The following is a 66,581-nucleotide window of genomic DNA, read 5'->3' as shown; positions in this document are numbered from 1 at the left end:
CTGCGTTAATTGTTACATGCTATTTGAATTATGTGCCTTAACTATTATTTGACATTTAGCAAATTAAATATTAAACTGCCTATTTGCTCCCTGATTTCCATAATAATTTGCTATTTGTCATTGTTTGCTTCATTATTAAACCATAATTATTGTATGCTTCTTGTCTTATAATGTTATATTAATTGTTACATTTATTGGAAAAATTTCTTCTATAAGAATTGGTAAATAAATATGTTGGAGGAGCGGGTTTCACGCCGCAACAGGATTGATTATAATGAATATATTGGAGGATCGGGCTGCACGCCGCAACAGACTTATTAAAAGTCTATATTGGAGGATCGGGTTGCTCGCCGCAACAGACTTATTAAAATTCAATATTGGAGGATCGGGTTGCACGCCGTAATAGACTTATTAAAACTCAATATTGGAGGATCGGGTTGCACGCCGCAACAGACTTATTAAAACTCAATATTGGAGGATCGGGTTGCACGCCGCAACAGACTTATTAAAAGTCCATATTGGAGGATTGGGTTGCACGCTGCAATAGACTTGATTAAAATGAATATATTGTGAGAGCGGGTTGTATCCTGCAACAGAATTGAATGTGAATATATTGTGAGAGCGGGTTGCACGCTGCAACAGAATTGATGAAAATGATAATTGGTTATGACTGCTGAGTTGGCTTCAATTATTATAAATGAGTTACCTGATTTATTTCTATTATTGTTGTTGTTAATAATATTGTGTATAGGTAATATAAGTGACCTGCCTTAGCCTCGTCACTACTTCGTCGAGGTTAGGCCCAGTACTTACCAGTACATGGGGTCGGTTGTACTGATACTACACTCTGCACTTCTTGTGCAGATTTTGGAGTTGATCCCAGCGGCGTACTATAGACTTGCTTGGATATCAGCTACCATAGGAGACTTGAGGTATAACTGCATGGCGTCCGCAGTTCTGAAGTAACCGTCTATTTACTTCAGCTGTGTGTTTATTTCCATACAGTTTTATTTTATTTTAGACCTTTATTTGTATAATTCTAGAAGCTCCTGCACTTATGACACCAATTCTGGATGGTATTTAGACACCATTGTTGTTTTATGGATTATTTCACTTTATTTCAAACTTTGTTTCCGCAATTATTTCTTTGATTATTAATATTTTAAATATTTTTTAAAAATTGGTTAATATTATTCTAACGTTGGCTTGCCTAGCAAGTGAAATGTTAGGCGCCATCACGGTCCGAAGGTGGGAATTTCGGGTCGTGACAGTTGGTATCAGAGCACTAGGTTACATAGGTCTCACGACTCACGAGCAAACTTAGTAGAGTCTGAAGAATCGGTACGGAGACGTCTGTACTTATCTCTTAGAGGCTATGAAGTTTAGTAACAATATCACTTCTTTCTTATTCTGTCGTGCGATTTTATTCTATCATCGATGATTTAACCATTCTACTCTTATTCTCTTGCAGATGGTGAGAACACGTAATACCTCTACAGATGGACAGGGACCAGAACCCCCGGTAGTAACTATGGCCAGGGGTAGAGGTCGAGGCCGAGGTTGTGCTAGAGGTCGAGGCAGAAGCAGAGGTAGAGCTCAGTCCAGAGCTCGAGCAGCTGCACCAATTGAAGAACCTCATGTGGACCTTCAGGAGGAGGTTCCAGTTCAGAATGTACCAGTAGGACTAGTTCAGGTCCCGGAAGGATTCATAGCCACTCCAGTACTTCAGGACGCTCTAGTCCGTTTGGTAAGTCTTATGGAGGGCGTGGCCAAGAATGGTACATTTCCAGTGGCACCAGCCATCTCACAGGATGGGGGAGGAGCACAAACTCCCACTACTCCCACTCCGGAGTAGATGGCTCCTCAGAATCAGGCTCCAGCAGCCCCGCCAGTTGGGGTAGTTCAACCAGTTGTTGCGGCACAGATTGGTGATAGGCCCGCCATGTCTTTTGAGGCCTTATTAAGGCTGGATAAGTTTACTAAGCTCTTTCCAGTTCACTTTAGTGGTACACCTTCTGAGGACCCACAAGATTATCTTGGACGCTGCCATGAGGTGTTGCGTAACATAGGTATAGTTGAGACCAATGGGGTTGATTTTGCTGTATTTCAGATGACGGGTTCCGCGAAGAGGTGGTGGAGAGATTATACATTGACCTGACCAGTCGGATCGCCTGCACTTACATGGGAGCAGTTCTCTCAGCTATTTCTAGAAAAGTTCCTCCCTATCACACTGAGAGAGGAATTCCGCAAGCAATTTGAGCGTCTACAGCAGGGCAGTATGACTGTTACTCAGTATGAGTCCCGTTTTGTGGATTTGGCCCGTCATGCTCTCCTTTTACTACCTACGGAGGGAGAGAGAGTGAAGAGGTTTATTGAGGGACTCACTCACCCTATCAGACTTCAGATGGCCAAGGAGACCAGAAGTGAGATTTCTTTTTGGTTGGTTGCTAATGTCGCAAGGAGGATCGAGATGGTTCTTGCATAGGAAAGAGGTTAGAGGTCCAATAAGAGGCCTCATCAGTTCGGTGGTTTCAGTGGTGCCTCGTCTGGAGGCAGGGGTAATTTTGGTAGGGGTCATCCTCCCAGACCATTTCATTCAGCACTTCATGTATCTTCCGGTGATTTAGAGAGTCACGGCCCTATTATGCCTTACTCTGGGCAGCCAGTAATTAGTGCACATTCAGCTCTTATCAATGCACCACTACTCCAGAGTTATTACAGTGGTTATCCGGCCCATCTGGGTCAGCTTCAGCAGCCACAGCATCAGGATGGGTGTTATGAGTGTGGTAACATTGGTCACATCAGGAGGTATTGCCCTAGATTGGCGAGTAATAGATCTCGACAAGATTCTCGTGCCATTATACCGGCACCGGTTGCTTCACCTCCTGCTCAGCCGGCTAGAGGTAGGGGTCAGGCAGCTAGAGGTGGAGGTCAGGCTATTAGAGGTGGAGGTCAGGCCATTATAGGTGGAGGTCAGACCGTTAGAGGTGGAGGCCAGCCAGTCAGAGGCCGTCCCAGGGACGCAGTTTAGAGTGGTGGGGCCCAGCCCCAATTTTATGCTTTTCCAGCTAGGCTTGAGGCCGAGTCATCTGATGTTGTGATCACAGGTATTATTCCAGTTTGCCATAGAGATGCTTCAGTTCTATTTGATCCAGGATCTACTTATTCCTATGTGTCCTCCTATCTCGCTTCATATTTGGTTATGCCTTGTGATTCTCTGAGTGCTTCTGTGTATGTATCTACACCGGTGGGAGACTCTATTGTAGTAGATCATGTCTATCATTCATGTGTGGTTACTATTGGTAACCTTGAGACTAGTGTTTATCTTCTACTTCTTGATATGGTAGATATTGATATCATCTTGGATATGAATTGGTTGTCCCCTTACCTTGCTATATTGGATTGTCATGCCAAGACAGTGACCCTAGCTATGCCGGGGTTACCTCGGTTAGAGTGGAAAGCAACTCCTGGTCATTCTCCCATCAGGATTATTTCTTATATAAAATCTCGGCGTATGGTAGAGAAAGGGTGTCTAGACTATTTGGCTTATATTCATAATCCAAGTGCGGATGTCCCTTCTATGGACTCAATACCAGTTGTTCGTGAATTTTCAGAAGTATTTCCTGCAGATCTGCCGGGGATGCCACCCGACAGAGATATTGACTTCTGTATTGATTTGGCTCCGGGCACCCAGCCCATTTCTATTCCACCATACCGTATGGCCCCGCCAGAGTTGAAAGAATTGAAAGAGCAGTTACAAGACTTGCTTGATCAGGGATTTATTAGACCAAGTGTCTCGCCCAGGGGTGCACCAGTATTATTTGTGAAGAAGAAAGATAGCTCTATGCGGATGTGTATAGACTATCGACAGTTGAACAAGGCCACTATCAAAAACAAATATCCACTGCCTAGAATTGATGACTTATTTGATCAGCTTCAGGGTGCCAAGGTATTTTCAAAGATCGATTTGAGGTCTGGTTACCATCAGTTGAAGATTAGGGCCTCTGATGTCCCTAAAACAGCTTTTTGAACTTGGTATGGGCATTACGAATTCCTAGTGATGTCATTTGGGTTGACAAATGCCCCAGCAGCATTTATAGATTTGATGAATCGGGTGTTCAAGCCTTATTTAGATTCTTTTATGGTTGTATTCATTGATGATATCTTGATTTACTCCAGCAGTCGAGAGGAACATGAGCAGTATCTTTGAAGTGTGCTTCACACCTTGAAGAATAATCAGTTATATGCTAAGTTTTCAAAATGTGAGTTTTGGTTAGACTCAGTTGCCTTTTTGGGGCATGTTGTATCAGTAGAAGGCATAAAGGTGGATTCTAAGAAGATTGAGGATGTTCAAAATCGGCCTAGACCTACTTCGGTTACAGAGATCCAGAGTTTCCTGGGTTTGGCAGGTTATTATCGTCGGTTCGTGGAAGGATTTTCATCTATAGCAAGCCCATTGACCAGATTGACCCAGAAAGGTGTCCTATTCAGATAGTCAGACGAGTGTGAGTTGAGCTTTCAGAAGCTCAAGACCGCTTTGACTACGGCGCCAGTATTGGTATTACCCACAGGTTCAGGATCGTATACGGTATATTGTGACGCATCTCACATTGGGCTTGGTACAGTATTAATGCAAGATGGCAAGGTAATTGCATACGCGTCGTGGCAGTTGAAAGTTCACGAGCAGAATTATCCTGTTCATGACTTAGAATTGGCAGTCATTGTTCATGCGCTGAAGATTTGGAGGCATTACCTCTACGGTGTCTCGTATGAGGTATTTACTGATCATCGTAGCCTTCAGTATCTGTTCAAACAAAAGGATCTTAATTTGAGGCAGAGAAGATGGTTGGAGTTATTGAAAGACTATGATATCACCATTTTGTATCACCCCGGAAAGGCCAATGTGGTGGCCGATGCTTTGAGTAGAAAGGTTGTGAGTATGAGTAGTCTTGCGTATATTCCAGTTGGTGAGAGGCCATTAGCTGCAAATGTTCAGACTTTGGCTAATCAGTTCGTAAGGTTAGATGTTTCAGAACCCAGTCAGGTTCTAGCTTGCACAGTCGCTCGGTCTTCTTTATATGAGGGCATCAGAGAGAGGCAGTATGATGATCCTCACTTACTTGTCCTTAAGGACACGGTGCGGCACGGTGATGCCAAACAGGTTACTGCAGGGGAAGATGGTCTTCTGCGAATACATGGTCGTATTTGTGTGCCTAATGTGGATGGGCTTCGTGAATTAATTCTGGAAGAGGCACACAGTTCTAGGTATTCTATTCATCCAGGTACCGCTAAAATGTATCAAGATTTATGGCAACATTATTGGTGGAGGAGAATGAAAAACGATATAGTTACATATGTAGCTCGGTGTCTGAATTGTCAGCAAGTTAAGTACGAGCATCAAAGACCTAGTGGTTTGCATCAGAAGTTAGAAATTCCTGAATGGAAGTGGGAGCGTATCACTATAAATTTTGTTGTTGGGCTCCCACGGACTACGAGAAAATTTGACGCAGTTTGGGTCATTGTGAACAAGTTGACCAAGTCAGCCCATTTCATTCCAGTGGCAGTTACCTATTCTTCAGAGAGGTTAGCTGAAATTTACATTCGTGAGATTGTCCGCCTTCACGGTGTGCCCGTGTCTATTATTTCAGATCGAGGTAGGCAGTTTACCTCACATTTCTAGAGGGTTGTACAGCGTGAGTTAGGCACGCGGGTAGAGTTGAGTACATCATTTCATCCACAGACAGACGGACAGTCAGAGCGCACTATTCAGATATTGGAAGATATGTTCCGCGCTTGTGTTATAGACTTTGGAGGTTCTTGGGATCATTTCTTACCACTTGCGGAGTTTGCTTATAATAATAGCTACCAATCGAGCATTCAAATGGCTATATATGAGGCATTATACGGAAGGTGATGTCGATCACCAGCTTGTTGGTGTGAACCGGGAGAGGCTCGGTTGTTGGGTACCGATTTGGTCCAGGATGCCTTGGATAAGGTGAAGATTATTCAGGATCGACTTCGCACAGCTTAGTCTAGGCAAAAGAGTTATGCCGACCGTAAAGTTTGTGATATTGCATTCATGGTTGGAGAACGAATATTGCTCCGGGTTTCACCTATGAAAGGTGTAATGAGGTTCGAAAAGAAGGGCAAGTTGAGCCCCAGGTATATCGGACCCTTTGAAATTCCTGAAAGGGTGGGTGAAGTGGCCTACAGGCTTGTATTACTACCTAGAAAAACCAGTCGTTCACGTGCTCTGCTAAACAAAACTTAACCTTAAATTGATAAAAGGATCTATTTATACTAGGCTAAAAATTTCGGATAAAAATGCCCCTGTGGAGGTTTCGTGGACGTGTAATTCTGACCGCGTCCACGCTTGGGCTTTCGTGGCCACGTAATAGTGAGCGCGGTCCGTGTTTCTTCATATCTGGTCCTGGGTAGATCTTCGTTTCGTAGACCGCATAATGTTCACCGCGTCCGCATGAGATTCCTTCGTGGCCGCGTAATTTGGAGGCGGACCGCCTTCTTCATTTATGCCCATCTTGCAAAGTCTTTGAACCTCGACAAACGTTGTCCGCTAAATTCCAATCGCGGTCGCGCCAGTCACTTCGCGGCCGCGTCTTTCTGCCACTCTCAGCGCTCAATTTTAGTGCTCAAAACAGCCTCTCTGAATCTCTATTTTGCGGTCCGCGGAATAATGGCCGCCTCATCGATGATAATTTCGCGGCCGCCCTTTTCTATCGCGGTCCGCGTTCCACAGTATTGGTCCAGACTTGGTTTTATTTCAAGTCTGACTCCTTTATAAGTTGGTTATGGCTTCTTTGGCTCATTTCGAACAAAATCATGCAAGCAAGCACATTAAGTTAGTTTTCGGGAATACCTTCACGCATTTTTGGCCCAAAACCTAAGTAAAAGAGAGCAAATAATAGGCTAAAATCCCTACTTATCAGTATTACTCGGAAGAGAGTGCATATTTAGGTAGTTGTTGAACAATATCACTCATAACGTATATGAGGGGTCAATACGAAGGGTTTAAAGGTGGGATTAGGAATAACGAAACTTTGGTGCGATCCGAGTGAGCCGTAACTTAGTGCCAGCTAGCGTAATTCAGAAAAATATGCCTAGTAAATTGTGGTAGTTACTCAGGAGAGAATTATGACACTCATAGAGCTCATGATCGGTAGAGAAAACTTATATAAATTTATAGGAAACGTAACGGAAAGGATTCCGACAATAGGAAAAATCAGAACCTTAGACTATTCCAATTCTTGTCTACAACTTGTTCGTAGTTAGTTATTTATTACTGCATTTTCATTGCGTGATATTTAGTTAGTAAACATCCAATTTGTTATTTAAATATTTCTGAATATTGATTGCGTGAATTTGTGCGAGTCTAGTAGCTGTGCTTAATAGGTTAATTTCCTGTAGGATTCAACTCCGGACTTGTTAACCGAAATATATTTGCCACGACCGCTTACTCCTTTTTATAAGTCATAGTTGGGCGTGATCAAATGTTATAATTAATGTTAGCGGTAGTTACTTTTCACAAAAGCAGATCACGACCATAGAGGTGGTCATGATATAGTTTAAGCCATTAGAGATAAAATATTTTAATTTATTTAATTTTGTTTTCAATACTCTCTCCTCACATCCGGGTTTGGTTCTTTTTTATCGACTATGCTCATGGAAATTCTCTTTGATATTTATTGGATTGCAACGAGACTTGAACCTCGGCTTCTACCTGTTTTAATACCATGTTAGGTTGTACGTGTGAAACTCGTTTAAAAACTTAAACCGTTAGAGGAAATGTACTTTTACTTTCGTAATTAATTAATTATGTTTGCAATACTTCAGCTGCTGTTAGAACCTTTGTGCACTCCTAATTTCTCATGTAGATTATAGTGAAGCCTTATTATCCGTTCTCCAAAGGGTAAAGACCTGAGCTGAAAGATATCATTAGAAGAAACCTAAGTATCGGATTCTAATTGAAGTCTTATGATTACCAGTGATCTCAAATTTATGCAGGAAGTTCCTTTTCAAAATGTTCTTCTAGAACAAGCCGACTAATTTCATCGGTAAATACTTGCCCGCACCGAATATTTATACTCGACTAAATTAGAAAGAAAAAAATTGTGATCAAGAGACAGTGGAACATTTGTCCTCTAAAAATAATTTTTTTACACTTACCTTTTTTCTTATTGTAAGGTTGATACGAAAATCTTCTCAGTTTTTCCTATTAAAATATAAGGGGATATCGGTGTACAAGATATTCCGTATTCACGCAAGTTTCGGAGAAAGGTCGCACCTCAAGGGGTGTGATCAGCGGCGGGGCCATCTTGCAGCTAGAGGTGCCAATTGACACTCCTTTGCCGGAAAATATACTGTATAGCTAAGTAATTTTTTTTATTTATATAAATATACTATATATTGAATTCACTTAGTTTTTTCTGTGGCTTCAATTTTTTTATACTTTGACAAACCTTAATGAAACTTGTGGCTCCGCACCTAGGTGTGACGTACGCAGTTTATTCTAAAGTTTCTCCTATTGAATACCATATATAATTAATCCAAAAGGTGGCGGCAAAGATAATGAGGATGACGCAATAGCTAAGATATGCAAATAGTGAGAGACTTTCCAGAAAGAAAGAAGAAAAAAAAGGTTTGACAAAATAACTAGGAGGATGATTTCAGGAGCACCTGTAATTTGAAAATCAATATATTCTTTTTGACTTGGTTCTAATTGCATCAGTTAGATCAAGTTGATATAACGTCACACTATTTTAACTTAATTGTTAGTCATTGTCAAGAAAATTAAAAAAGACTAACTCACTCTAGTCAATGCGTAACTTCATTAAAAAAATGTATAACTTCATTGAATGAATGAATTAATTAGTGTGTATTATACCTTTCTAGAATCTGCTGATGCTAGTTTGTAGCCCTCCAAACTTTTTTAAAGAAAGGCAACTATTTTTAGAAACTGATTCAGGATTCGAATTTGGTTGATTTAATCTAGAGGTAAGCATTATCGTAAAGCGCTTGTAGGTGATTTTTTAAGTCCGCCGCCAAATCCAAGGCTCAACCCTGGACAAGCGGTGTGAATTTGCCAAGCTGGAGTACGGTAGGGGCAGAAGAAATTTTTGGTGGAGTGGTGAAATGCGCGGAAATCGAAAAGACACAGACAGGCGAAAGCGCTCTACTTGCTGGGCCGACACTGGCACTAACAGATGAAAGCTGGGGGAGTGAATACGATTAAATATCCCACTAGTCCTAGCCGTAAATGAGGATACTAAGCGTTGTATGCATCGACCCGTGCAATGCTATATATACGTATATACGTGTGTGTATATATATATATATATATATATATATATATATATATATATATATGTATGTATAAATGTACTAGTTTATCGGCACATGCGTTGCACGTGTATACCGAGCCATATTGTAAATAATTTCATAAAATACTATCAATATTATCAAAATAAAGATTTTAATAAATAATGATACACGAAAGAATAAAGTGCTAGTTTCTAAAAATGATTAATGTTGATTGTTGTACGATGACTTGTTTGTCATAGTCAAGATGCATGATTGGATATTATCTAAATCTATGAAGATGAACAATTACATTTTAATTAGATACATATGTTTTCTTACTTATTTTGATTTTATAGGTTTACATGTAATGATCTCAATTAATGCTTTCTTATAGATATATTCTTGATGTATTCAACGTTTCTTTGGTCTCTGCTGGATATGTGTTATTGTTATTCCCGTCAATATTTCTGTATTTGTAAATATTAATTCTGCAAAATATAAGTTAACGTAATGAAACAATAATAATAAATTCGAGCCCACTGAATTCACAGTGTTTCCTTAAGGAATTTAATCCCCTCCTAGTACCCAAGGTAATGGATTATTTCCTCCCAGGATAGAACGAATAACACACTGGTGTAGCGGTACTTCAAACCCCAGTGTTTCGGCGAACACAAAGTTCGGTAGCAAATCACACTTACAGTTGCTTTGTTTGAAGTTAAAAAACAATGCAGAACGAAGGAGTATATACTCAGAAAAACGTATGGAAGTTCTGAGAGGAAGGAGTGCAATGTATAGCCAATTTGTTGAGCGAATTGTATGTTGAGTTGAGTTTTTTTGGTATCTTTCTTCAACATTTGCTGCTCATATATATAGCAGCCAAGAAGGAGTGCAAGACCAAACGTCCACCCTTCATGGTGGAGCAAGCATTACATGTTTGTGGAGCAAGCACTTCATGTTTGTGGAGCAAGCACTTCATGGTGGGAAGACCATTATCCGGCTGCCAAATTATCAATACACGGATTGAAAAATATCCGTTTACAAATACGGATAATCTTACGTTAATATTTACTATTAACAAATAAATTTGGTCCAAAAAATTAATCAATCAATCGATCATTTGACCAAATCCAAATCCAAATCCAAATCCAAATCCGAAGCCGAAGCCGAAGCCGAAGCCGTAGCCGTAGCCGTAGCCGAAGCCGAGCCGAGCGAGCGACGACGACGACGGCGCGAGGCTTGCTTTCTTCTTAACTCTTTAAGAGCTACAAGAAGAGCAATTATATATATACCCACCAAAAATGTCTTCCACTTCCAATATGGGACAATGTCTCATTGTTAAGAGGGGAAAACTTAAAATTTTACTCAAAATTTCATTTTCCCTCCATTTCCCATTCACCCTCATTTTAAGAATATTACATCTTAAAATAAAACCTCAACAATCCCCCACATGAATGGGGAATGGCTATATCACGGAAGTATGCATGAAAAAACTGTGTGATTTACAAGCAAGGATTAATTGCATCTGGATAAGTAGGTTTTCCTTTGAACTTTCCGTAGTAAACTTATGTCGGATATACTCGGTCAATCGGTAGATTTGATATCTTTGAACCGTCAATCTTTGGTGTATACCTAGACAACCATAAGTCACACAATCAACCCTTAACCGTCTTTGGTTCTCATTGTTGTGTTCGTTTCAGCCATGAACACCGCCTGGTTTCATAAGTGCGTAGAGAACTGGCCTTACAAAGTTCTCCTTGAAGCGGCTCACACTTCACACTTAAATAGGTGATTCCTAAACGTGTCATCCTGTAGATACACTATTTGATATACCCCGTATCAAATTTAGAAATCATTAAAAAGCCTTAATGCTTTATCCTTGGTACTGAACATTGTCTCATCACGAGAATGGACTAAAATTTTATTTGACAATGTTGAACCGTCATTAATGACTTTGTTTGATCTCTTTGAACCTAGATCTTGGGATCTCCAGTCTTCTAGGTAGAGTTACCGCCACAATGACTTGTTCTCGGCCATAGCCCCATTCCCCTTGATGATTTCTCAACTACCTCTCTAGTTAGGCCTTTTGTAAGTGGATCCGACACATTATCACTTGACTTTACATAGTCAATTGTGATAATTCTTCTAGAGAGTAATTGCCTAACGGTTTTATGTCTTCGTCGTATATGACGAGATTTACCGTTATACATGACGCTCCCAGCCCTTCCAATTGCCGCTTGACTATCACAATGTATGCATATTGGTGCCAACGGTTTGGGCCAAAATGGAATGTCTTCCAAGAAATTCCGGAGCCATTCAGCTTCTTCACCGGCTTTATCTAAGGCTATGAATTCAGCCTCCATTGTAGAGCGGGCAATACATGTTTGTTTGGACGACTTCCAAGATACCGCTCCTCCACCAATAGTGAATACATATCCACTCGTGGACTTAGAATCAGTTGAACCGGTGATCCAATTTGCATCACAGTATCCCTCAATCACCGCAGGGAAATTACTGTAGTGCAATTCAAAGTTCTGGGTATGTTCTAAATATCCCAAAACTCGTTTCATTGCCATCCAATGAGATTGGCCTGGATTGCTCGTATATCGACTCAGTTTACTTATAGCACAAGCTATGTCTGGTCGTGTACAATTCATGATATACATTAAGCATCCCAATACACGAGCATAATCCAATTGTGATATGCTTTGGCCTTTGTTCTTTGCTAATGCAAGATTCACGTCAATTGGAGTCTTTGCAACTTTAAAGCCCAAGTGCTTGAATTTTTCAAGTACTGTCTTAATATAATGAGATTGTGACAATGCCAGACCTTGAGGAGTCTTATTGATCTTAATTCCCAGAATTAAATCAGCAACTCCCAAGTCTTTCATATCAAACTTGCTATTGAGCATACGCTTAGTAGCATTTATGTTGGCAATGTCATTACTCATTATCAACATATCATCCACATATAGGCAAACAATGACTATGTGATTTGGAACATTTTTAATGTACACGCATTTATCACATTCATTTATCTTAAAACCATTTGACAACATTGTTTGGTCAAATTTCGTATGCCATTGTTTGGGTGCTTGTTTTAGTCCGTAAAGAGACTTAACAAGTCTACATACCTTCTTTTCTTTACCTGGAACCACAAACCCTTCAGGTTGTTCCATGTAAATTTCTTCCTCCAACTCTCCATTTAAGAAGGCCGTCTTAACATCCATTTGATGAATTTCAAGACCATACACTGCAGCTAATGCTACTAACATCCGTATGGACGTAATTCTTGTAACTGGAGAGTATGTATCAAAGTAGTCTAGACCTTCTCGTTGTCTATACCCTTTGACTACGAGCCTTGCCTTGAATTTATCAATAGTGCCATCATCTTTGATTTTTCTCTTAAAAATCCATTTAGAACCCAAAGGTTTATTTCCAGGAGGAAGATCAACCAATTCTCATGTATGGTTGTTCAATATGGATTCTATTTCACTATTGACTGCCTCTTTCCAAAACAATGATTCCGAAGAAGTCATAGCTTCTTTAAATGTTTGAGGCTCATTCTCCAATAAGAAAGTCACAAAATCTGGTCCAAATGAAGTAGACGTTCTTTGACGTTTACTACGTCTTGGATTCTCCTGATTACATGTACTTTCTTTTGTTTCTTCCCGAGGTCGTTTAGATCCTTCACCAAACGACTCACATTCCTTTTTATACGGATATATATTTTTAAAAAACTCAGCATTATCTGATTCTATAACCGTATTATTATGAATGTCGGAATTTTCTGATTTATGAACCAGAAATCGATATGCTTTACTATTTGTCGCATATCCTATGAAAACACAATCAACGGTTTTCGGTCCTATCTTTACCCTTTTGGGTTTAGGAACTTGCACTTTTGCCAAACACCCCCACACTTTAAAATAATTCAAGTTGGGCTTCCTTCCTTTCCATTGTTCATAAGGAATGGATTGTGTTTTGCTATGGGGCACTCGATTTAATATTCGATTAGCCGTAAGAATGGCTTCCCCCCACAAGTTCTGTGGCAAACCAGAACTTATCAACAACGCATTCATCATCTCCTTTAATGTGCGATTCTTTCTTTCCGCAATCCCATTAGATTGGGGCGTGTAAGGGGCTGTTGTTTGATGAATAATTCCATATTCTAAACATATTTCTTCAAAAGGAGATTCATATTCACCACCCCTATCACTTCTTATCATTTTTACTTTCTTGTTAAGTTGCGTTTCAACTTCATTTTTGTATTGCCTGAATGCGTCTATTGCTTCATCTTTACTATTCAGTAAGTAAACATAGCAATATCGAGTACCATCGTCAATAAAAGTTATGAAATACTTCTTTCCACCGCGAGATGGTATTGACTTCATGTCACAAATATCTGTGTGAATTAAGTCTAAAGGATTTGAATTCCTTTCAACTGACTTATAAGGATGTTTAACATACTTAGATTCCACACATATTTGACATTTTGATTTTTCGCATTCAAACTTGGGCAGTACTTCCAAGTTAATCATTTTCCGCAAGGTTTTATAATTGACATGACCCAAACGTACATGCCATAAATCATTTGACTCAAGTAAGTAAGAAGAAGCTGAAATATTATTATTATTTTCAACAACCATTACATTTAGGTTGAAAAGGCCCTCGGTGAGGTAACCTTTTCCCACAAATATTTCATTCTTACTAATTACAACCTTGTTGGATACAAAAACGCACTTAAAACCGTGCTTAACAAGAAGTCCAGTAGAGACTAAATTCTTTCTCATTTCGGGAACATGAAGGACATTGTTCAAAGTCATGACCTTGCCAGAAGTCATTTTTAGAAATACCTTCCCATATCCTTCAACTTTTGCTGTTGAAGCATTTCCCATATAAACTGTCTCTCCGGGTTCAGCAAGAGCATAGGTAGCAAAAGCCTCTCTAACTGCACAAACATGGCGAGTGGCTCCTGAATCAAACCACCACAGTTTAGGATTTCCCACCAAGTTACATTCAGAGAGCATGGCACACAAGTTATCAACATCATCATGGTTTACTACCATGTTTGCTTGACCCCTTTTCTTGTCTTTCTTCGGAGCACGACACTCCGTAGATTTGTGTCCGGTTTTCCCACAGTTGTAGTAGTTTCCACTGAACCGCTTCTTGCTTGGGTTGTATTTCGGACCAGAAGCCTTCTTCCTCTTTTTGTTAGCTTCAACAATATTTGCTCCCATTATTGTTGAATTTCCACGGCCTCTCCTTTCAGCAGCTTTATTGTCCTCTTCGATTCTCAACCGAACAATGAGATCTTCAAGGGACATTTCCTTTCGTTTGTGTTTCAAATAATTTTTGAAGTCCTTCCACAACGGAGGCAACTTCTCAATCATTGCTGCTACTTGGAATGCTTCGTTGATTACAAGACCTTCAGCAAGTAGATCATGAATAATCACTTGCAATTCCTGGACTTGAGTAATAACAGACTTGCTATCTATCATTTTGTAGTCCAGAAATTTTGCGGCAACGAATTTCTTCATCCCGGCATCTTCAGTCTTATATTTCTTTTCAAGCGCATTCCACAATTCTTTGGATGTCTCCATGCTACTGTATACATTATACAGATTATCATCCAGTCCGCTAAGAATATAATTCTTGCATAAAAAATCAGAATGCTTCCACGCTTCAATCACGAGAAAGCGTTCATTATCTGGAGTTTTATCCGGCAGATCAGGAACATCTTCCTTGATGAACTTCTGTAGACATAACGTAGTTAAGTAGAAGAACATCTTCTGCTGCCAGCGTTTGAAATCAATCCCGGAAAATTTTCCGGGTTTTTCTGCCGGTGCCAACGCCGGTGTTCGGCTTGTCGTTGCGTTGGCAGTCGCCATCGGAACAGCTTGGTTTTCGTTTTCAGTCATCATCTTTTACAGAAAAGAATGACACAAACAAACGTTTAATACACGTTTTCAAACTGGAGTAAAAATCACGTAGATTTTAATATCCAACAAAACGCCACGAAGGCTTAACTCTCCAAAACGGGAGTACACAAACCACAAAGGTTTTAGTTTGCAGAATAATAAGAATAACACAAGTACAGAAATAAATATTAAATTTCTTAAGATTGTTATTCCCGTCAATATTCCTGTATTTGTAAATATTAATTCTGCAAAATATAAGTTAACGTAATGAAACAATAATAATAAATTCGAGCCCACTGAATTCACAGTGTTTCCTTAAGGAATTTAATCCCCTCCTAGTACCCAAGGTAATGGATTATTTCCTCCCAGGATAGAACGAATAACACACTGGTGTAGCGGTACTTCAAACCCCAGTGTTTCGGCGAACACAAAGTTCGGTAGCAAATCACACTTACAGTTGCTTTGTTTGAAGTTAAAAAACAATGCAGAACGAAGGAGTATATACTCAGAAAAACGTATGGAAGTTCTGAGAGGAAGGAGTGCAATGTATAGCCAATTTGTTGAGCGAATTGTATGTTGAGTTGAGTATCTTTCTTCAACATTTGCTGCTCATATATATAGCAGCCAAGAAGGAGTGCAAGACCAAACGTCCACCCTTCATGGTGGAGCAAGCATTACATGTTTGTGGAGCAAGCACTTCATGGTGGGAAGACCATTATCCGGCTGCCAAATTATCAATACACGGATTGAAAAATATCCGTTTATAAATACGGATAATCTTACGTTAATATTTACTATTAACAAATAAATTTGGTCCAAAAAATTAATCAATCAATCATTTGACCGAATCCGAATCCGAAGCCGAAGCCGAAGCCGAAGCCGTAGCCGTAGCCGTAGCCGAAGCCGAGCCGAGCGAGCGACGACGACGACGGCGCGAGGCTTGCTTTCTTCTTAACTCTTTAAGAGCTACAAGAAGAGCAATTATATATATACCCACCAAAAATGTCTTCCACTTCCAATATGGGACAATGTCTCATTGTTAAGAGGGGGAAACTTAAAATTTTACTCAAAATTTCATTTTCCCTCCATTTCCCATTCACCCTCATTTTAAGAATATTACATCTTAAAATAAAACCTCAACAGTTATGTCTCTCTTGTGTGTGTTCTTCTAAATAATATATGCGCTCAAATTAGCTTAGGATCCTTGTTCTATCACATTATGGTATAAAGATTCTAACCCAAACAATTTCCTAGCAGCAGTGTCTCTTTCTACTGATCACTTTATCCCTGCTGCTATTCTTTGTGTGACCAATGTAGATCACAAGTTCGAGCCCTGAAATCAGGCGAGATACTTGCATCAGGGGTAGGCTGCTTACATTACACACTTTGGGGTGCGGTGCGCCCCTTCTCTGGACCCTGCGTGAACTATGGTTTGTGCATTGGGCTGCCTTTTTTACTCTCTTATTGTGCTGCTTTTGCTGCTTCTTTGGTATCTATTGCACACTCTCTGCGTTTTGTTTTCACTACTGGCAACTTTATTCATTTGTTGCTGTTTTCTGCTGCCCCAGTGATAGACAAAAGTAGAAATACTAGTAAAGAGTTTTAAGTCTGACGCAGTGACGACTATGTAATATTTACATGATTAAGAACTCGTTTGACTTAGCCTATTGTAAATAGCTATAAGTTTGAAGTACTGAAAAACACTTTTAAATACTGAAACTGATTTTATAAATGAACAGAGGGTGTTTGGCTAAATTTATTGTGATGACCCAAAAGGTCATCTTTAAATTCAATAATTATTTCTGTGATCTAAGACCTCAAAAAGCAGTATTTATCATTTCCCGACTTGCGTGCGCAGTTCGTATAATTTTTCGGAAAGTTTTATATGAAAAATTGATTAAAATGTCAAATAGAGCCTTAAGACTCATCTGAGTTGACTTTGGTCAACATTTTGAGCAAACGGACTCGGATCAGTATTTTGACAGTTCCGGTAGGTCCATATCGTGATTTGGAACTTGAGCGTATGCCCGAAATTTAATTTGGAGGTCCCTAACTTGAATTATCGTCAGTTGACAAAAACTAGAAGCCTAAAGACTTAAAGATTTCAAAGTTTGACGATAAATTGACTTTTATTGATATCGGGGTCGGATTCGAGTTCTGAAAATTTTCATAGGTCGGTTCTGTTATTTATGACTTGTCTGTCGAATTTGGTGAGAAACGGAGTTGATTTGACTTGATTCGGACGTTCGGTTGTGAAAATATAAGTTTTAAAGTTTTCTTTAAAATTTTATTTGATTTGGTGTCCGGTTCGTAATTCTAGGTGTTAAATTGGTGTTTTGATCGCGCGAGCGAGTTCGTATGAGGTTTTTGGACTTGTGTGCATGTTTGGTTTGGAGCCCCGAGGGCTCGGGTGAGTTTCAGATGAGCCTCGGACCACTTTTGTTCAAGAACAGATGGCTGGAAATCTGGTATTTCCCATTTCTGGTTTCCTTGATCGCGATCGCGTGGCTTCATCCGCGATCGCGAAGGCTTGTTGATCACCGATGAAAATTTGTACTATGTGATCGCATAGTATTGTACGCGATCGCACAGTTGGAAAAGACAAGGCACCGCGAACGCATGGGCAAAGCCGCGTTCGCGAAGAAGGAATAAGGCAGAAGCTGAAGCACCAAATTTGTTCTACGCGGTCGCACAAGTCAGTACGTGATCGCGTAAGGCTGAGAAAAATGTTCTCTGCGATCGCATGACCATTTATGCGATCGCGTAGAGTTAAAAATATGGGCAGCCAAAATATGCTTTGCGATCACAAATAATTATCTGCGATCGCGAAGAGTAAAATAGACCAGGCAGAAATTGTTCTACGCGATCGCGAACGAATTCCCGCGATCGCGATGAGTAAAAATCTGGGCAAACAGAACTTAAGTTCTGGAAATGGGATTTCGACCCATTTTCCACCATCTTCGATTTTGAGCTCGGGTAAGACGATTTTTGGGTGATTTTTACGGAAAAACATTGGGGTAAGTGTTCCTTATCCTATATTGATTATATTTCATGATTCCATGCTCATTTACATCATGAATACGTGAATTTATGGAAGAAAAATCAGACTTTTACAAAATCTTCCAAAAATATAAAATGAAGATTTGAAAGTCAATCTGATGTCGGAATTCGATAATTTTTATATGGTTGAACTCGTTTCGGATTGGGTGTTCGGATTTCGCGAGTTTTTTGGGATTCGAGACGTGGGTCCCACTGTTGATTTTTAAAATGAATTTCGGATTTTTATCCGGAAAATTTATAAATTCATATGGAATTAATTCCTACGATTTGTATTGAGTATATTGAATTATTTATGACTAGATTTGAGGATTTCGGACACGAATTCGCGAGGCAAAGGTTTATTGGATTCTTGAAATTTGGTTGCAAAGCGAGGTAAGTGTCGTGGTTAACTTTGACTTTAGGGAATATAACACTTGAATTATTTGCTATGTGAATTTCATGTGTAACGATGTATAGGCAAGGTGACGGGTGCCTATACTTTGTCAAATTAATTATTTACTTAATTATTTAAATATCTTAAATTATTTTAAGACACGAATTAATCGTTATAATAATTATTTCACTCATATTCCTTGTCAAATATAAATTTTTGAATTCCTGCAATAATTGTTACATGCTTATTTGACTTATGTGTCTTAATTGCTATTCGATATTTAGCACATTAAATATTAAACTGCCTATTTTCTCCCTGATTTCCACAATTAATTACTAATTGTCATTGTTTGTTTCATAAATAAATTATAATCATTGTATGCCTTGATGCTTAATAGTTTCTTATTGAACGTAGTATTTATTGGAGTATTTCTATATATATTTAATATATATATATATATATATATATATATATATATATATAGGGGATCGGGTTGCACACCGCAACAGATTTATTTAAAGTTTATATGGGGGAACGGGTTGCACGCCTCAACAGACTTATTTAAAATCTATATTAGGGGATCAGATTGCACGCCTCAACAGACTTATTTAAAGTTTATATTGGGGGAACGGGTTGCACGCCGCAATGGAAACAAGTTGAGGGATTGTGACTACTGAATTGATTTCAATTATTAATATTATTTACTGGTTTTACTACTATTCTTGTTATTATTATTATTGTTATTACTATTATTGCGTACAGGTTAATGTAAGCGACCCGCCTTAGCCTCGTCACTACTTCATTGAGGTTAGGCTCGGCACTTACCAGTACATGGGGTCGGTTGTACTGATACTACACTCTGCACTTCTTGTGCAGATTGCGGAGTTGGTCCCAGCGGCGTACCATACACTTGCTCGGATTCAGATACCAGTGGAGACTTGAGGTATAGTTGCACGACGTTCATAGCTCTGAGGTCCCCTTCTATATTATCTCAGCTGTGTATTATATTTCAAATAGCTTGAATCTTATTCAGACCTTTATTTGTATTATTCTAGAAGCTCGTGCACTTGTGACTCTAGTTCTGGGATGGTATTTAGATATCACGATTATTATGGAATACTCACTTTATTTCAAACTTTATTTTCGCATTTCTTTTCTTGTTATTAATTAATTCAAAATTTTGTTTAAAATGGCTAATTATATTCTAACGTTGGCTTGCCTAGCAAGTAAAATGTTAGGCATCATCACGGTCCCGAAGGTGGAAAATTCGGGTCGTGACACTTATAAGCTGGTCAAACTAGATTATAAGCACATTTTGGTTTATCTACACATCTGGTAATCACTCAAAGTGCTTATAAACACTTAAAATCAACCATAAGCCATAAGTTGTTCACCCTCAACTTATGGCTTTTTAGTTTGACCAAGAGTTTTACTACTATTTTATCATTAATAATATTTTTAATTCACAAAATACCTTTTCCATAACAAAGTTCCTAATTTTTTCTTCATTCCATATGAATTGTACCTCCTTTTTTCTATGAAAAAACTTTTTAATTTATACTATATTATGTAAAACTTTAAGGATATTTTAGTCAGTTTAAAACGAAGGATAGCTTATCAATACTTTTTACTATATACGTCAACTGCTTATTATCAATTTCAATACTTTTATCTAAATACATACGTCATATAAAAGGTAATTACACGCATTGCTAAATAATAAGTGGTGTATTTGTCCTCTAAAAATACTATATTTGCACACTTAAGCAGAAGCTGCGAGATATTCCAGGAATAGAAAAAATAACGAAGAGAGGGATTTCAGGAGCACCTTTAATTTAAAAACCAATATATTCTTTTTGACTTGGTTCTAATTGCATCAGTTAGATCAAGTTGATATAACGTCACACTATTTTAACTTAATTGTTAGTCATTGTCAAGAAAATTAAAAAAGACTAATTCACTCTAGTCAATGCGTAACTTCATTAAAAAAATGTATAACTTCATTGAATGAATGAATTAATTAGTGTGTATTATACCTTTCTAGAATCTGCTGATGCGTTTGTAGCCCTCCAAACTTTAATGAAAGGCAAGGGAGAGAGGGAGAGAGGAAAAGAGAGAAAGAACTATTGGGCCGACACTTGACACCAAGAGATGAAATTTAGGGCAGCGATTGAGATTGGATGCTCCAGTAGTCCTAGCCGTAAACGATGGATACTAGATGTTGTACGTAACGACCTATTTTATGTCATAGCTAACTCGTTAATCATTCCGCGTGAGAAGTATATATATATATATATATATATATATATATATATATATATATATATACATTTCTGATAATTATTCGAAAGTAAATGACCAATTAATAATCTTTGTGCAGAAGCAAACACATGAATTTTTCTAATATGCTATTCTCCTCTTCCCTCAAAAACCAAACACAATGTAAAAAGTCTAGTAGGGTGAAGAAGGAAGAAAACAAAGACTAATATACACAATAAACACAAAGAAGCACAAATTTTCTTATATTATTTTTTACATACACACTAGCACACATGCATTTTCATCTAATATTTCCTTCTTTTTTGTTTATTTTTCTATGATTACCACCATCTAACTAGAAAAATTAGCTTATTGGCTTTTCAACATATTTCCATTAATACTTGCATCATTTGACATCTTCTTCATATTTTCTTCTTGGCTTGTCCTCCCACCATTAGGCATTTTCTTCATAGACAAAGCTGCATTTAGAAAATCTTCCATTGCTTTAATAGAAGACCCTTTAAAATCCTCATTATTTATAATAGCATCTCCTATCATTTCTTTAACTTCACAAGCTTTCTTTCTAATTTCTTTCCCTTTATCATTTTCCCCCATAACCAACTCAATCTTTTCCAATATATTCTCATGCTTAACTTGAGAATTATTCCCTCTAGCCACCTCAACACAAACACCAACATCTTGTTCCAACAACTTTGAGTTGTAGAATTGCTCTGCTGCTATAGGCCAACCAAGTAATGGCACTCCATTTCCAAGTGATTCTAACACTGAATTCCATCCACAATGTGTTAAGAACGCTCCAACCGATTTGTGAGCCAAGATTTCAACCTGTCGAGACATAACATAACATAATTAGGTAAATAAAAGTATGCTAGTGGACCATGTTGAGATATGACATAATTAAGTAATTAGAATCGTAACAACAACAACAACAACAACATATTCAGTATATTCTCACATGTGTGGTTTGGAGAGGGTAGTGTATATGAAGACCTTACCCCTGCCTAGTGAAGGTAGAGAAGTTATTTCCAATATACCCACGGTTCAGAAAGGTAGGGAGGAGGAGAAGAAGCGGAAGGGGGGAAAAGAAGAAATAGAAAGAAAGAGGGGAGAAGGGGGGAAGAATAAGTAGTACCAAAATACCAACAACACGAGAATACGATAACTAAAACAAATTAAACAACACGAAAATCATAAAATCTTAACAATTTAGACTTTTAGATAAGATGGTTACGCAGTTCCGACCTGAGGAGCCCATTTTGGCACTATGAGTCCCCTATTTTGATCGTCGAAAACGCGTTGAACAAACCTCTCAGGCAACCATTCCTCAGCTCTAAACTCCATATTTATGTCAAAACCCAAAGGGGGTCTAACAACCCATATAAAGTTTACTTCACTAGCATTATCCAATGCTTTTGCCAATTCCATCATTTGTGATGCTGAAATTGTACTTTGAGAGCCAAAAGAAATGTAAAGTACTGACTTTGGTTCTTTTTCATCAAGAAATTTGATGCATTTCTCTGTTTCTTCCCTTGTTTCCTTGCCAGCTCTTGATTTACCACTTACTGGCCAAGGTATCGGTCCAATTGCCCAAACTGGTAGTTTTAATTTTCGACGAAAATATGCCAATCCAAGCTTGTCTAATTCTTCAACTGTATTGAAAATAATCCCATCAGAGTTCATCCAATTGTGAAGATTTTTCCAGTTGAAATTTGTGTAAGGATCATTAGAATCAGCTGCTAATAAACTTGGACTCAATTGACTAACTTCAAGATTTCCAGCTTCTTGAAAATCAGGCATAGTAAAAACAATGTTTCTTGTTTTTTTATGTGGTAAATTTAGCCACATAGAGTAAAAACATGCCAAGCCAAAACCACTAGCCCCACTAAAAATAACATGAAATATCCCAAAATCATGAGCTATATTTGCTGACCAACCAAAAAAAAAATCTGATATAATACATAGTGGTTTTTCAATAAGATTAGAAACAAGATTTCTAAATGAAGGTTCAAGACAAGAGGAGATTGTTGAAAAATGTAAAGTAAGTTTATAAGGAAGTGAATCAGTATTTTCAATATTTGGAGGAAGACCATGTTGAGAACTATTGAATGGAATTTCAAGAAGAGAAATTGAGGAATATAAAGGAAGAGATGATTTGAGTTTCTTGATATTGAGTGGTGTGTTTACAAAAATTATGTTGTAATTTTTTTGTTCTAATTTGAAAGCTAAGGTTAAGAATGGTATAATATGGCCTTGTGCCATGAATGGGAAGAAGAGAATTGTTCCTTTATTCTTCTCCATTGTTTGGTTCTCTGTATTTTTTTGAGAAAGAATGCAAAGGAAGAAAGTTGATATAAATAGAGGATATAAATTGTTCTTTATTCTTCTCCATTATATGGTTCTCTCTATTTTAAAGTGAAGTGATGCAATTATTATTCTCTTTCCTTTACAAGATCTAATTGTAGCTAATAAATCATTATAGTCGAAAATAATTTTAATTTCATATATTGATGATACACAAAAAGATTATGCAATTAAATCACTTATAAGGTAATTATAAGTGAATTGCTACGATATTCATTAATTAATAATCTGATAAAATAGTAACTAATATGTTATAATAAATTAAACTATATTGGGAGTGTAAAAAATCTTTATAATATTGGTATAAAGTCAAATATAAAGCGTAGTTACGAAAATGGTGTTAACTTTTGGCTTTTGGGATGCTTTTGAGAACATTTCCACGTTGTATATTCTTTCCATATATTTTATTCCAAGAGAAAATAATTTATTACTCCTATATACGGCAATTGTGGCGATGCTTAGCAAAGACATACCGTAATCTACAAGTTTAACTCTCTTTTTTAGCAGTTGGAGTAAAATTGCAATAAAGGAAAACATATACTATTATTCAACATTTTAGTGTTGTAGATTTGATTTGATTTGGGGTTAATCAATTTTCTTTTTTGTTTTTCACCGGATGTGTTGTATCCTTGGGCCACGCGGCAAAGCGAAATAGGAAAGGGGCCGAGCGATTTGTTAAAGAGAAAGCGCTTTCTACCAAAAAACATTTCATTCCTAGAACTCAAACTTGAGTCCTCTGGTTAAGGTGGGAGGATTTTAACATTCCACCATATTTTTTGGCGGTGATTTACAGCTTATTTGGATTGTTGTTACATGTCATTTTATAATGTTACGTATTGTATTGTACTGCATTGTATCTTATTATTTGATGAATACAATATTTTGATAAATTGTATCGTTTACCGTCGTTTCATGATGTCATGCACTAACAATATGAAAAACAAACTTGCAACATTACAAAGAAAAAATAGGATACCGAGTAAAGTTATTATATAAAATATGATTATTTAATAATAAGGAAGGACAAGATGAGAGAAAAAAAGCAAGAAAACGACGCTACCACATCAAATTCGTCGTCTTTCCATAAAGTGACATTTTTCATCGTTGCGTAACAATGGATTTAACGATACGAAACAATAAAATTTAAGTAACAATCAAACAAATATTGCATTTAAAGTAACAATACGATAAAATACAATAGGTAATATCGGGTAATTTTTCTATTTTTCTTGAACACCCTAAATAGTATTCTATCATATTATTATGCATGACCATTGACCAAAACAGTTTTCAGCATTGTGAATCAATAATCATCTTTCAGTTGTTTCACCTTCAATAATACCTTAGAATACTAAATCTAGCTCAAAGGCAAATAAGCAGTTACTAACTAGGAGTATCAGTTATAGGAGTAGTAGTTACTACCATCAACAGTAAACTACTATATCTAGGGTTCAATTGGTTTGTGGCTACAAATCATCTTTATTTTCATACCTAAGAGATTTGAAAACGAAATACAACATATTTTTGAACCATTTTTCGCATTATTAAATAATGTTTTTATCTGAGATAAATCTTAAAAAATATATGTAACGGTTTAGACTGTATCATGCATAATAAGATTGTGATGGTAAACAGACATATAACAGTATCACGAGTAACGCAAAAAAGATTGAATTTTGTTTGTTTTGGCTTTTCAACTTTTTCATTCTACAAGATTATTAAGAGAACTGCAAGATGCTTACATGCTGTAAATAATTTCTCTTATAATAGAAGCAACAGTTGAGCCGCAGGGGCGGATTCAGTGGTTCCCGTTAACCTAGTAACTTTTATTTAGATCTAGTATTTGTATTGAAAAATTCATTAAATATATAAGAATATTTAACTTGGAACTCAATCCCTTAATCCAATTATTATTGTATATTAACTTGAGATTTCTGTAGGAACTCATAAACTTAGAGCCCGGTTGGACATAAGAATTTTTTCACTTTTTTTGAAAAAAATTCATATTTTTTTCGAAATCAATATTTGGCCATAAATTTTTCAATTTTCACTTAAAGATGAATTTTGAAATTTTTCGAAAATTTGAAAAACTCCAAAAATACTGTTTTTCAAAATTCACTCAGATCACTCACAAAAACTTCAAAAACAACTTAAAATTATATTTATGTCCAAATACAACTCTAATTTTTAAATAACATTTTGACTCGGAAATTTTTTCACTTTTTTTTTTATATTTTTCAAGGATCCGCCTCTGTTTCGATTCTTCACTAGCCTATTTCATCAACATACTTGCCTGGCATTTTTGGTTGTGCGGCTCAGTTTTGTGCATTGGTTGACAGTACTTGTGGCTTAAATGCTTTCTTGTGGGCCCCATCCGTTTGTTATTGAAGTTCTGACACACATGTGTTTCTGTCTTGTGGCTTAAATGCCTTTTCGTGGGCCCCACACCATAAGGAGTGTACTTAAGTGGATGTGACATGTAGTTATACATTCAAAGCTTTTGATGACAAATGAATACTCACTATTTTATGACACTAGCTATTTTTTTTATGAGCTTTTTAAATCAATATCTTATTGCATTAAAATATGAGAAAATATTATTGTGAAGGTGTAATGTTCAAGTGAATTGAATTACTTGTTACTGTATTGCTATTGCTATTGCTATTGCTATTGCTATTGTTATTGTTATTTTGCAGTAGGTAAGTCAATTAGTTTGCAAAATAATAAAAGAAAAAAGTGTATTGCTTCTGATAATAACAAATGTAGTGGAGTCAAATACTTAATAGACAATTTCTAATATCTAATGTTTCAACTACTTAATATCTGATACAATTTTAAAATAAGTGAATGGTTCTAAGCAAATATTTTAGATTTTTTTATTTTATTTTGTATAATCTCGAGGAAAATAGAGATAAACAAATAAATTATAATATTTAATTAATAAATAATATATGAAAATGATGAAAATATAAAATAAAGGATAAAGACATTATATTCAGCATAAAAAACAATACAAAATTGACTTCACTTTCATTTTTCAAGGGATTGAAATGAAAGAGTTGCAAATAGACATATGAAAGAGTTATATAAAATGCAATAAGTTGGATTCTTTATCTTAAGATCTTGCAATATATTTGATCCATATACCAAATGACTGATCTTAATATTATATAAATAAATTTTTCTCAATGAGAAAAATTGTACATGAATCATTGCATTTTTTATGATACATGGATAGACAACGGTATCACATTAAAACTTATTCAAATTCGGACAGCCCCGTTAAAGAAAAAACGCTTTTTATCATTTGCGAATTTTTCTATTTTTCTTGTACACCCTAAATATTATTCTATCATAGTATTATGCACGACGAAAACAGTTAATAATCGATCTTTCTGTTGTTTCACCTTCAATAATGCCTTAAAATAAATCTAGCTCAAAGGCAAATAGGCAATTACTAACTTACTAATCAGTTATAGTAGTAGTAGTAGTTAGTACCATCAGCAATCAACTGCTATATCTAGGGGTCAATTAGTTTGTGACAACAAATAGTTTTGAATTTTTTCAAGAGATCTTTATTTTCACGCGTAAAAAGATTGTATTTGAAAACGAAATACAACAAATTTTGAACCATTTTCCGTTATATTTAAATAATGTATTTATTTGAGATAAACCTTCAAAAATAAAACAACCTAGATTGTATCGTGCATAATTAATTAGATTGTGACGGTAAACAAACATAACAATATCACGATTCACGAGTAACGCAAAAATAGTTGAATTTTGTTTGTTTTGGCTTTTAAACCTTTTCAGTCGACGATATTATTGATTCTCTAATAATTGTTAAAAGAGGCATCCATTCAGAGAAATGCAAGATGTTTACGTGCCGTAAATAATTTTATATATAAAGGGTAGTTCCATAGGCGGATCCAGGATTTAAATCTTATGGATTCAACTTTTAAAATTTTTAGCATTGAACCTATTATATTTTAAAAGTTATGGGTTCATATCTACTATTTTATAATTTTAATGAATTTTTACACATAAAATTTTACTCTGCGTCAAAAGTTATGGGTTCAGTTGAACCGGTTTATATCCGCCACTGAGTAGTTCTGAAAAAGGTGATAACTTTTTGGATACTACTTAATTTTATGAACATTTTCATGTTGTGTATTCTTTTTAAAGGAACTTTATATTAAAGATACAACAATTTATTCTATATTACAGCAATTATGGCTACTGTTGTGTACTAGACTATTATTTTTGGCAGATCTAGTAAAATTTCAATAATAAAGCAAAAGAGAATTCAAAATTCTGAGGTCCTAGCTAGAGATTAAATTTTGTTACTAGCACTAAGCCTCTACCATCTATAGGCTTTCTTTATTACATTTGATTTGATTTTCCACCTAGCGTTGGTGTTCGTATTGAGACTCGATTAATTTCGAATTCGCAAAAATAAAATACCATATTCGGGGTTTGTAAAGTGCTCCCAATAACAGTAATTTTATCATTAATTTCATAGTCAACTCTCTAACTCAAAATCTCTGATTAACAGTAATTTCATATTCAACGCTCGAACTTGAAATTTCTGATTAATGCTATTGTGTGTGAGATTACCTTTTTTGGCGGATCGAATAAATTTCAATAAAAGAAAAGAAATTCAAAATTCTGAGGTCCCTAGCCAGAGATTATTTTTTTTTTTTTACTAGCACTAAGTCTCTGCCATCTTAGGCTTTCTGTTTTATTTGATTTTCCATCCCGTATTCATGTCAGTACTCATACTGGACCGATTAAATCGAATTCTCGCCAAAAAAAATATATCATATTGATGGGTAATTAAAGTGCTTCCAATATGGTAACTCAATATTTAGCACTCTAACACGAGATTTATGGTTAAGAATGAAGGTATATTTATCGGTCTATCACGATTTTCAACAGTATTTGTAGGTTTTCTGACGCAAGGTGCCAGCTATTGATTCTTGCAGTAAAAATTTAAGGTACTCTGAAGTGCAAAACATAATTAATTAATTTATTAAAATATTTGTGTAGAAAAGGTAAAATTATTTTCTATGGCATGATCTTATATAGTGATTTCACTTGAGAAAGTGACTTGGAGATAGTCATAATCCAGAAAAGATACTAGAGGCAACAAAATAATGTAAACAAGACCCAATTTTCAATTAGAAAAATTGATGGTCTGTGGTTGCATTAAATCATCTCTTGACTTTAAATTTCAACTTTCTGAAGCATCAAATAAATATCATTGTTCATTTATATTCAAAAATAAATAAATAAATAAATAAATAAGTGGGTAATTATCCCAAAGTCTACTTGTAACGGAACATGCCAATTGCTTCAATTCTAGTCTTGAGCCACGTTGCAATGAAGTTCATAGCTTGTCTTAAAATAAAACAAACATTTTTTTAAGAAAAGTAAATAAATTAATAAAGAATAACTTCATACCTTATCTTCATCCATTGTGAACAGATCAAGAAGATTTTCAAGCTGCTATTATTTTATTTTCGCTTATAAATTAAGTTAATTGGTCCATAGTCAGCTATAAAATATTACTAATAATAAGTCACCCTTTGCTTCTTGCCTAAGCTTTCGCTCAGCGGCGGAGTTACCCTTTCAATTACTGGATTGACCGAATCTAATAACTTTATTCTAAATTTTATATTTGTTTTAAAGATTTCATTAAATATATATAAATTATTACTTTAGAATCCAATAATAACTTTTTTTTAAAAAAAATAAAATTTCAAACTCATAAGCTTCAAAAATTAACTCTGCATAAGCTTTCACTAGCTTCTCCATTTATTTATAAAGATGACATGAATAATCAGTTTCTTCAACATTTTGTGATGCTACCCAAATCTATCTTAATGCCTTTAATCAACGTAATTTAAGCTATTATATTCTAGAGACTTCTTGTGATTTGCATACTTTGCTTCTATTATTATTTTTCATTTAAAAATATCTCGTTGCCTTGGATTCTGCTTTAGTCATTTCGATTTTTTCCTGTGAACTTTGCAATAACATTGAGAAAATACATAATAATCATTTTTATTAAGTATAAAACAAAGAAAAATATTTCGCCTGTTTGCTTGTGTGAAAAGGAATGATTATTTTCTCTATTTTAAAACTGAATTAAATTGAATATTTATATTATGGGTTTCTTGTTTTCATTTATTATTTAGTTATCCCGACGACTTAGCTAGCGTTTGAACATAAATTTAGGTGAAACTTAAATAAAAAGGAGTTTTTTGAAGTTCCGTTGAAAAATAGTTTTTTGAAGTTGAAGTTGTGTTTGGACATGCATTTTACTTTACTTGGAAAAAAGTAGAGTTTTGTGAGTGGAAGAAAAAATTTCATCGAAAAATTGACCTAAATCAGTTTTTGGAACTTAAAATATTTTTCAAAAACTAATGAAATTCCATGAACAAATAATATTTTCAATTCTTTTTTTTTTTTTTTTTATGAAAAAGAGTAATAAAATTTTATGTTCAAATGGAAAAAGGGAAAAATTTCGCTTCCGCAAATTACATTTTCTCGAAAGCATTGAATAACGGAATGGACACCGCCCCCATTGATATTAGATTTTTAAGTAATTACCATTAGATATTTCTTGATTTTATGGTTTATTCCTTTAAAAAGCTTGCAACTAATACCCTTAAAAATTGATAACAATTGAATTTATACGCGATTTTAAGGATACGTGGGTTAGTCCAATATAAATGATTTATGACGTTAGATATGCAATTAAAAGATAGAGTGAATAACCAAACCAATGATGATACTGAATCCGGGCTCAGTTATAGGCTTAACAAGAACCTTGCCTTCGGTTCCGAACCAATGCTTATGAAGAACTTATGTCACACCTCTTTTTGCCCCAAAAGATATATGTGTTATGGATTATTGTGGGTAAAAGAGTTTTTCCAATTAAAGTGACAAATTTGAATATGGATTATTTTATTTACAGAGTCGCCACTTGGAATTGATTTTTTGGATGTTTCAGTTCACCATTTATTTGAATCCCTAGTCAAAGGAGGGTTTGACTCTATTATTATTGGTGTCACACCTCCTTTTTTCCCGAAGGGGCGATAGGGATAAGGGAGTTTTTCCAATTAAAGCGACAATATTCGAAATGGGATTATTTATTTGATCAGAGTCGCCACTTGGGATAATTTATGGTGTCCCAAGTCACCGGTTTATTTTAAATCCCAAATCGAGGAATTTTGACTATGTTTAAAGTCTGCGAAAAACCAGAAGACCGGGTAAGAAATTCTTTTAACCCGAGAGAAGGTATTAGGCACTCTCGGATTCCGTAGTTTTAGCACGGTCGCTTTAATCATACATGGCTTAATTAAATTATTTAATTACGTATTTTAGAACCTATGTGCATTTTACCTTTTACCACTTTTAAATTACTTGATTATAGCATTATGGAATTATCTTGAAAACGAACCACATGTGTGTGAATCTGTTTGTTTGATGCGCCAAAAATCATGTCACGCGTACGTCTACACAATTAATGACAATTTATTAAGATTGTTGCCCAAAGTCGCGCGAACACGTACTTTGATTTATTTTTGGAAAAATCATAATCATGTCACGCGAACGTGTACACAATTACGACTATCGATTAAATGCGCGCCTAAGGCATTACTACGATTATTCGAATTATTTTTCTAAACTACTTTGAGATTATTATGGAAGTCATGATTATGGATATGGATTTTGTGAAAAAATGAATGTAAATTTGCTAAGGGAAATGAGTAATATTAAAAGTATCTAAATTTTTTGGAAAATATTTGACAATGGTTAAGCATTCTGCTAAAATTAGAGCTAGCTGTATGTATTTACTAATATTAACTTAAAGAAAGTTCTCATCATTTTGGCCAACACGTTCCAGATGTTGGCCTTTGCTCAATTAAATTCACAATCTGGCCATATATGAATACAGTCCATGGTCTCGGAGTAAAAGAGCATAAATTCAGCTAATTGATTTCTCCAGTGGGGCATACGTAAATTGAAACCCAAGTATATGAACTCAAAGACATATGGATCTATATGCTGATTTTGTCAATAATAATGAAAATTTTCAAGTAAACAAATACAATTCATTATCGACAACTATGTATGGGGTCAAGAATTTAACAATCATATACAGTAATTGAGCTTGGGATTCCGATTACAAATTTCAACAATCTAAAGCTAGTTCAACGAATTCCATGATTCCATTCACAATATCTTGCACGACCATTGCTATTCTTGAATCATACGCCTCTCGTTCCTTCGGGCAGACCTCTGATTTATAAGAAAATAGCCACTGGACTACTCTTATTAATCGGCTCTGTCATGCATAACAGCTAAATGGCTAGGCAACAAGTTTGATTAATCTATTAGTATAGATATCATTTTGAGTATGAACCACTAATTTTCAAAGAATAAACCATCATACACTAAACAATAAACTCATTATGAGATGATTTTAACGTATAAAACTTGTAAATCAAAACAATGACGAATCTGTGATATTAAACCTCATTGAGTAGTTGTGTAAACTAGTCAAAAATAACTTGAATCGCCATATTTAGTTCAAATGAATAATCAAAACCAGAAATTTACATGGAAGCAATTGCAATGAAACATAGTAAGGAGATCAGACACAAACAACATCAGATAATCCAAACTTATTCATAATTGCAACAGGAAGCTAATAGGCAAATTTGTACATACCTAGTGGCAGGAAACAGCAAATAAGGGACCAAATAAAGGTCAGAAAATCAGGTATGAAGCCAAGTTTAACATAGTAGCATAAACAGCAGCAGTACAGAAGGAATAACTTCCGAATTTAGCCCAGAACCAAGCGAAACTCAAAAAAACTACTGAAACGATGCAGTGGCCTTTTAACTTTTTTTATTTTTTATTTTTGACACTTAAACTTAAAAGAAAATCGTAGAGGACAATCGAGAAGAATAAGAGCGCTCCTTAATTTTTCTCAAACCTTTTCTTCCCTAAAAAAAAAATCCCTCCTATTTATAGCTTCACTCGAACCTTCTCCCCTTGGATGCCAAGGAATCAGAAAATCACCCCCAAAAATCTAAAAACAATCTCGGTTTGGCGAGATAAGACAGATGTAAGGAGTAGATCGAATGTGACTCGATCCTACGCCCCACATTTTTCCTATTTTCGCCAAAAGAATATAACTCTGACAGAAAAATAAGAGGGAGTGCGTGAAATCAGGAAAGAATAATTCCGTTTTATCAGAAATCCGTTAGGATTAGAGTGACGTGGAGAAAAGAGATAAGGAGGGACCATGTGCACGAGTTTGCGAGTTAACTCGCCTGATTCCGGCGAGTTTGGGCGTGTTGTAGCGGCGGACCGAGGTGTGGGGTTGAGGAGATGCGGCTGGATTAGTTTCTTTTAGGATTAGGGTTTGTGTTATATTTGATTTATATTTGGTGTGAGGAAAGAAAAAAAAAAAAAAGGTCAGCTGTTGGATTTAAGTTAGTGGGTGGCTAGGATTTAGAGAGGGAGATGGGGCGGGTCATGGGTTCAGGGCGGGTCCGAAGCTGGGTAGGGGAAAAAGGTATTGGGCTGGGCGGATTTTTGGGGCAATTGGGCCACTGAAAATGGTTGTGGCCCAATCTGGAAGTAAGCAAGCTTTCTCTCTTCTTCTTTTTTTTTGTCCTCTTGATTTTTAGCTTAATAATATTAATTAAAATCTTAAACTAAGTTCTACATCAAATCTAATTTATAAAATTAAATTAATTGTATATTTCTAACATAAAGACAATTAATTAACTTAAGACTAATGAAAGAAAATTACTAATTTGCAACTAAAAGCTAAAAATATAAAAATGACCAATATTTTTTGATTTTTTTTTTTGTTTAATAAAGCAATTAACTTATGTAATTAAATTCTAAATACAATTAAGACTTAAAATGCTATGCATGAAATATTTTAGACATTTTTGGTATTTTCTCATGATTTTAAAAATGTTAAATATGCAATTAAATGCAAGCAACAATTAATAAGAAATTCCTAAAAATTCTATTAAAAAAAATAAAAATAAAAAAAATAATTAAAAAATCTATTTTGAACTTTGTAGGAGTAATTTTAGTTGGGCAAAAATCACGTGCTCACAATTGGTCTGCGAAAATAAAGTCCGGGTAAAGAATTCTGTTGACCGGGGAGAAGGTGTAAGGCATTCCCCGAGTCTCGTGGTTCTAGCACGGTCGCTTTATTGACTACATTTGGCTTATATTATTTTTGGATAACCTGTGTTTTATTAGTTCTCATGTTTTACCTATGTCCGCTTTTATTGCTTGATTAGATTTATGAAAATTATCTTGAAATAAGTCACGCGTACGTGTACTCATTTTTGTTTGGCGTCAAGAATCATGTCATGCGTATGTGTACACAATCAATAACACATTTATTATTATTCGAAGTTGATTGGTCAAGTTACGTGAACGCGCACTTGTATTATTTTCCTAAACTAATTTGAAATTATTATAAGACCAAGAGTTTATGGATAGAAAATTATTTGGAAGTCGGAAAATATATTAGTTATTTAAAGTATTAAAAAGTCATCCACACTTAGAAATATTTATAATTTACTACTCTATCTTTGAAATTAAGAGACATTTATCCATTATGGAAGAATGAACTAATTTATTAGTCTAGTGATAAAATTATTGGGCCTCGCATATTTATACTCAACCCAACCCATGTCTAATTCTTTCTTTCCTATTAAATGTGGTAACTCATTTCTGGTTCACTTACTTGAACTCCAACGCATGGCCCATTAATATGGCAAGATCTTCATTCTTAATTTTAAATAGCAAATCTCATTAAGATGAAATTCTATTCAAATAATCTGTTGACAAATCGCTTAAAACATGTAAAAAGAAACTACAACATGATAATGTGTATAAATAAAAATAATACAAAAAATTATCACATGAACCTCTATAAGAACATCACACAAAACAATGAAATAATTAACAAAGAGAGTAAGTAATGAACCTTTAAGCAAAAATTTTCCTTCAGAACTTGATTAATGCAAAAACAATTCTGAGCCGAGCAAGTACACCAAACCAAGGGCAAATTGGCAGATGAGCAGAAAATCTAGCGACGAACCTTCTAAAATTCGAGCCCGGAACGAAACTTGACTGTACCTCGTGAGGTTGCTGGTTTTTGGCGTGAGAGAGGCGACTATCAATGAAGCTTCACAAGGTGTTTTTAGGCTTAAATTTGAGGCATTTTTGGGTCTTAAACATGGTGATGAATTGCTTGAATTTTCGAAAGAAAGAATGAAACGAGTAGAAATTCCCTTAGCGTAGAAGAAAAAAAAAAATTTCTCTCAATTCTCTCCTCTATTTTTTTCCTTCTTCTTTCCCCTCTTTTGTCCTCACATTTCTATTCTATTTATAGAAAAGAATTCAGATTTTTTTTAATTTTATTATTTTTTAATTAAAAATAATTTCCACTTCCCATTTTTCTTCTTTTTTTAAAAAAATAATTTTTCACTTTCCTTTACTTTTATTTTTTAATTTTTCACTTTTTTTTACTTTACTTTTTTTAATTTTTCACTTATTTTACTTTTTTTTTTTTAATTTTCTACTTTCTTTTACTTTTTTAAAAAAATAAATTCAGCTACCTTTACTTTTATTTTTTAATTTCAACTTTATTTTACTTTTCATTTTTAAAATTTTCACATTATTTTACTTTTATGTTTTTAATTTTCCACTTTCTTTTACTTTTTAAAAAATAAAAAATAATTTTCACCTACTTTTACTTTTAGTTTTTTATTCTATACTTTTAATTTTCCTATTATTTTATTCCCATCCGAAAATTTAAAAATATATTTAATTTTTTCAGTATTTTTTTAATTTATTTTATTTTAAAATAAAGATAAAAAATAAAAATAATACTAATAGTAATAATTTGGCCTTTTAATTTATTTTTAATTCTTACCCTATATTAAAAAAAAATATAACAAATCTAAAAAATATATATTAAATTTTTAAAAATATTTACATAGTAAAAGGTGGTAAAAATTCAAATATAGTCAAAAATTAGGTGCTCACAACTACCCCTCTTTGTTTGGAAACATGAAGAGTTTTCAGGCAAAGGCTAGGTGAGCCATGTGACTAATTTTTGACCAAATCGTTATTCAAAAGAAAAAGAAATAAACGATAGGGTGCAACCGAGTTCTAATTTTGGACAGCCTATATATCCCGGATTATAGGGGAATCAGGTCACGTGTAGTTCAAGGAGAATAGTGGAATGATGAGTTGAGGAGTCGATAAGGTTCCGTCGAGGCTCCGGTCTGCGGTTCTGCTATTATAAAAAAAGAAACTAAACGAGCCTATCAGCTATGAATTACAAGATTCATATCTATGAGTCTTCTGAAACTTGATCTTGAGTCTTGACTGGTTCTTCATGCAGACTCTGATCTAAACCTTGATGCTTGCTAGCTGTAGGTGCTAGTTTCATTATTCTACAGCTTCTTCTAATCAAAACAGGACCCCAATGCTCGTGGCTTCAGTCATGTCTTGAGCATTCCACATCTTTTCAACTGCTTTTGTATTTTGGATTCACCTATTTTTTTTTCTTTTATTCTGAATTGAAACTTCTTCTTTTGGTCATCTCGAGCCCTGTGCCTCGAGGTAAAACCTACTCAGACACCAAAACAAACAAACGAACGAAATTTTTCTGCCCCAATTTGCACTAGGAAAATTTCGTGAGTTATTGTAACAAAATTCTAAACTACTTCTTTATTGAAAGCAATAAAAGGTCGGGAATGGTGTACCCCGAAAAAAAAATAGAGACTAGGGAATTGAGACCCTATATCTAAAATGAAAGAAATTAGGGAGTGGAGACCCTATATTGAAAAAGCGACGAGGGATTGGTGTACTTTGATACTGGTAAGGAAATGTAACCAGGGGTTGGTACCATGTATTACGAAAAAAGAATGTAATCAGGGGTTGGTACCCTGTATTACTGAAAAGAATGTAGTCATGGGATGGCGTCCTATATTACTGAAAGGAAATGTAACCACGGGATGGCACCCTGTATTATGGAAAAGAAATCTAACCAGGGGTTCGTGCCCTGTATTACTGAAATGAAAATGAATCCTCTAGGAGAAAAGGTTATACCTAGGTTAAACTGAGAAAAGAGATCCTAGGCTAAGAGTACTTCTACCCGAAATATGAGCTGGATCCCCCTAAGCGAAAAGTTTCTACCTGGGTTAAGCTACGTAAAACAACCTGAGCGAAGAGTAATTCTACCCGGAATATGAGCTGGATCCCCCTAGGCAAAAAGGTTCTACCTGGGTTAAGCTATGTAAAACATCCTGATCGAAAAGTACTTCTACCCGGAACTATGAGCTGGATCCCCCTAGGCGAAATGGTTCTACATGGGTTAAGCTACGAAAAACAGCCTGGGCGAAGAGTACTTCTACCCGGAACTATGAGTTGGATCCCCCTAGGCAAAAGGTTCTACCTGGGTTAAGCTACGAAAAACAGCGTGGGCGAAGAGTACTTCTACCCGGAACTATGAGCTGGATCCCCTAGGCGAAAAGGTTCTACCTGGGTTAAGCTACAAAAACAAATCCTGGGTGAATTGTACTTCTACCCGAAAACTATGAGCTGGATCCCCCTAGGAGAAAAGGTTCTACCTGGGTTAAGCTACGAAAAATAGCATGGGCGAAGAGAACTTCTACCCGGAACAATTAGCTGAATCTCCCTAGCCGAAAAGGTTCTACCTGGGTTAAGTTACGAAAAACAGCCTAGGCGAAGAGTATTTTTACCCGGAACTATGATCTGGATCCTCCTAGGCGAAAAAGTTCTACCTGGGTTAAGCTACGTAAAACATCCTGGGCGAAGAGTACTTCTACCCGGAACTATGAGCTGGATCCCACTAGGCGAAAAGATTCTAACTGGGTTAAGCTACGTAAAACAACCTAAGCGAAGAGTACTTCTACCCGGAACTATGAGTTGGATCCCCCTAGGCGAAAAGGTTCTACCTCGGTTAAGCTACGTAAAACATCCTGGGTGAAGAGTGCTTCTACCCGGAACTATGAGCTGGATCTCCCTAAGCGAAAAGGTTCTACCTGGGTTAAGCTACGTAAAACATCCTGGGCGAAGAGTACTTCTACCCGGAACTATGAGCTGGATCCCCCTAGGCAAAAAGGTTCTACCTGGGTTAAGCTACGAAAAACAACCTGAACAAAGAGTACTTCTACACGGAACTATGAGCTGGATCCCCCTAGGCGAAAAAGTTCTACCTGGGTTAAGCTATGTAAAACATCCTGAGCAAAAAGTACTTCTACTCGGAATTATGAGCTGGATCCCCCTAGGCGAAAAGGTTCTACCTGGGTTAAGCTACAAAAACATCCTAAGCGAAGAGTACTTCTACCTGGAAACTATGATCTGGATCCCCCCAAGCGAAAAGGTTCTACCTGGGTTAAGCTACGAAAAATACCCTGGGCGAAGAGTACTTCTACCTGGAAACTATGAGCTGGATCCCCCTTGGAAAAAAGGTTCTACCTGGGTTAAGCTAAGAAAAACAAGCCTGGGCGAAGAGTACTTCTACCCTAAACTATGAGCTGGATTCCCCTAGGCGAAAAGATTCTACCTGGGTTAAGCTACGTTAAACAACCTGAGCGAAAAGTACTTCTACCCGGAACTATGAGCTGGATCCCCCTAGGCAATAAAGGTTCTACCTTGGTTAAGCTACGTAAACATCCTGAGCGAAGAGTACTTCTACCCGGAAACTATGATCTAGATCCTCCTAGGCGAAAAGGTTCTACCTGGGTTAAGCTACGAAAAATACGCTGGGCGAAGAGTACTTCTACCCGGAAACTATGAGCTGGATCCCCCTATGCGAAAAGGTTATACCTGGGTTAAGCTACGTAAAACAACCTGAGCGAAGAGTACTTCTACCCGGACCGAAAATCTAGCGACGAACCTTCTAAAATTCGAGCCCGGACCGAAACTTGACTATACCTCGTGAGGCTGCTGGTTTTTGGCGTGAGAGAGGCGACTATCAATGAAGCTTCACAAGGTATTTTTAGGCTTGAATTTGAGGCATTTTTTGGTCTTAAACATGGTGATGAATTGCTTGAATTTTCGAAAGAATGAATAAAACGAGTAAAAAATCCCTTAGCATAGAAGAAGAATGTTTTTTTCTCTCAATTCTCTCCTCTATTTTTTCCTTCTTATTTCCCCTCTTTTCTCCTCACATTTCTCTTCTATTTATAGAAAAGAATTCAGATTTTTTTCAGATTTTTTTTCATTTTATTATTTTTTAATTAAAAAGAATTCCCACTTCCCATTTTTCTTCTTTTTAAAAAAAATAATTCCCCACTTTCCTTTACTTTTATTTTTTAATTTCTCACTTTTTTTTACTTTACTTTTTTTTATTTTCCACTTATTTTACTTTTTTTCCCACTTATTTTACTTTCTTTTTTTAATTTTCTACTTTCTTTTACTTTTTTAAAAACAAAATTCAGCTACCTTTACTTTTATTTTTTAATTTTAACTTTCTTTTACTTTTCATTTTTAAAATTTTCATATTCTTTTACGTTTATTTTTTTAATTTTTCACTTTCTTTTACTTTTTAAAAAATAAAAAAATAATTTTCACCTACTTTTACTTTTAATTTCTTATTCCATACTTTTAATTTTCCTATTATTTTATTCCCATACGAAAATTAAAAAAAATATTTAATTTTTTCAGTATTATTTTAATTTATTTTATTTTAAAATAAAGATAAAAAAATAAAAATAATACTAATAGTAATAATTTGACCTTTTAATTTATTTTTAATTCTTACCCTATATTAAAAAAATATAACAAATCTAAAAAATATATATTAAATTTCTAAAAATATTTACATAGTAAAAGATGGTAAAAATTCAAATATATTCAAAAATTAGGTGCTCACAACTTTGAACCAAAACAAGAACTTTAAACAACCTTTAGAAATAGAGAAAAATAGATGTATGCGTGTTACAGTGTGTTTAATGAATAATCAGTATCCCCTTTATATAGTAGGGGAGTTTTATCCTAAGTACAACTCTAAAAAAGGTAAAAATCTTCCTTTTCGCTAATCATTGATCTACCGCTGATACGGGCCGAGATTCATGCCGTGATATTCGGTTGGACATGGATATCACGGCCCTTTGTTAATCATGTGTGGTCGTTCGACAATGCTCTTCGAGGTCTTGGAACTCGAACCGGACCTAGGGGGCGTAGTCTCGATGGCCCTAAGGGCAAGTGTTTTGCTCGGGCCTTGATGAGAGAGGCTCTTGGCTTCGATTTCGATTCCCTGCAGTTATGTCCTTGCCTTGTTTGCCCCACCGAGAAATCGGGGTACTCACTACCCGTATACAAATAGTCCCCTCGTTTCTCAGAGAGTAGGCTTGCCGAAATGATGGAAAACGATATATGTTCTCCGGTTCCTTCCTCTGTACGTTACGATGAATGAGACGAAATGTCTCATCAGTCACATCGTTCTGACTTTGGACATGTGTCAATCACCATCTGGTTGCCTCCGAATGCGAAGCGTCGCCTGCTTCCCTATAAAAGCTTCCATCCTTTGTTCTTTTGTTCTACTTTTCGACCAAGCTTTTACCTTCGAGCTTCCCAGCTATCATCAAACTTTTTTCAAACCTTCATACCTTCATCTTTTGATCTTTAAATCTTCATAGTGATTCCCAGGTTTTTACCCAGACTTCCTTCAAATCTTCATACTCTGTTCTTCATCCTTCAAACTCGTTCTTTCAAACCTTCGTATTCTTTTTTTAAATCTTCAAACTTCTCCAGATAACATTGGCTAAAATATCTAAATTTGTTCCTCAACAAGTTGCTTCTTTATCTTTTCAACCGGCCGCCGGTACTAAGGCGGTTGCCCCTGAAGTAGTTGCCCTCGAAACGGATGCTCCCCAGGTGGCTGTCAACGAACCGGGCCCCGAGCCTCCCTTGAAAATGTTTATTCCCGGGGGCTGCTTAACTGCAGACAACTTTAAGGTTGAAAACCTCTCACGCAAACAGGACCAGGGTGAAGGAACATCAAGGTACATATGCTCAGTGACCGAAGACGTCCCTCCCCTGGTCCGAAGGGACTGTAATTGGGAAGGTAAGGATGTTGTAGTCCCCGGGCCCGAGGACGCCATTACTACCCACGTGGAGGGGTACTTAAGTATTTACACTTACCCGAAGACACTGGGCCCAATGGACCCGATTGTGTTTAGGTTTTTGCAAGGGGTAAGAGGTGTGCCTCAGGTAAATCCATATGCCTCTATGGAGGATCCTGATCCTCCTTCGTTATTACATGAACAAGACCGAGTCTCGTCGGTTCACCATCGATCATCTACTCCGTTTATACAGTCCCTGAATTTTCGAGGGGAACTAATCAAGCTCACCCACCGGGCCAGCAAGGCCCTTTTTCGAGCATTGATGAAGACCGAAACCGGGGCTGGGAGGGACACTTCGTTCGGGTAAAAACCGAAGACTTGATCTCTCCCAAGTTCATGCCATTTCCTGAGAAGTGGAATGCATCTCGTAAGTGTAGTCTCTCCGTAAGCGTCAATTTTATCTTCATTTTCTTTCTTCTCATTTATACTTGTGGTTATGTAGTTGTTGCCCGGGTTCCAAATGCGATCCCCTGGTTAAAGGAGTGGATCGAGGGAATCTGCACACAGTTGACCTATACCGAGTGCACATGGGGCCGATGGGAGGCCTATTCTCACGATAACGCCTTTCCTTGAACAGTTAATACCATGCTTTTAAACTTACATCATACTGACTCCCCCCCTCCCCCCCACACACACACCGAACATAGGCCTTTAGAAGGGGACGGGGATGTGTCCTTGTCTGTTGATCCCCCCGTTACGGGGCATCCCGGGGCTGCTATGGGAGAAAAGAAAGGCTTCGGGCTCCCCGAGCTCCGTGGTGAAGCCAAAGAAAAGAGTGTCTCGAAAGCCTAAGAAGAGCTCTAGTTCTCGGGTGTCGAATTCCAATTCACATCTTCGGCTCAGAGACGAGCCCGAAGAAGACGACATTTTTATTGTCCATGGATCGACCCCTCCTAGGGAGCAATCGGCAGCCTAGGGGGAGATTCGTGATGCCGACCTTCCTCAGATTCGGGAGATTGATATTGATACAGGGGCTGAGACCCTCTAGGACGCCGGCTCCGCTCCGAAAGAAGTGCCCGGTGTAATAGAGATTTCGAGGACACCCTCCTACACCGAGTCCATGCTCGAGGAGGTCCAAGCAGGAAAGGAGAAGTCCAACGAAGGAGTCCATGGCGCGGACGATCCCCTTCATTCCTTTTTTGATGGTGTGGACTCGTCCGCTCTGAAGATTTTTTCGGGCTGGGTGATATGGAAGTTCCGAAGAAGGACACATCCTCGGAAGCTGGCGGGCCAAGTTCGAGCCCGAAATTGATCAATCAGTTCCCTGCTCCGAGTGTGGACCCCGGTCGTAAGAGATCGATTATTCTTACCGTCCTAGAGGATGCCCGGGTTCTGTCTGCTCCCATGGGGATAGCCAACTACCTCTGATGCCTAGTGACCGAGGAGGACCAAGCAAAAATAAATGAGGTGAACGTGTCATGCATGTTCAATGAGGCGCATCAGGCGCTGAACCGGGTAAGGCATCATTACGTCCTTTTGAACTTTACTTAGGTTTTGATATTTCTCACGTCTTTCGCCTTTTTGCAGGCCTCGGTACTTTATCATGAGAGCTTCCTCCGGTACCGGGTCGAGGTCAATAAGCTCAAGCTCGAGGTCAAGGAGCAGGCCCAAAAAAGGGATATGTACAAGCTCCTCGGCGAGCAACAAGAAGGGGTCATTAAGGACCTTCAGGCCGAGCTGGATAAGGCTCAGAAAGAAGCACTGGTCCTGAGGTGGGAGCATGCCGACTTAGTTGAAAAGGTAAAGGTCTTTGAAGTTAGAAACGAGGAACTAGTTGTGGTGGCTAACGAAAAAACCTCGCAGGTCCAGCAGAATATTGACCAGATCGACCAACTCGGAAAGGAAATAGACGAGATCTAAGTCATGGCCGATGGGTGGTAGAGCAAGATGGATCTTATGGCCTCGGAGAAGGAAACCGCCCAGGCAAAGCTGTCTTTGGTGGAGGTTCAGCTTCGGGTGGTGAATGAGAAAGCTGATAAACGGGCTCAGCTAAATAAAGATCCCCAAGCACAGCTGAGCTCGGCCACAACAGAACGAGATGCCCTTGGTAAAGAGCTCGAAGCAACAAGGTCCAAGATGGAGACAACCTCTACCTATGCCGATAAGATGGTGGCCCAATACAAGGCCGGATGTTGAAGCAGCCAAGCCCCGTGAAGACCAATGCTGAATATGTGAAGCGACTGTCTCAAAGGGAGACACTCGAAGAGATCCATGCCCGAGGCTTCGACCTGTCAGCCGAGATCGAGGAGGCTAAAAGCCTTGAGACCGAGGCGAAGAAACTATCCGAGCCCAAAGGTGCGGAGGGCTCCGAGGGATCCGAAGGATCTGAAGACCCCGAGGATTCTGGTGACGAATCGGGCTCCGGTGAAGATAAGGCGTGAATGCCTTAGAATTTTTTAAATTTTTGTGTATATATTTTGTTCATTTTGAGGTCGTTTTTGTTGGGCCTTTGTAAAGATATTCCAGAATATATAAAACTAGGTAATTTGACCGTGCTTCGCGCGTCTTAAATGACCTCATTAAGTTTACGAATGATCCTTTGCTAATATCCGAATATTAAAAATAATAGAAGATAGATTCTTCAAAAAACTAAAAATAGTAAGAACATTCAGCAAAAATAAGAAGATTTAGTATTGTCACATATCCAAAGAAGCTCTAATGAATGATAAGTAAAGTCTTCCTTTTTGATCTATTTTATCTTCTAATATATTTTCCAATAGCTACATTTGTTTCTTGATACAATTGGCTTCTCAATATTCAATGATTTTTCATAAAATAATCAAGCACCCCTTTTTCTATGTTTATGTACACAAAAAGTATATATAGAATATTCAATTTCACGGCTACTCACTGGCAAGAGCCTCATGATGTGAAGGTTTCCTAAAATCATCACCGTCTAACATCATTGGTGAGTTTAAATAAGATGGACCTGTTAATAAACAACATAAAAAAATTGACTAAAAATTAAACCAATGATAATCTTGATTGGAAATTGACGAACAAAACGTTTTTCCAATAATGTGCACCCTTTAGGTCATTGTTGGAATCTTAACATTAGTTCTCTGGATAATGTTAAGGAACACGCAACGAAAAAAGAGAAAAGAATAAAGCAAAATACAAAGGTAGATCACAAAAAAAACAAAAAACAAATAGATTGTACACGGTAAACAACCATACTACATTCTCGTAAAATCTCATCAACAGATTCAACAAAGAAACTACACTTGAACAGTTAAAATACTAAAGAAACTTAAATATGGAATGAAAACAGAAAACCAAAGAAAGGACCAGTATAGTTAAAATCGGCAATCTCAAGTGAATGTAAAGAACAATCTTAATATCAATCCCAACAAAAGATTGTCATTGCATCTTACCCTATATTGAGTTTACCCAGTGTTCGACGAAGGCAAGATAATAGTTTTCCATCATTGAACAATTATAATCACCTTGGACAATGGTATCCATCAATCTAGAAAAAAAGATCAGGCTTAAGTTCTTTTTTATCATTCCAGATACAACGAAATCTTTCTCCCTCTATTGTCACGTAACTGTCCAATTTGTACTGCAGTAATAGTCTACCAGCTTGTAGAAGAGTGTGCCCCTCATTAAGTCTTTGTTGTATATTGAAGTAGTAGAACTGTCTCATTGTCAAATTTTATCTCATGAAAGTTCTATTGCCTACATGTGCCAAAAGAATTCCAAATCTATATCAGTCTTCATCATACTGGTGAATTAGTGGACAGTTAAAAAACATGAAACTTGGGAGTAAATATGTAATTCTTTGAAGTCCCTTTTTTTGTCGCATTCGCCTCTCATTCGAACACACTCTGAAATGTCTAGTTGAATGTTTCTTTCAAACAGTTAGAAGGGAGGAGCAGAATACCTCAGATGTTGTTCCTTCGATTGCAGCTTGTAGACATAGAATTATTGTTGCTTTTAGCATCTGATATAATTGGGGTATACCTAATGAAGAGTTCTTGAGACAAGATTGTGATAAATTTGAGCAAATGTACATTCATACAAAACTATTAAAATTAGAAAAGAAGGTAAAGGAATATATACCAAGTATTCACTGTCCACAATTGTGTTAACTCTGGCATGGAACGCGACATATTGCATGTCTCCTATCGTTCTAATGACATCAAATAGAAGCTTAGTTTGATCTTTGCACTGTATATTTACCACGGAATAACCCTTTCCCAAGGAGTTCAAAACTGATACAATCAGGGCATCATTGCTAGTCCTAGTCACTGGCTTTCTTTTATCATTTAGTGAAGTCTTCTTTCTGTATGTGTGACAACCATAGGAACTGATGTTTTAGCAGTTCGAATATTATTATCCCCCTTGAGCACGTTTCTTAAATGAGCTTCAATTCTGTCAATCTTCTGATAATCCTCAATGAGAGATCCCCGATTAGCTTTCCTTCACATAAATTAGGGTGGCAATTCAACCATTGTGAGTGCACTCTTTCACTTTGACTATGTTTTAATGTAAATCTGATAGTATAGCTAAAACCTTGGATAAAAGGTCAACTCGCTATCCCATTTAATTCCGGAACTCTCAAATCATTATAGCCTTTTGAACATGAATGAGGAATTGCCCCAAGTGATTATTTAGCAATAGCAAAATATTTAAATATATTCTAAAGACTCATTCAAGCATCTAAATAATTTATGTTAAACTGCTTTGATCATGCATAACAAAAAATTGATATCAAGGCAAATAAAGAATCCAAAGTAGTATAGTTTATAATGTAATTCTTGTTCGAATTACAACTATATAAATACTTGTTCAATGTAATTGATGATACTTTATCAGAGTAAACTTGTGTCCATTCAAGTCAGTAATATGATAAAGTATATACTCATAAAAGAAAATTGGAACGGCAAGAATCAATTAAAAGTGTTACTTAAAATGCTCTTAAACTGAAACGTTTAATGAACTGAGCTCGCCATCCATAAACCACCGATCATGAGAGGTGATGAAAGCTTTCTTGATCGAAATGATAAAGTATAATACTGAAGACAATTTCTCGGTAATACATTAATTTAGTTTTCAACTAACCATATTTAAAAGTATAATAGCGAAAATAACAATTACAAAAATGACGAAATACCTTGCAGCATTAATTGCCATTACTTCCTTTATTCCTTTATAACGCTGCTATGCAAGTCTATCATTAAGAAAATAGGTAAAAATTAGAAGTAAGAAGAATGAAGAATGTTGGCTACTTCTCTTTCTTTGAGATTGTAATTCATGAAATTTGTTTTATATTTTCAAGGCCAAAATTCAAGAAGTCAAACCGAAAAATCAGGAATTTTGCAGCATAATTGAGGGAAAAACTCAGATTCTGGACTCACTTTATGCATATTTCAAAAGAAAATGGAACCATTTGAAAGGGAAAAAAATTAACTCCACAGAAAGAAGTCAGGAAATCAACATACATTGAACTTGCTGGTTAAATAGAAGAATAACACTTTTGTGGTAGGGTTCGTAAGCCTAATTTTTGCAATCTTTTGCAATTTTGCTTCGTCATCGGGTCTCGGCTACCACACTTTGTCTCTAGTAAAAGAGTGGCTCAGCAATATTTCAGGGAGGAGATCGAGTACTCTCAACAGAGATATTAGGAACATGATGAAATCCATAACATGGATTATATAAGTGGTTTTGTTTGATGGAGTAAATATGTTTGGGATTCCTCAATAAAGAACTGATGGTCGTGGATTTGGTTTTAGTGTCAAACAATACCTGACCTCGATGCAATTTTTGATTTACTCAAAGCTTTGAAAACTCAAAGTGACCGGAAGTTTTCTCAAAATGCTTAAGTGTTCTTAGACGATACTTTTGTCGAGGGTAACCTTTTGGCAGGTTTTAAATTTTTATTGAAGGCCTTATGTTTTGATTATGGGCTTCGGATGTGTCCGAGCCATTTTTACCATGGCTGTAGCCTTTTGGGTTTAGGCACTACCTAATAGGTTCTGTGCCTCCGGTATTTGATAGCCCGAGATATCCGAACTTATTTCGGATGACAGTCCCCGAGCGGGGGTAGCCTTTAGGCTCGATAGTCTCCGAATAAGGATAGCTCTTAGACTCGGGTAGGGGTAGCCCTTGGGCTCGATAGTCCCCGACTAGGGATAGCCCTTAGGCACGATGCTTTAAAAGGCAAAACTATGTAATAGCAAGGTGAGAACTTTCTTTCATTTCTGTATGTAAAGTACATGATCGAAAGCGTGTAAATGCTTGCATTATGCCTACGGTAGCATACACGTGCACGATTCATTTGACAGTTTGGCCCTTACAATAAATTCTAACCACCTGCCTAAGTTGTTCGAGTACAAAATTCCCTTCTTTCCTTGCTAAGGAGTAGGGGTGTTCAAAACCGAACCGAAACCGAAAATCGAACCGAAACCGAAGCTTAATGGCTTATTGGTATCGGTTTAACGGTTTAACGGACGGGGAACGAATTAAAATTTTTTTATTAACGGCTTATCGGTTTGGGGGCGAATTATTCAATTTTCTTAACGGATAATCCGTTAACCCGTTAAGAATATATATATATGTATATAAAATTTATTTTTATCCATATATATATATATATATTAAATAATCAAAAACCCTTCTTCCACTTTCAGTACTCTATCTATTACTAATTTACTATTAGACATTTAGTTATAATTTATTATTCCAATTAGTTACTATTAGATAATTTTGATGCCATGTGTTATACCCAGTATTCTCTTTTATTTCTTCTGATAGTTATAAGTTGTTAATAGGCTCATCCCCTGAGATGATTCTACTGGGAAATACGCTGGAATGTAGCTCTATATTTCTTCTATTTAGCTCTCTTCTTAGGTGCCATATTCTATAGACTGGAATGTAGTCTGCTTAGCATAGGAATTTTATTTTGAGTAACAGTGGCCAGCAAACAATCCGATAAACCGCCCGATAAGAGCTAAACCGATACCAATCCATCCGATATCTTATCGAGTGGCTAGCGAATTTATACATTTAAAAGCCGATAACCGATAAGCCAAACCGTTAAGAGTAAATAATCGCCCAATCCGCCCGATAAGCAGCCCTACTAAGGAGTCTAACTCGAGAGTGATAGCCCCCAGTATTCAAGGTTGATCTTGAGAGGGCTCGGATACTGTTGATGCGACCATTGAGCCCGGTTTAAAAGTGGTCTTCGAATATAATTTAGCACAATTTATTGTTACCTCGTTAAAAACCTTGCTGAAAAATTTATTTGGGACAAACCCGGTTCAAGAGAAAAAGAGTGCAACGTGTTCTTTCAGACCTAATAGTCACATTCTCCTTTGGTTGTTTCTTGCAAGTGTTAGTCTGGTTCATAATATTATAAAAGGGTAAATGAGATCGTATAGTAATACCACTTTAAGTGCGTCAGGTTCTAGTTGTTCGGTAGTTGTGCATCATTTCCTGCTTCGAGTTAGTACGAGCCTTTGCTGGTAATCCTGATGACTCAATATGGTCCTTCCCAAGTCGGCCCTAGCTTCCCCTTATTCGGGTTCCAGGTGTGCGGTGTTACTTTTCTTAACACCAAGTGCCCAATCTTGAAGTGTCGAAGGTTGGCTCTTCGGTTGTAATACCTTTCTATATGTTGTTTCTAGGCGGCCTCGTGCCTTTCATCCAATAGTTCTAGGCTCGTGCTCATAGTCTCATCGTTTGATTCTTCGGTCGCATATCGGAACCTGAGGCTCGGTTCTCCCACTTTGACCGGTATTAGTGCTTAGGCACCATAGACCAATGAAAATGGAGTGGCCCTCGTACTAGATTTAGAGGTTGTACGGTATGCCCATAAGACTTCGGGTAGAATTTTTTCCATTTTCCTTTGGCATCGGTCAATCTCTTCTTTAGGTTTTGAAGTATGGTCTTGTTTGTTGACTCCGCTTGTTCATTCCCACTATGGTGATAGGGTGTTGACAATATCTTTTTGATCTTGTAATCTTCGAAAAACTTGTTTACTTTGTTGTCGATGAACTGCTTCCCGTTATCACATACTATCTCGGTTGGTATCCTAAACCTTCATATTATGTGGTCCTAAACAAAGTTAATGACTTCTTTTTTTCGGACCTTCTCGAACTCTTGAGACTTGACCCATTTAGAGAAATAATCGATCATAAACAATATGAATTGAGCCTTACCAGGTGCCCACGACAGGGGACCGACAATGTTTATTCCCCACTTCACGAACGGCCAAGGTGGCAAGACCGAATGTAGTAGCTTTCCGGGTTGGTGGATCATCAGTATGTGTCTATGACAGTCGTCACATCTTCGAACAAAGTCCTTTGCATATTTATCCATTTCGATCCAGTAATAACCGGCCCTGATTATCTTACGGACCAAAGATTCTTCCCCCGAATGATTCTCGCATGTGCCTTCGTGAACTTCTCTCAAAACATATTCGGTATCTCCCAGTCCCAAGCATATGGCGAGCGGGTCGTCGAATGTTCTTCTGAACATAGTCCCTTCGGACAGGCTGAATCTGGCTGCCTTCATGCGTAGAGCTCTCGATTCTTTAGGATCCAAGGGCAACTTCCCTATCTTCAAGTAGTCTATGTACGTTTTTCTCCAATATCAAGTTAAACTTGTTGAGTTTATTTCGGCATGGCCTTCTTCCACTACCGATTTCATGAGTTGTACGACCGTTCCTGAGCTGAATTCATCTTCATTAACCGATGATCTCAAGTTAGCTAGAGCGTCAGTCTCGCTATTTTGATCTCGGGGTACGTGTTGTAGGGTCCATTCCTTAAATTGATGCACTGTTACCTGTAATTTGTCTAAATACCTTCGCATTCGTTCCTCTTTTACTTCGAACGTCCCATCGACTTGATTTACCACGATGAGGGAATCGCACTTGGCTTCGACCACCTCGCCCTCAGGCTTTTAGCCAATTCAAGACCTGCAATCATGGCCTCATACTCGGCCTCATTGTTAGTCAATTTCACACTTCTACTAGATTGCCTAACTACGTTGCCCGTAAGCGGATTCAACATGATGCCAAGTCCGAACCCCTTTGCGTTCGAGGCACCATCCGTAAAGAGGGTCCATATTCCCGAGGGAAGTCCCGAGGTTAACAACAATTCCTTTTCGACTTCAGGTATTAAGGCAGGCGTAAAGTCGGCTACAAAGTCTATCAAAATTTATGATTTGATGGCAGTTCGGGGTCGATATTCGATATCATAACCGCTAATTTATACGGACCATTTGGCCAATTGGACCGACAGCTCGTGTTTGTGCATTATTCTCCTTAGTGGGTAAGAAGTTACGACACATATGGGGTGACATTGAAAATACGGCTTTAATTTTTTGGAGGCGCTTAGCAATGCGAGCGCCAATTTTTCTAGGTGAGGATACCTCGTTTCGGCCTCGCCTAGAGTCCTACTAACATAATAGATAGGAAATTCCGCACCTTCCTCTTCTCGAACTACGACTCCACTTACCGCTACCTCGGATACAGCTAAGTATAGGTACATCTGCCTTTGGAGTATGGAGCAAGGGTGGACTTGGAAGGTACTGTTTGAGTTCTTCCAAATCTTGTTGGCATTACGGGGTTCAAGAAAAGTTATTCTTCTTCTTCAATAATGAGAAGAACCGATGGCTCTTATCGGAAGACCTCGATATGAACTAGCCTAGGGCGGCTATGCGCCTGGTTAGCCTCTAAATGGCCTTGACAATGTCCACTACGGTGATATATTCTATAGCTTTGATTTTATCAGGATTGATCTCAATCCATCGGTAGGACACCATGAATCCAATGAACTTCCCGAATCCGACCCTGAATGCACATTTCTCCGGGTTCAGCTTTATATTATATTTCTTCAGTATGTCAAAGATTTTATGCAAATGTTTCAAATGGTCCTCTGCTCACAGGGATTTAACTAACATGTCGTCAATATAAAATTCCATTGATTTTCCTATTTATTCTTTGAATATTTAGTGTACTAGGCGTTGATAAGTGGCACCTGCATTTTTTAGTCTGAATGACATTACGTTACAACAATAGGTGCCGAATTTAGTGATAAATGAAGTTTTTTCTTGATCTCCCAGGTCCATTCGAATTTGGTTGTACCCGGAGTAGGCGTCGAGAAAGATGAGTATCTCAGGCCCGGCCGTCGTATCGATCATGCGATCAATTTTAGGCAAAGGAAAAGAGTCGTTAGGACACTCTTTGTTCAAGTCTTTGTAATTTACGCATATTCTTAACTTATTCCCCTTTTTAGGCAATACCATTATGTTAGCTAGCCAATCCGGGTACTTAACTTCCCGAATGGAACCTATTTTAAGGAGTTTGGATACCTTATCTTTGATGAATGCATTCTTGACTTCGGACTGAGGCCTCATCTTCTGTTTAACCGGATGGAACTTCGGATTCGAGCTCATCTTATGAGTGATTATTTCTGGCGGGATCCCTATCATATCAAGATGGGACCAAGCGAAATAATCTATATTAGATATAAGGAATTCAATGAGCTTTTTCTGAGCTTGGGAGTTAACCATGTGCCCAGGTATACCTTCTGATCGGGCAGGTGTTCGATCAATATGTCGTGCTTTATCTCCTCGACCGTTGATTTTGTGGCATCAGAATCATCAGGGGCGATGAACAACCTATGGATTCTGTAATCGTCATCCTCACCTGCTTCTTGCTTCTCCGGTTCGGTTGAGGCTGGTATCGGTGATTGCTATTTAGTTTCTTCCTTCCTAACTAGCTCTGTGTTCTTTGATGTCGAGAGTGCGGACATCAGGATCACCTCGTCGACCGCGAACATTTCTTTTGCGGCCGATTTCTCTTCGTAAACCATCTTGATCCCTCCCAGTGTGGGGAACTTCAGTGCCTGGTGTAGTGTCGAGGGCATTGCCCTCATGCTATGAATCCATGGCCTTTCGACTACATCGTTATATCTCATATTCCCTTTGATTCGTTTCCTGAATGGTCCCTATAGTGTTCACTGGTAGGGTTATCTCCCCTTTAGTAGTTTTGCATGCCATGTTGAATTCGTTTAAAACCCGGACTGCAAGCACTATTTGATCTTGTAGACCCAACTGCTCTATGACCCTCGATCTGATGCTATTGGTCGAGCTACCTGAATCAATTAACACATGCTTAACTCGAGATTTATTTATGAGTACAGATATTGTCACACCCCTTTTCTACCCCCAAAAGATATGTATGTGTTATGGATTATTGGGTTAAAAGAGTTTTTCCATTTGAAGTGACAAATTTGAGTAAGGATTATTTTAGTTACAGAGTCGTCACTTGAAATTTATTTTTCGGTGTTCCAAGTCACCTTTTGAATTCCTTATCAAAGGAAGATTTGACTCTATTATTAATTGGTCTGTGAAAAAAAGTTCGGGTAAGGAATTCTGTTAACCGGGAAGAAGGTGTAAGGCATTTTCCGAGTTCTGTGGTTCTAACATGGTTGCTTTATTGACTTAAACTTGGCTTGAATTAATTTTGGACAAAACTGTGTTTTTTATGATTTTTATGTTTTACCTATCCGCTTTTATTTCTTGATTATTAGAATTATTAAAAAATAATTTGGATAATATTATGTTGTCATAATCACGCAACGCAAGCGAATGTATGATCGAATAACAAAATTTATTAACTTATCATAATTGTGCCTCGCAAGAGAATCCGAAATCATGACAATCAATTATTTGTAGTACTTTTGAGAAATTGCTTCATTTGAGAAAATTAAGTCTTAAAAATTACTAAAAGTCAACTATTGCGCTACGCAAGCGAATTCGCAATTTTAGCAAAGGATTAACTAAATTAAAAATTAACTAAAACTAATGGGTATGGTATGAGATTATTAATTTATTGAATGTTAAACACCACGCTACGCAAGCGAATCCGTGAATGAAAAAGTTAAAGCGCGCCTACTAGTTGCTTAGCGCTTTTGAGAAATATTTAACTAACTAATTTAAAAGTTCTTAAGTTATTTGGCTAACTAGTTAGACTAAAGCTTACATGGCTCAAATAATTCAAACTCGCCCATGAAACCGGCGTACAAAAACATCACAAAGAAGTATTCCTATGGACCAAACATCCAAAGAATGCTTACATAATCAAGTTGCAAAAATGAATTACAGCTAAAAGGAGCCATTTAAAGTTCCTAGTTTTCAAAGATTCAACAAAAAAGAACACCCCGCTCCAATCAGGATTTTAACCAAAGGAGTATTTTTCAATAATCACAACTAATGTATTATTAACTACATTCTAGCATTAAACAAAGATTAAAATAAAATACTTAGGTCCATTTTTCTCAAGTATATGTGATATGTGTCTGACATGGAATACTAAAGAACTAAAGATAGTTTTTTTCCAAACTCAAATATTCAGCAAAAACTCCAAGAATAAACTATTGACTCGACCTAAGAAAAGAAAGAAACTGAAGAGAAAAGGAAAGAAAAATCTTTTCAAACATTGAACTTATTTAACAGTAACAACATTTTCATCCTTTAAGAAAGATGAACTTTAAGAAATTTGGCTCTAAAGTAACAAGAATGTAGTTCAAAATATTTTGGTTTTCAAACAGCAGTAAGAAAACTTTCAAGCAGTCAAATTTGGTTCACAAGAAGCCTAACGCACGCGACCAAAACTTAACACCAGAACATGCCAAAACAACAGTTAGCTTCCCAACAAACACATAGTCCTTAACCTTTCATTAATCACTTTTTATCATAAATTAAAAGAGAGAAAATGGACAAAACGTGCTGCTTTATCTTAATAAAATAGCTCGAGCAATCAAATGCCCACTGCATCAGAAAACATTTACTTTCAATGCCGACAGAGAAAGATTACATATGGTTCTAAATTATTTAACTCAAACCAAACCTCTTTTATGAACTCAAATGACATCAAAGATTCATAAATAATAGGAAAAGGCTGAATCAAAACAAAGCGAGCATATTCAATAAACATTCAAAAACACTCATCATTATTCAAACACAGAGATGGGGAGTCAAGATACATCCCAAAACTGCATGCTTATTATTATTAGTAATAGTTAAAATTATACTAAGGAGTTAATAGGATTACCTAAGCGCGGCAGAATCCTTACAACAAAAGAAAGAAACCCAACAATGGATAACTCTCAAGCTATCTACTCAATGAACACAGCAAGAACTAGCAAACCGCAGCAGTCAACAGCAACTTAAACCAAATGAAACCCAGAAATCAACAAGCTTGAAAAAACAAAAGAACCAAGGGAGACTACATAACCTTTCTTTTTGCTTTTCTGAAAAAAATGTTTTAGGATAAAAGGTTGCTGAAGTTTCTTTTATCTTTTCTCTCAAACTTTCTGTTCCTTTTTAAGTGTAAGATGAAGTCTTTAAAGATGAGTTCTTTGAGTAGGAAAAATAAGTCCTTTTAGACAGATTTTGGTTCACCAAAAATCTGTCCAAAAGGACTAACTTTTGTGTGACTAAACAGTCCTCTTTTAACCAAATTCTGACACAAAGCAAAGCAGTTGTACTATAACTTAAACAGGAAAATACCTAACAACCATGTACTTCAAACTCAAGTACTCAACTTTTAAATCCACACATGACTGAAATTCAGCAAAAACACTCATACTCAAACCAACTATGAACTAGCAAAGCAGAAACAAGACTTAAAATGTAATCAAACGATGTATTCACACAAACTAAACTAAAGCCAATCGATTTTTGAGAATTAACAGTAGACGACTGAAATTAGGAAACGCTGCCTAAAATACAACTTAAATGAACATTGATAAACTATCGAACAACGATTAATAGCAACCTAAACAAACGACTAAGTACCTCATTCGAAAATATTAAGCAACAACTAACATTGAAGAATGCTAATGAAAGTAAACTTGAACTAACGATCACGGCTTAACAATTAATTGAAAATAGAAAATTAAACTAAAACTTATACTCGGATGGAAAAAAAATTACGAAAAAAGGGGAAAAGATTAAGGTGCGAGCTTATACAAAACTCTGAGGCATCCGATGTCAAATCGAGCAACGAGACGATGCTGAGGATGCCAAGTGGTGGCTGTCCAACCCCGAGGCGCATGTTTCTCATTGGCAGACATTAAACCAATAGATTCTAACATCTTGCCAAAAGGAAAAAAGTGCCTTTAGTTCAAAAAAAAATAAAAGACCAAGAAACAGCGACGGTGGCAGAGGCAGCGGGCAGTGGTGGTCGCAATAGTAAGGGAGGCTGGCCGGTGGTGGTGGTGCTTTTAGGGGTGAAATTGGTAGGAATTGATAGATTTCTTTGAGATCTATCCATTTATGTATGTGTTATGGTATGGGGGAGGCTAAAACTCGAAAAATTTTGAGGCGGCGGCTAGGGTTCTCTCGGATTTATGAAGATTCATGAGGATTGGTCGGGATTTGGAGGATCTGATTCATGGATTTGGAAAGATAGGAGTGAGAGGATGTTGTGGTGTGAATTTGGGATAGATTAGAGGCGGACGGTCGGTGTATATGGCGACGGCGGCTAGGTCTTGAGGAAGAGAGGAGAGAGTGAGAAGAGAGAAGAAGAAAAGGGAAAATATGGGGAAATGGGGAAAAAATTTGGGGAATTAGGAGTTTAAATACCTGAGTGGGGGATTAATCTTGAGCGGTTGGATCATGGGAGCTTGAACGGATGAGATTGCATCTCAATAGCTTGGCTAAAATGACGTCATTTTTGGTGTCTTCTAGGACAACCCATTTGGACCGAGTTCTGCGCTGTTGGGCTCTGATTCTGGGGCCAATTTTGGCCCAACTCCAGCTAAGAACACAACTTAGCCCACGTTCTTATTCTCTTTTAATTAACTATAAATAACTCATATTTCCTACACATACATACATAATAAACATAAAAGGGAAAGAAAAAGAAATTGCAAAATTAGGAATTTATAGTTGCCCCTCTTTACTCGAGAACATGAAGAGTTTTCGTGCAAAGATAGTGAATGTCAAGACTAATTTTTGCTCACATATGACTCTAATGAAAGCATTTTTTTTTTTTTTTAAAAAAAAGGTGACCTAACCTTGCTTTCGAAGTTTCCCTGCATATCCTTGGCTGTAAAGGAATCAGGTCAGTGTAGTTCTGAAAATATTTGGTAGCTGGGACTACCAGATACTGGAGTTAAGAATGATGATGTTGTTGTTGTTGTTGTTGTTATTACTGTTACTGTTATCGTTACTTGCCGCTTACATCAAAAGGAAAAGAGAAGAGAACTACATATGTCTGCAAACTAAGACTACAAAATTCCTATCTATGTATCTTCTGGAGTCAAATCTTGATTCTCGACTTGCTCGCTTGCTTTGACCTTAGACTAGATCTTGATGCTCTTTGAAGAAAAGATTATGACTCAATCTTAGTTGCTCATTTTCTTGATCTGAAATTGAGAAGATAAATCTTGAGACGCCGAGTTGCTGGCATATTATCAAAGTTGACTCCAACTATGTTGTGATCGAAAGACTTCTTTCTTATGATGGGAATTGGAACTACAAGCTTAAAGTCATCGCAATATGTGCTCTACGGCTGGGGCCTGTAAAGCCATAAAAAACGAACAAAATGAACAAAAAAATTTTGCCCCAGCTTAGCAATAGGAAAATTTTGTGAGTTATTAGAGAAAGTTATAAACTATCTAAGTTGTTGAAAGAAAGATAAAGACATTAGTATAAACTAGCTATGTGAGGATATGCAACCACGGGGGGGAGGGAGGGAGGGAGGGGTAGTAACTTGTGTTGCCCAAAGGGAATGGAATCAGAGGATGGTATCCCATATTACTGAAAGGAAACGTAACCAGGGATTGGCACTTTGTATTACTGAGAAGGAATGTAACCAGGGGTTGGCGTCCTATATCACTAGGTAGGAATGTAACTATGGGTTGGAACCATGCATCATTGAGAAATATATGTAACCAGGGGTTGGTGTCCTGTATCACTAAGAGGAATGTAACCAGGGGTTGGCACCCTATATTACTTAAAGAAAATGTGACCAGGGGTTGGCGCCCTGTATCACTAGGAATGAATGTAACCAGGGGTTGGTACCTTGTATTACTGAAAGGAAATGTAACTAGAGGTTGACACCATGTATTACTGATAGAGTGTTGAATCCCTCTAGGCTAAAAGGTTCTACCTGAGTTAAGCTACGAAAACAGCCTAAGCGAAGAGTTCTTCTACCCAAAAATATGATCTGGATAGAAAAGGTTCTACCCGAGTTAGGCTACGTAAAACAGATTGGGCAAAGAGTACTTCTACCCGGAACTATGAGATGGATCCCCCTAGGAGAAAAGATTCTACCTGGGTTAAGCTACGTAAAATATCCTGAGCAAAGAGTACTTCTACCCGAAAATATGAGCTAGATCCCCCTAGGCAAAAATGTTCTACCTGAGTTAAGCTACGCAAAACAGCTTGGGCGAAGAGTACTTCTACCCGAAACTATGAGCTGGATCCCCTAGGCAAAAAGGTTCTACATGGGTTATGCTACGTAAAACATCCCGAGCGAAGAGTACTTCTACCCGAAACTATGAGTTGGATCCCCCTATGCGAAATGGTTCTACCTGAGTTAAGCTACGTAAATGTGAGGTATAAATAGTAGTGATGCACATTGAAAATAAAAGAAAATGGAGATTTTGAGAAACTTACCTTTGGTGATATTTGTCCTTTGAAAATCGTCATTCTGCACTACTTTGTTCCTGCTTAAAACAAAGAAAAATTGTGAGTGTTAAAAGCAGTGGTCGGTTTGTGGCCTTGATACCCTAAGGAGTTTGAATTCACGGTCACTCCATTATCGAAGAACTGATTCTATCAGAGTGGTACCGATATGCTCGTATACTCTGTATCACTTTTTGGAGACCTTGGCTTTCCGATGTTGCCTCGGCTGTTTCATACCCAGATATCCATAGTACCGCTAATCCTTGTCCCTAAAGTGAGGAAATATTTTCTTTAAAATCAAACTTAGTTGTCTTGTACACAATATCAGTTTGTGTCTATAGTGCTTATCAACTTTTTCCATGAAGCAAGTCTTGCTTAGGAGACCTTTTCAGTTTCTTTGAGACACTATGTTCGGCTTAGCAAAAGAGATCATAGACGGATTCATGCCTTTGTCAATGTCGTATATGCCCCAAATTATGCTCGGTATTATGGGAAAATTGCAGCCAGTTTTGCAGCCATTTCTTTGCTTCGCCTTTGATGCAAGATTAGACCGAAATGGACTCAAAGAAAAATTATGGGAAAACAGAATAGGAATTGAAAGTAAAAAAGGAATTGTGTCTAAACAAAATATGTCCCTTTGTAACACCCCAAATTGTTTTGAAGAACTTAAGTATAAAGCCCAGTAAAATTTATAAAGAAAATAATATTTCATGGTGCCGGACTAGGATTACGTGCTTTTGGGTTGAACAATGCACGGGAAAGTAAAGGAAAGTTTTTGGCAGAAAAGTGCATTTATGCTGTCCATTATGCGACCACAGAATCACTTTGCAGACCGCATAATGGCCGCAGAGTGAAGCAGCTAATTGGGTCAGTTGGAAGCAATTATGCGGTCGACTATGCGACCGCATAACTGTTATGCGACGTACTATGCGACCGTATAACAGTTATACGGACCGCATAGTGACCGCAAACTCATACAGATTTTTGGTCATTTTGGACATCAATTATGTGACCGATATGCGGTCCGCATATGCGACCGCGGAACCTGTTCTGGAGCTTCATTTTTGAGTTTTTAAAACCCGGCCCTATTTCGTTAAATACACTCTTTGGGTTATTTTTGAGATATAATCTGATACTTTAGAGTGAGAGAGAGTGCACTAGAGTGAGAAGGTGTTCCTCAATAATTAATTCTTCAATTCTTGCTCAAGTTTTGGAAGATTTAGGAGGGAAACTCACTAGATCTTCATCCTAAAGGTAAGATTCTACACCCTAACCCTCAATTTCGAATTTTGTCTAGAAATGAGTAATAAGAAAGATAATTTCTGGGCAAGATGGTTGTTTATTTTATATGCATGTGTTATCAAAGGGTGTAAAAATATTATTGAGCTAAAAATGGTAAAGATTGGGTTGTGGGATGATGTAATCCTCCATAAAAGGACATTGAACCTTAATTCACGCTTAGTGTTTGATAAAATGCTCAAATAAGCTGAGACCATGAATATCTTCCTAATTATGGTTCAATTTTATTATGTCTCGAATAGATTGGGATTGCTAGAATTTTCGGAACGTTGTAGTAATTTAAGGAAAGCTCAATTGAGGTATGTTGGCTAAACTTTCTCTCTTAGAATTGAATTCCATAATGTTTCCGTGAGTTTCAAAGTATAGGTTGCGTATTAAAATGTGGTGGCTTGAATCGTATTTCAAATGAAAGCTAGTATGCCAAATTGTGTGAGAAAATCTCAATATTCTTAAGACTCTTAATTGCTCATATGTGTACCTAAAGTCTTAATTGGGAATATAAAGTGTGGCCAACGTGCCAATAGTGAAAGTTATACTTGTGACCAATGGTGCCAATGAAATGAAATAATGTGAGAAAGATAATGAAATAAGCTTTGACTCAACTATTCCAAAATTGACTTCGACAATATAATCGGCTAAAAGTTTATGAACCCAAGTGATGCCCATATGTTGCTGTTTTAGCTAATGCTATGCTTTGTAAGTAATTTTCAATGTGTTTTGCGTTCTTACATATTCGTGAGTGGAAATTGTATATGATTTTAACTTGTACTTCGATTGCCAATCATTTTACTCCATTTATTGGAAAGAAATCGATTGTGTTTAAAGCCTTCATTACTAATGAATTTAAAGTTGTGATTTTCGAAATATTCTACTTGTTGATAATTATGATGATGATCTATGAAAGGGAAGAAATGGAAGTGTGGAATATGAAGTATGGCCATTGCGCCATGAATAAAGAATCATATGTATGGCCAAGAGAGCCAATAAAATAATAATGTTGTAAGTAGTTGAAAGTACGGATTAGGTGATATGTGGTGTGAAAGGTTATGAGATGTACGTATTTGTACTTTTGTTTCCAATGTGTTATGAAACCCTATGGACAGTCTATGAAACACATAGGTATATTGTGTTATGAAACCCTATGGATGGTCTGTGAAACACATAGGTATATTGTGTTATGAAACCCTATGGACGGTCTATGAAATGCATGGGTATATTGTGTTATGAAATCCTGTGGACGGTCTATGAAACACATAGGTACATTGTGTTATGAAGTACATAGTGTTATGAAATCCTGTGGACGGTCTATGAAATGCATAGGTACATTGTGTTATGAAATCCTGTGGACGGTCTATGAACGCATAGGTACATTGTGATATGAAATCCCATGGACGATCTATGAACGCATAGGTACATTGTGTTATAAAATCTATTGTGATATGAAATCCTGTGGACGGTCTATGAAACACATAGGTGCATTGTGTATAAGAGGTATAGATGTACAGTATGGATAAACACTATGGACTGTCTATGAAACGCATAAGTGTATAATATGATATGTGAACACTAAGGACGGTCTAATGAGAAACATTATTAATGCAGACAATAGGTGCCCCTTTTGTTGTCCTTGTTTGTACAGGTTGTTTCAATTACATTATATTATGTGTTCCACGTATAGATCATATGGGCATTCTATTTTGAAAGAGGATTTCTAGCTATACATACTAGTGTTATTCGACAGTACCAACATCCCTTTTTCCGGGGGCGCTGCATCTTTAATAGATGCAGGTGGATCTACAGTAGGTGGCATTGATCAGTAATAGCAGTACACTCTTTTCAGCCGATTTGGTGAGCCCCACTTCATTTTGGGGTCATGTATCTTTTGTTTCTCATGCACTTTGTGGTTGAGGTATAGCCGAGGCCTTGTTGTCGGCATTTTCATATTACTCTTCAGTTGTACTTAGAGGCTCCGTAGACAGGTTGTGGGTGGTATTTGATGTTGGAAATTGGATTAGAACTGTTGGTATTTGGCCACATGTTATTCATTAAATCTATAAACTCGTACTATTTTGAAAATATTGAATGATGTTATTAATGGGAATGAAATGGAAGCGGTTAATGAAATCTCTTCAGTACTTGATTAACGGAGTACATATCCTCTTTATTCATGAATGAATTTGGGTAGAATGAAATCTAACAGGCTTGCTCAATCGGGTTCACTCAGTTGAGCGCCGGTCGTGCCCCTCGGTTCTGGGGCATGACACCCTTTCAAGGAGAGGAATGGGGAAACTTATCTGGAGGTGTGTGCCAACTTCAATAAATTATGACATCCATTTTGGACTAGACTCATGATCCGTATGAGCTGTCTAATTATCAAATCTGTCGCAAATGTTCATCTTGAAACTGTCTTGGTTGTGCTCATGTCGGAGTATCGAAGACCCTCATTCGGCTAGTAGCGCCCTTTGTGAATTTCGCTAACTGACCTCTCTCGTTTCTCTACTCACCATCGCCTTATGGTGATCGTATGTGTTTCACCAATAAGACTCTCTCACTTCTCTACTCACTGTCGCCTTACAGTGCCCATAAGGGTTTTCACCGATAAGACTCTCTCATTTTTTTTAATTTTTTTTTGGACTAAGATACTGCATGCGGAAGGTTGCCAAATGCCCTTGGCATGTGGGCTTCAAACATTCTCAAAGATCGATTAGAAGTTCCTAAGAGAGAATAGGCGAAAAGAACCTTGAACTGAATTACAACTTTTGGAATCGTTTTTACAGAAAAAAATGTAAAATAAAACAAACTTCTGCCCCAGTTTTGGAGTATTGGGAATATGGATTTTTTGTTGTGATGGGACCGAACCCAGGGTAAGGCTGCCTACGTATCCTTTCGAAATCAGGTCGAACGTAGTTCAGTAACTCAGAAGATTTGTTGTTTGATTTTTTTTCTTTTCTTCTCTTTTTTTTTTTTTTTTGTTTTTATAAGTACATAGGTTCCAAAAAGAGGGAAAACAAAGAAGACAAATTTGGCTCAAAAGGGTTAACAAAAGGGTGACACATATTTAGGATAGTGAGCAATGATAGCCTTCGTCATCTCGATCTAAAAAAATCATGCGTGAAAGTTCCATAGTGGGTATATATCAAACATAATATCTTTTGACTACATCTGCGTTAATAGTCATGTCTCGTACCCGTCCTTCTTCATCTTCCAAATGCAAGGCCCCTTTTTGTAACACTTTCTTGATGATGTACGGTCCTTGCCAGTTCGGGGTAAACTTTTCTTTAGCTTCTGATTGGTGTGGAAGAATGCGTTTCAAAACGAGTTGTCCTACCTCAAACTGCCTTGGATGCACTTTCTTATTGTAAGCGCGTGCCATTCTTTGCTGGTATAATTGGCCGAAACATACTGATGCTAGCCGTTTTTCATAAATCGGCATCAGCTGTTCCAAACGGGTCTTTACCCAATCTATATCCTCAATCTCTGATTCCACAATGATCCAGAGAGAGGGAATTTTGACTTCAGTTAGTATTATAGCTTCCGTCCCATATACCAGAAGATAAGGAGTTACACCAACAGATGTGCGAGCAGTCGTGCGGTATCCCAAAAGAGCAAAAGGCAACATTGCATGCCATTGCCTAGACCCTTGGATCATCTTCCAGAGAATCTTCTTGATGTTCTTGTTTGCCACTTCAACGACTCTGTTGGCCTTTGGTCGGTAAGGGATAGAATGGCTATGCACAATTTTAAACTGCTCGCATACCTCCTTCATCAGATGACTATTTAGATCGCCTGCATTGTTAGTGATAATGGTCTTTGGGATACCGAAATGGCTGATGATGTTGGAATAAACAAAGTCTACCACTACTTTCTTGGTGACTGCTTTGAAAGCAACTGCCTCCACCCATTTGGTGAAGTAATCAATGGCGACTAAAATGAATATATGACCATTTGAAGCCTTTGGCTCGATTGTTCCAATAACATCCATTCCCCAAGCAACGAAAGTCCAAGGAGAGGATATGGGATGTAACTCAGACGGAGGCGAGTGAATCAGGTCGCCATGAATAAGGCATTGGTGACACTTGCGAACAAAACTAAAGCAATCCCGCTCCATAGTAAGCCAATAATACCCTTCCCTTAGAATCTTAATAATACCCTTCCCTTAGAATCTTCTTCGCCAAAACGTATCCATTCATGTGAGGCCCACATACCCCCGAATGCACTTCACTTATGATTTGCTCAGCTTCTGTGGAATCTATGCAACTCAACAGGTTCAAGTCTGGGGTCCTTTTGTACAAAATTTCCCCATTCAGGAAGAAACCAGACGCGAGCCGCCTTATAGTTCTTTTTTGATCTCCCTTGGCATGCTCTGGGTATTTCTTTGTTTTCAGGAATTGTTTTATGTCATGATACCATGGTTCACCATCTAGTTCTGTCTCGATAGTATTGCAGTAACCGTGTTGATTTCGAACTTGGATTTACAGTGGATCAATATGAGTGTTTCCCGGATAAGGGAGCATCGAGGCTAAAGTAGCCAAGGCATCGGCTAGCTCGTTGTGAAACCTGGGAATGTACCTGAACTCGATAGATTTGAATCTTTTGCTCAGGTCTTGCACACATTGTCTGTATGGAATAAGCTTGATATCTCGAGTCTCCCACTCGCCTTGGGCTTGCCGGATAAGCAAATCCGAATCTCCCATAACCAATAGTTTATGCACATCTAGATCGAGGGCCATTTTTAGACCTATGACACAAGCCTCGTATTCTGTCGTATTATTGGTACAGAAGAAACAAAGTTGGGCCGTTGCAGGGTAATGTTGTCCAATAGGTGAGATGAGGACTGCCCCGATCCCAACTCCTTTGATATTGATAGCCCTATCAAAATATATTTTCCATACATGGCTATCGTTCGAAACTACTTCCTCTATTGAGTTGACCTCTTCATCTGGGAAGTATGTGCTCAGTGGCTTATAATCATCATTAACTGTGTTCTCTGCCAAATGATCTGCCAAATGATCTGCCAAAGCCTATGCTTTCATTGCGGTGCAAGTGACATAGACGATGTCGAACTCTATGAGCAGGATTTGCCATTTTGTGAGTCGGTCAGTGGGAATTGGGTTTTGAAAAATGTACTTCAAAGGATCCATTCTAGATACAAGGTAAGTAGTGTATGACAAAATATAATGCCTCAGCTTCTGAGCGACCAAAGTCAAGGCACGACATGTCTTTTCTAAAAGGGTGTACTTAACCTCATAATTGGTGAACATTTTTCTCAAATAATAGATTGTCTGTTCCTTTTTGCTTGTCGCATCATGTGGCCCCGGAACATATCCAAAGAAATTATCCATCACCGACATATAAAAATAAAGGCCTACCAGGTTCAGGTGGGACCAGTACAAGGGGTTTTGACAGATAATCTTTGATCTTGTCAAAAGCTTTTTAGCAATCGTCCGTCCACTTGATAGCAGCATCCTTTTTAGAAACTTAAAGATAGGCTCGCACGTGGTTGTGAGCTGAGCAATGAACCTACTGATGTAGTTCAATCTCCCGAGAAAACTTATGACTTCAGTTTTGTACTTCGGGGGTACCAGATCTCAAATGGACTTTATCTTAGATGGATCCAATTCAATGCCTCTCCGTCTAACTATAAAACCGAGGAGTTTCCCAGACGAAACCCCAAATGCACACTTGGCTGGATTAAGCCTAAGGTCATACCTTCGCAACCGTTCAAACAACTTTTTCAGATCGCGCACACGATCAGCCCGTGTCCTTGATTTTATGATGACATTATCGACATATACTTCAATATCCTTGTGTATAATGTCGTGGAAAATGGTGGTCATGGCCCTCATGTAAGTCGTCTCTGCATTCTTCAAACCGAATGGCATGACCCTGTAACAATAAGTACCTCATGGAGTGGTGAAAGCGGTCTTTTCTGCATCATCCTCGTCCATCAGAATCTGGTGGTACCCAGCATAGCAATCCATGAATAATTGTATCTCATGCTTTGTGCAATTATCTACAAGAATATGGATGTTTAGAAAAGGAAAAGTATCCTTTGGACTTGCTTTGTTCAGGTCTCTGTAGTCAACACATACTCTAGTCTTTCCGTCCTTCTTTGGCACATGGATAACATTTGCCACTCATGTATGTTTTAAATTTTCGTTGCTTTTGTTGGACTGATGGAAAATCAGGATACGTGGGAAGATTATGAACCACTATATCAATACCTAAAACCGGCATATCATCATAAGACCAAGAAAACACATCTATGTATTCAAATAAAAGTTGAATCAAGGCATCTCTGGGCTTTTGTTCAGTGTGAATGCTTATCTTTGTTTCTCTAACTTCTTTATGACTTCTGATATTAATGGCCTCAGTTTCATTGAGGTTGGGCTTAGGCTTGTTTTCAAATTGTTCCAACTCTCTTTTTATTTCCTCAATAGCCTCATCTTCATCATATCCAACCTTTTGATGCATTATTTCGAAATTAGACAACTTTTTAATATCTGGGCGTGAATTTCGCATACATGTCATATTATTAAAGTCGGCATTAACATAACTGAAATGGAACAAAATGACAGGAATTAGGAAAAGGTAAAATATACAATACTTAATACGAAACTGAACTGCATTTCATTGAATTTGAAAGGATAGAAAGGTTAACATCAAAACAAAACAATCATACTGAGATGTTTGGATTACAACCCTGAAAGTAACCCAAAGTACAAAAAAGAAGCTGCAAAAGCAAACTACCAAGACTCCTTCCTTGTAAGGAGAGGAGTTGCTTTCCAGTTGTTCAGCATGGTGTATGGGCCAATTAGTTGCATATCGGCACGACTAGTGCCTTCACCATTCTAGATCATATTCACTTAATAAAACATCTGGCTGAGGCCGTGGCAAATTTTATCAATGTTTGCTTGCGCCGAGGAATTTTGACCCTCTTGGAGTCGTGGCTTGACAAAAGTATAGAAAATGCGAGGGATAGGTTGTTGCAAGACCCACCCGTGATTTTTGCGGTGCTTTTCTTTGTCTTCGTCTGCTTATGTTGGCCTAAAACCTAAACCAAAAGTACCCTTGTTACTGAACGGAGAAATAGGCTCTGAAATTCCTTGCAATGATGCCCCCAGGCCTTTTCCTGGCTTATAACCTTATCTCAGCATAAGTGCAACCACTATTACAGATGTGGCAAAAAAATGAGGATGCAGAATGGGCTTTCCTTCCTCAACATGGTCCACAACAACCACTTTGAAAGCCTGATAGACAATGGACTCACACCCTTTATTGGCCTCAATACACAAGATTAACGGGTCTTTATAAATGGATGACTCGTCTTCTCCGTGAACAATAATTTCTTGCTTGTCATGTTCGAATTTGAGCATCTGATGCAAAGTGGATGGCACAGCTCGGGCCGTATGGATCCATGGCCTTCCAAGAAGAAAGTTATAAGAAGTTTCCATGTCCACTACTTGAGACAATTTCAAAATCAACTAGTCCCAATCGTCATGGTGAGGTTGATCTCCCCAATGGTATCTCTCGTTGAGCCATCAAAAGCACGGATGCGAACATTGCTGGGTCGGATTCTATTTGTATTGATCTTCATACTTTGCAAGGTATAGAGAGGGCATATATCTACACTCGAGCCTCCATCAACCATGACTTGCTTTACATAATGCCCCTTAGATTTGACAATCAGGTGTAAAGCCCTATTGTGCCCGGCTCCCTCATCGGGAAGTTCATCATCAAAAAAGGAGATTCTGTCCACCTCAAAAAATTTGTTGGACATCTTCTCTAACTGATTCACTGTGGTCTTCTCTGAGATATGTGCCTCGTTCAGGATCTTGATTAGTACACGGGCATACTCTTTTGAATGTATGAGCAGAGATAGTAGAGAGATTTGGGCAGGAGTCTTTCTCAGTTGGTCAATGATTGAGTAATCCTAAACTTTCATCTTTTTCAAAAACTCTTCCGCCTATTCTTCAGTGACTGGTTTCTTTATTGGCATTTGGCCTTCTCTGATTTGCTTGGCCTTCTCAACTCTTCTAGAGAGTAACACCTCCCAAATCGAGTCAAACCTCCAGTTTCCCCCACTTCCTCTATGATTTCCTTGACTTT

The 66,581-nt window shown here is 37.3% G+C and overlaps 1 protein-coding gene and 1 long non-coding RNA gene across 2 annotated transcripts; both read right to left on the bottom strand.

The window, feature by feature from the left end:
* Positions 1-21,164: 21,164 nt before the first annotated feature.
* Positions 21,165-23,314, bottom strand: LOC104105106 (UDP-glycosyltransferase 92A1-like). Its single transcript, XM_009613347.4, has 2 exons — positions 22,192-23,314; positions 21,165-21,774 (listed from the first exon to the last, which is right to left on the bottom strand). The coding sequence occupies exons 1-2, from the start codon at positions 23,245-23,247 to the stop codon at positions 21,298-21,300; spliced, it is 1,533 nt and encodes a 510-aa protein (XP_009611642.1). The 5' UTR covers positions 23,248-23,314; the 3' UTR covers positions 21,165-21,297.
* An 8,066-nt stretch (positions 23,315-31,380) lies between these two features.
* LOC138900924 (uncharacterized) lies at positions 31,381-32,768 on the bottom strand. Its single transcript, XR_011412274.1, has 2 exons — positions 32,053-32,768; positions 31,381-31,690 (listed from the first exon to the last, which is right to left on the bottom strand). It is a non-coding gene; the product is annotated as an uncharacterized lncRNA (long non-coding RNA).
* Positions 32,769-66,581: the final 33,813 nt, after the last annotated feature.

Source organism: Nicotiana tomentosiformis, chromosome 11 (assembly GCF_000390325.3).
Source record: "Nicotiana tomentosiformis chromosome 11, ASM39032v3, whole genome shotgun sequence".
NCBI classification, from domain to species: domain Eukaryota; kingdom Viridiplantae; phylum Streptophyta; class Magnoliopsida; order Solanales; family Solanaceae; genus Nicotiana; species Nicotiana tomentosiformis.
Note: the sequence above shows the minus strand (reverse complement) of the source record. Positions and strands in the feature narration are given on the sequence as shown.

Excerpts from the sequence above, each read along its gene's own strand:
- LOC104105106 (XM_009613347.4), bottom strand. The coding sequence starts at position 23,247 with ATGGAGAAGAATAAAGGAACAATTCTCTTCTTCCCATTCATGGCACAA. Across the intron at positions 21,775-22,191 it reads TGCCAAAATGGGCTCCTCAG|GTTGAAATCTTGGCTCACAA; the intron begins GTCGGAACTGCG and ends ATGTCTCGACAG.